General features: G+C 38.7%; 5 protein-coding genes across 7 annotated transcripts in view; 3 read left to right on the top strand and 2 right to left on the bottom strand.

Moving 5' to 3' along the window:
- pctp (phosphatidylcholine transfer protein) overlaps nucleotides 1-2780 on the bottom strand; it is a 14531-nt gene extending 11751 nt beyond the window's left edge. The window contains exons 1-2 of the mRNA XM_079873863.1: nucleotides 2594-2780; nucleotides 1512-1629 (exon numbers count right to left, since the gene is read on the bottom strand). Of these exons, the coding sequence (XP_079729989.1) occupies nucleotides 1512-1629; nucleotides 2594-2761 (286 nt within the window). The 5' untranslated portion in view covers nucleotides 2762-2780. The remainder of the gene's footprint in view (nucleotides 1-1511; nucleotides 1630-2593) is intronic.
- Nucleotides 2781-6100: 3320 nt separating this feature from the next.
- On the top strand, nucleotides 6101-10589 carry tmem100a (transmembrane protein 100a). Its single transcript, XM_079856380.1, has 2 exons — nucleotides 6101-6265; nucleotides 8268-10589. Exon 2 carries the CDS (start codon nucleotides 8320-8322, stop codon nucleotides 8758-8760), a length of 441 nt encoding a protein of 146 aa, XP_079712506.1. The 5' UTR covers nucleotides 6101-6265; nucleotides 8268-8319; the 3' UTR covers nucleotides 8761-10589.
- Nucleotides 10590-31984: 21395 nt separating this feature from the next.
- LOC307157461 (small integral membrane protein 36-like) lies at nucleotides 31985-32989 on the top strand. Its single transcript, XM_079869371.1, has one exon. It carries the CDS (start codon nucleotides 32054-32056, stop codon nucleotides 32345-32347), a length of 294 nt encoding a protein of 97 aa, XP_079725497.1. The 5' UTR covers nucleotides 31985-32053; the 3' UTR covers nucleotides 32348-32989.
- An 8980-nt stretch (nucleotides 32990-41969) lies between these two features.
- On the top strand, nucleotides 41970-60105 carry mmd (monocyte to macrophage differentiation-associated). Of its 2 annotated transcripts, none has more exons than XM_079869363.1 (7): nucleotides 41970-42315; nucleotides 44148-44229; nucleotides 47308-47468; nucleotides 47739-47813; nucleotides 51099-51200; nucleotides 51693-51762; nucleotides 59412-60105. In XM_079869363.1, the coding sequence occupies exons 1-7, from the start codon at nucleotides 42290-42292 to the stop codon at nucleotides 59613-59615; spliced, it is 720 nt and encodes a 239-aa protein (XP_079725489.1). In that variant the 5' UTR covers nucleotides 41970-42289; the 3' UTR covers nucleotides 59616-60105. The 2 variants fall into 2 exon arrangements, with proteins under 2 accessions (XP_079725489.1, XP_079725490.1); XM_079869364.1 differs by lacking the exon at nucleotides 41970-42315 and adding an exon at nucleotides 42950-43115.
- A 3689-nt stretch (nucleotides 60106-63794) lies between these two features.
- Nucleotides 63795-71079, bottom strand: part of hlfa (HLF transcription factor, PAR bZIP family member a) — an 18038-nt gene continuing 10753 nt past the window's right edge. Inside the window, exons 3-4 of one of the 2 annotated variants that reach the window (XM_079869358.1) lie at nucleotides 70117-70331; nucleotides 63795-69215 (exon numbers count right to left, since the gene is read on the bottom strand). In XM_079869358.1, coding sequence (XP_079725484.1) covers nucleotides 69000-69215; nucleotides 70117-70331 — 431 coding nt within the window. In that variant the 3' untranslated portion in view covers nucleotides 63795-68999. Of the gene's footprint in view, nucleotides 69219-70116; nucleotides 70332-71079 lie in introns of both variants that reach the window. The other variant, XM_079869357.1, reaches the window with a different exon arrangement.

Below are 71079 nucleotides of genomic sequence, written 5' to 3' on the forward strand. Positions count from 1 at the left end.
TCACTATAATCATTTTGTCTGCTTTTGCATCCATTGCAAATCGAGCTGTTTTACAAATAGTTTTACTATCGTGTAAATGCAAATATCGGATACGGGTCACTTTTAAAAGATGATGTAAGTCGGTCGTTAAAAAAAAAACGGATATAGTCAGCAAATCGGAATTGGCCATCAAGACCTGCAGTGTAAATGCAGCCTAAGTCTCAAGCATGGACGTCTGATGCATATGGCACACTTAACTAAAAACACTTGAGGATTTTCAAAGTCGCCATCTGATTGGTTGAACCCTACAGGACTTCCGGGAGACGGGTGTGTCGCGTTCTTTAACGGCCCGCCTGAAAACAAAGCAGTCGTGAAGCCAAACCCCCTCATGGAAAAAGAAAACTGTCGTGTTTACAACTGTGACAATGAGCGCTTATTAGGATCAAATAAATGCAGGATTTTCAAAAGCATGTGAAGTATGTAAAGCTCTTTAAAATACGTCCAAGAGTTTTACACATCGGTAATTGTAGGGACATCGACGTTACATTTTCACGTCCCTAAACATGACACGGAACAAAACCAGCTGTGATTAGTTGCTTTACATGTCAGTCAGACAGCCTCTGGATGGTCCTTGGCCAATGAACGCTGCGATCGAGTCCAGATCTTCTGCCTACATGAGACTAGTACTGTATAAACCACATCACTATCAGACAACACAGCACGTTCTACACACACAACAATGACAGAATAAACACTGGGTCAATCTACTGGGACACTACATGTACATGACGTACCAGTCCAGTTCCCTGCGTATGTGAACGGATCTGACCACCATCAAGAGGAGAAGCTTCAGAGTGTGGAAAAACATTAGAAAAAAAATGTAAAAAACAACCCATATGATGCATTTCAAGTGGTCGCCAGTTTATTTGAGCTACACAAGAGTAAGTTAACATAACTTTAAGACACTTTATAATCTGTAACATTATCAATTTGGCTGACACTGTCAGATGAGAGCAAACCGTGAGCTGAATAATGAACCTAATGTCTTCTGTAGAGCTGCTTTAGCCGAATTAGTTTCATAATTGATGCATTTTGCAACATGGACACAGCTATTGAACTGAACTGAATAAACATTGAACTGACTTGAGCTAAACGACACTGTCTTTTTAGAGCTGCTTTACGGAAGAATTTGAATTTGTGTCACATTTGATGAAGTTGCATCAATGATTCTGTAATTTTCCTGTTTATTACTGTAGAAAACTATGAATAAAGCTGACGTGACTTGACTAACGTAAATGTTGTTTTTTTTACCCACAAAAGCTTGTTTGAGTTGTTCTGCTACAGAAATGGGTGTATCACCTATAATCTCTTCAATGATGATTCATGAGCGTAGGAATGTGTCTAAACCTGCCTTACGAGTAATACTGAGAGTCAAACTCTCATGACACTGAGACTGAAGGGTGAATGCTTATGAAATAATGGTTTTCATGAAGATGTTTGATCGTGACTTCTGCAGTCCTGCTCATGATTACCTTTGGCATAGGAGTCCCAGTGTCTCCTGTAGTTGAGATCCATGTAAACATCTGCGAGGAGATCTGGAGAGCAGCTGGGCAGAGAACCGAACACTTTGTACTCGTACAAACCTGTTTCCTGTTCAACACGACATTAAAGACAAAAGCATCACAAACACATGCCACATCGCAGCCAGAGCCTGTACTACTGAACAAGCGTCGTGATGTGTGAATGACTGATGTGATGTTTTACATGTCATGCACTAGATGGGAAACTGATCCTATAGTGCATGAAAACAGGATCTCTTGAATGAATCCGTCATGGTTACTTTTGCTTGTAGGTTTTGCTTATAAATTACTTAAAACATCTGGATCTTTTATGGGTGATTTTGGTCGTTTCATCCACACTGAGCCAAATAATGTTATAGAACTTTTAAATACTATGTATGTTACCAACCCAATGCAATATTGTGTTAATTATTATATAACAGAAAGGTTCAGTTGTAAATCACTGCACTGCCACTAGATTCACCCATTCAATTAGGTTTTATATTATAGCATATACTCATTTTAAATAGTCACACTTTCAACTCCAGAAAACATTTATCAGGGTTGTCTTATTTTTAAGAGCCCATTTATGTGGGGCAAGTTGTCACAATGAGAAGCTGCCATTAAAAAGCCTATAAAACAGAAAGACAATATTAAGTAATTCATGCAACATTAATCATAATTCATGGGGGGGGGGGGGTTTAAAAACATTGTTTTATTCAACTGAAATGCCTAATTAATAACAAAAATATGATGATACTGAAATGATAGTTAATTATAAAAAATATGTAAGTGGATTAAATCAACATGCACAACAACTGCTTTAGAAAACATGTTATCGTTTTATCACCAAGTACAGTATGTCCAATATTATACAGCACATTTACGTTGGACATTGTATTACGTTGTTGTGCCTAAAATAATAATCAAACGCATGTTATATATTATATACTATTCCATGTTATGCATGACGTTATAGATCAGATTGCATTGCACTGGATTGTTTTGATTGTGCACAGGGCGCGTGCGCATTGAGTCATTCATCAAATATTCACCTTGTTATAAAGTCTGTATATTTTGACGTTCATGGTCTCGGTGAAGAACTCCCAGCCTCCGTCGAGCATCGGCTGGTCCAGCTCGGTCCAGGCCTGCTGAAACTCCTCATCACTGAACAGCAGAGCCATGATGTTTCCGTGTTCAACACCAGAGTCAGGAGGAGTCATGTGTGTGAACGCGGGCGCTGACGTCAGAGCGCAGCTGATCGCGCGCCACGTGCTCGCGCTCACGCATTTCGGTACACGCTTAAATGGTTAGTAGATACAAGAAAATTAAGAGTATATAAATGTATATATTAATATGATTATTGTATATTAAGGATGGTACTTAAATATATATATATATGTGTTTTTTTTAGAAGAAAAATGCACATCAAGGCTGCATTTATTTTATTAAAAATACAACAACAACAAAAAAAAACCAGTAATATTGTGAAATATTTCAAATGTAAAATAACTGTTTTCTATTTGTTTTCTAACATTGATAATAATCAGAAATGTTTCTTGATCATCAAATCATCATATCAGAATGTTTTCTGAAGGATCATGTGACACTGAAGACTGGAGTAATGATGCTGAAAATTCAGCTTTGATCACAGGAATAAATTACATTAAAAAAATATATTCAAACAGAAAACAGTTATTTTACACTTTAATAGTATTTCCCAATATTACTGTTTTTTTTAAATATTTTTAATCAAATAAATGTTTTTTTTTTTTTTTTTTTGTGCCAGTCAGCCGTTCATTATCTCAAAATAAACTCCGGTCGGGTGGTCAGGAGCCTGACATGAGACATTCGTCTGAGAGACTCTGTTAGTAACCTAATGCTGTAACCTTTGTTACCAGATGATACTCAATACCTACAGCCTGTTACAAGACAGACCAGCTCAAATATTTATACTCCACCATTCATAACAGGCCCATCGATTCATCAGAAATGGGCGGTGTGTCATAATACCTGTGAAAGTGTAATAAAATAAAGGGTTATATTCAAGCTGGAAAGAACCTGTAATGAAACATCGAAAAACATACATCAACTAAAAGAACCATTGAAGAACCTTTCAGGAGTGTTTGTATAAAAACTGTTCATTAAAGAACGGTTTGGTGAGAATTGCATTGAATGAACTCAAATGAACTCAAGCAAGATACAAAACTGGAGCCGAATGACCAAACCCTCAGTTTCTCTGCTGTCAGTCAGAGACCCGAGCGATGTCCGTCAGCGCGTGCTGCATTTGAGGAAAGATTTCCTCCGGGAAGGAAGACTGTAGACAACACCCTGTATCACATTACAAGAAAAAAGCAGAAAAACACATTTGATGCTTGAGTCACACATAAGAGCAGAAGGCAAGAGCCAATCAAACCACAAACGCACTCAAATTCACATTGACACATATGCAAATGTATGTCAAAATACACACTCACAGAGGTTGTGCAGTGATTTACAGGCAACCTCAGCAAGACCGTTGTAGCTGTCATGTCAGATTCAAAGATTGAAATAAATATTGTATATATGCGCTGTGTGCATTTCCATATTATTGACACTTTTAAATGCTAACCTTTTTTCTTTTTCTTTTTAGAAAATGTCAATTTATACCTTAAATGCACTGAAAGTTGCATGGCTAACAGTGTCTTCCAAATGAAAATACATATAAATGTAAATTGTATCAGTATTCATATCTAAACAATGAAAATGTATGAGTGTGTATAAGTGTAAAACAAATGTTTTCTAAGATGTTGCAATAAATACAACCAGAACTAAATACACACATATTATTAGGCAACTTCCACAAGGGATGCTTTTAAAACACTACTTGTGTGCTAGACATGCAAATACACACAATTTACTGTTCTGAAACTAATTTGAAGCATTTAAGTATTTAAATCAAAAGTTTTTTTGAGAAACATTAATTCAGAATATTTAAATATGAATATTAAATGAATTTTTTAGACCTATTATGCTTTTTGGTTTTTTTTACATTTTCTGCATTCTTCAGAGTGTGATGTTGCTGTTTGAGCATGAAAAAGGTCTGCAAAGTCCACTTTTTTATGCCCTTCCCTCGCTAACTTCACTCCATCTCTTCACTCGGATTTACGTCATTGCTTACGTTGCATGAGCGCCCACTACTGGCGGAAACATTGCGATGTGTTTAAATGGAGCGCACCAAGCCCTGGCTTGATCACTTGTGGGTAAATTCACAATCGCCGCAATCGTGTTGCATTGTGGTCTATGGATCTGCCTGAAGTTTACATATTGATTAGATTTGCTCCCTCTGTCAAATTCAAGGGGTCGAGGGTCTGTCCAAACAAACTTGCCTCATCCACTTGATGAAGTTGAACGCACTTCAAAATGGCGGAGAGTATTCTCCCGAGGGGAAGTGGTAGGGAAGTTTGCAAGTGTATGTTTAAAAGTGAGTTTAAACGCAGCCCATGTCCCTCCAGCGGGAGTTATTCTCTATATCAGAGTCACTGTTTCTGAACTCCCTGAAACGCCTCCATTGAGTCTTGAGTTTTCCTCTGGAAAAGAACACATCACAATTTTCCTCATTTAAAGTCCCTCAGTGGTGAAAATCAAGCTTTTAATGTTGTTTATATGTCTATGTGGTGTTTTTAATATGCTTTAAGACAAACCATGTGCAAATTCATAAGTCGACACCATTGCTGAGTATTTTCTGCTTAAAACTGCAGTGAATCAAAAACACGGGTTGAAATCGCTGGTGTTTCTAACGTCACAAACTACCTTGTAACCAATCAGATGAACGTGTGATCGTCAACAAGTGGATCTCTGAGCTGCTGTGAGTGAGTGGAGGCGGGGCTCATTTGCATACTCATAGAACCGCGTATATTAAATGAGGCAAGGGTGTCGAGTTACATTCAAGCTATTTTAAGGTATGAAGAATTTTTCAAGGATAAAAAGTTTAAATATGTGATTTTGATGCTCAAAGATGAGTTTTAAGCGGAAAAATGATTGACTACAGGGGGACTTTAAATAATTCCTGCAAAATAAAGAGGTGTGGTGGCCTGGTTGAGTTAGTAGTGTGCTGAAACTCGGAGCATGACATTTCCTAAACACACACTTGAAGCACTTGACCAATCACAACACACTGATCCAGCCGACCAATCAGAGCACAGTGTGCTTTTCAGAAGGAGGGGCTTCATTGAGAAAGGAACTAAACAGAGCGTTACTGACAGACTGGGAAGAGAGGTGCTGCAACAATGTCAAACATGAGAAAACAACATTTTTGGAACATTCATGCGTGAAAAACGATTCCAAAAGAGCCAAAAAACAAAATCAAAACTTTGTAAAAGGGCATAACATGCCATGTCATTAATTATACCCAAACACACTGGCAAAGTTATATAGTTCCTCTCAATGAACTTTATTACATGACCATCACTGCAAACCATCAGCACATATCATGCAGCAGATGACATGGTTCACAAAGCTTACGCCCCTCCCCGTGTGTTCAGACTGAAGCAGCGTTAGTTCACATGGAGGAGGAGGAACTCAGACACACTTCAAGTGAATGAGACCTGCACACACAGTCAGTCTCCAACACGCTTTAAGAGGAAGAGATCTCTAGAAGCAGCCTGTGTTTGGACTATAACGGGACTGTAACGCCTTCGGTTTGCTGAACAGGATCTTCAGAGGGCAGGATGGAAAACACGTGTGAGGTGAATGACTTGACCCTGTCTCAGATTACCTTCATGCATGCTCCAAACTCATTATTTCACATTCATAAAATATTAGTGGATTACATTGGTGAATGTTTCTGCTGCCTTCATGCATGCAGTTTCTGATATATAGCTAGTGGAATACAAGACCTTTAATGTCGGTTTCTCAAAGTTTTAATGTAATTGCAATGATAATATAAAGATAATATGTTATTTTAATCACCAAAACAAAAGTTTTAATACATAAATAATAGCCTTTTAATTCACTATAAATATAAAGCAATAAATATACTGTATTTGCCATATTAAGTGCACAAATGCACTTATTTGAAAGATTTTAATACCCTTTACATGCAAGAGCATTGACGTATCATTTGATATTTTATGACTATATCTACTTTTATGACAACTGATTATAAACAAGATTTTAGCAGTTCTGAATGAAAATAATATTAACTTGGTTTAGTTTGGGCAAATGCAATCTGCTACTCTATTCGGATTTGTTTTATTGTATTGTGTTTTTGCTATAAAGAAACAATGTTACTACCCTCCATGACAGACAATTTTTTATAAACTGTTTTCAAAAAAGTGTATGCTCAGTTTAGGGTAAAAACTAAAAATGCAACAATATCCATCAGTTTATATTGATTGTAAAGATCTCGTGTAAATGTAAAAGTACTGAGGTGAATCTGAAGCACATGAGGGTTAAAATCCAGGCTAAGTTGTGCAGCTGTAATGCGTAACGGGCAGAGAGAAGTGTCACGGGCGTTTGGCAGCTCTGTTGACCCTCTTAAGAAAAAGAAAAAGCCCCTTGAGAAATGACTGTTAATTTATACGGCGCTCGTGTTTCATGGGCCGGTTTGTAATGTCATATCGTGAGCTCTCCAGGGAATGTGGCAGCTCTCTTTGCGTCATTCAGACGACGGTCAGCCTGCGTCTGTGGTCAGAAAGGGGATCTGGGGGCTCTTCCCGCTTGAAAACCAAAACAACTCTACAGACCTGCCCTGCGCTCGCATGTGTTTACTCCCTCAACCATCACTATTACTATTGCTCATACATCGAGTTAGGGCTTTGTTTAGATCATTAAGTATTGCACTTCAGTGTGTAACTCGTTCTGCATCCTATAAACAAACAAACACCATTAGCAACCAACCTAGCAACACACAAAAACATTCAAAACACCCTAGCAACTACCTAGAACACCATAGCAATCGCAGAGCAATGCAATGACAACTAGGGGTGCGTTTCCCGAAAGCATCGATAGCCAACTATGGTCACAAGTTCTGTCGTTATCAGCATAGATCAACGAGTCTGTGTTTCCCGAAAACATCGTTCTGACGAACGTACGCAAACAGCATTGCAAAGTTGTGTGGTTGGAACGACAGCTCTCGACCTGTGCTTAGAAGCAGAGTTTCTTGTTTGCATGGCATGTGGACTTAATAAATCCTTATCTAGAGCAAAATAAGCAAGCTGACATTCAGTAGAACCTGTGTCTTTTATTTAGAATACATACAAATGTCATTTACGTCTTTTAGTTTGTCAAAGCGCTGTTTTTGAAGACTGCGCATGTGTGAACGTGCTCTACCACGTAAGAACGAGGAAATCTGGATCTGGAACGAGGAAATCTGGAAATCGAGCAAAATAACTGAGAAAAATTAGAAATAGTCCTCAGATGCCATGTCTGTAATTTATAGCAAAACATCTAGCGTTAATTCGATCTCAAACAGATTCATTAAAAGTAGTTATTACTCCACCACGTGTGTGACATCATTAACCACCATGGTTGAACGACCAATTTGCGACAATATGGTTTTGGGAAACACATTGGGTGCATTTTCAATTCGAATCTGAAGGGTAATGGAAACACGGCTAGAGATGCAAACTTATTGTTCGGCCTCCAAAAATACAGCAGTGCTCTATTGCTTATTCTTAAAAACGTTTTAAAACCCATTTTCTCTTTGTATAAAACCCTGTAACTAAACTCGCCTTGCTTTTCCTACAGGTGTGGAAACGGTGAGAACAACAGAGAGTAGAGACGGCTCAGACTGCGGCTGATGCCTCAAAACGCACTGACCCTTGACCCTGCGATGCCCGCCGAGCTTGTGAAAGACACCATGACGATCCCCGGAGCTCCCGAACGAATCCTGGCCGAGAAAACCAACAACAACGAGCCACCGGCGGCCGTCACCATTCCTCTGGTCAACGAGGTGCAGTTGACGGCGGCCACCGGGGGAGCCGAGCTGTCCTGCTACCGGTGCACCGTCCCGTTCGGCGTGGTGGTCCTGATCGCCGGGATCGTGGTGACCGCCGTGGCCTACAGCTTCAACTCTCACGGCTCCACCATATCCTACTTCGGACTGGTGCTGCTCTCGGCCGGGCTGGTGCTGCTCGCCTTGAGCGCCGTCTGCTGGAAGGTGCGGATGGAGAGAAAGAAGGAAAGGAGAAGAGAGAGTCAGACAGCCCTGATGGCCCATCAGAGGAGCATCTTCGCCTGATTTCGACACAAGCACGGACTCCAAAAACCTTCACGATGACTGAGTCAAACCATCGTTACACTCACATTTTGGGACAATGTCCAGATGTTTTGCCCCCAGTTCAGACCAACCGAGTGACGGGATTTCACGAATGGGTCTCAGAATGAGCGATCGGAGCATTTAATCGAGACAGACTTGCAGCTGCATGCGTCCAGATGTCGAGACACAGCTGCACTGCAACAAAAAAAAGCTTTTCTTACTCAGTATTTTTGTCTTGTTTTCCATTACAAATACCTTAGATCAAGGTACATTTACTTGAGAAGCAAAATTACTCAAGATATTAAGTCAAAATGATCAAAATGAAGTGAGTTTATGCTTAAAACAAGAAATGGGGTCAGAAAAATTATCTAGTTTTCCATTTACTTTTCTCATCAAATAGACCTTATTGCATATGCATTTGTAGGAGTTTTCCTTTCAGATGCAATATTTATGGGAGGAGAGTATATAAGGTTTTTGCGCTCGTCAATTTACTGGTATTTGCGCCATTATTTACCACCCAAATTATTTACCACCCAAAAAAGCATGTCATAAACCAGACGCTAATTTGCACTGCTCTTGATGGATTGTCTTGAGTTTTCGTCCGGTAATGAACACGTCACAATATTCCTTATTTAAATAAAATTCCCGCCAAAGGGATAAGGTAAATAAGGAGGTGATGTCTAGTTGAGTACTCGCGGTTATAAGGGCGTGACATTTAAGAAACTCACTCGAAGTGGTTGGCCAATCACAACACACTAGTCCAGTCGACCAATCAGAGCACATTGAGTTTTTCAGAAGGAGGGGCTTCATAGAGACAGGAACTAAACAGAGCGTTACTGACAGACTGGGAAAAGAGGTGCTGCAACAATGGAGAATATGTCAAAAATATAAGTCATTTTTCCTTTGAAGTAAATGTATCTTGATTTAGGAATGTTTGGATATTTGACTTGGAAAACAAGACAAATACTATGTACAGTAAGAAAATAATTTTTTGCAGAGTGGGACAACGGTTACGCTCGTTTTCACGACCTCACAGCTTCTGACGGGCCGCAGCGCTAGCCAACCTTTCAAGTGGTTTGTAAGCGCTTTCTTTCTTTTTGTTTTCTCCTCAGTCTCTTTTGCCTGTCAGGCAGGACCGTTCTGTTATCTGGGACGCGGGCCAAGGCAAAATTAAGACCAGTAACCGCTGTGCAAACCCAGAGACGGGAAGTGCCGTATTAATCCACGGCTGCTTCCTGTCCGGTCGGATTAATGGAAAGACGCACTTTGAGACATAAAGGAAAGGGAGGACAATGAGGAAATGAAGAACAATGATTTTTTTCTTCATTGAGAGCGTTTTTCTGACACCCAGCTACTTTATATGTCACTTTCGTGGACGTACGGTACTTATATCACTAGTGTTATGATGTATAAACAACAATGGGCTGGAAAACCAGATGCTATTATTTTCTTTTATTGAGTTTATTTTGTTTATATTCTTGTACTTCGGACTATGATGACAGACATATGACATGCTCTGACTTGAGCGGTATGTGAAGTAACTTAAGAAGACTGATAACCGCATTTAAGATGACAGTATATTGTGTATTTGAGCACTTTTGATCATTTTAGCAAAACGAAAATCGTGAATCATTGATTTCAGGTGCTTATGTTTGATGGGAGAATGAATAGAATGTGTCTTAATAACAATTCAGTTTCAAATTATTGTATGATTGTAATCGTCATAAGTGTCGTTGGAAATGTTATATCTGTAAGCTGTTGACAGAACTATTTTTAATAAACTCCTGTGCAAACAGAATATGTTATCTTGTGGTATCATGTGGAGTGAGTGATTTCAAAATCATCTGAATATACACATATTCTGCCATCTAATATAGTTCAATAAATGTAAACCTCATAGCAACTGTTGCATTAAATTTGAATGTGTCAATATATTTGTGCATTTTACAGACTGCTGAAGCATCCATTTTAAAAGCCGAATGATAAAACAAACTGTTATGACTTTGAACTCTGACAGAATGAGCCGCACTGAAGTCTGCGTCTCTTTTAGAGGCGACTGGCTTTAATTATTTCTCCAGTCACTCTTGCTGTTTCTTTGAAGTCTCAGTTAAAGAGCGCTTTGGGTCGGGTCGATTGTAACGAGCTTTCTCGTGTGAGTAAAACTTTCAATAATGAATGGAAGGAAATGTTTCTTTCTTTTACAGTCCACATTGTGTTCCTGGATGATCCAGACTTCACTACAAATATAGTTTATTGCTTTATTGTTTATTGATTTGAGTAGTGAATTTGAAAGGCAGATTTTTTGAGTAAGACTGTGTGGTTGTTTACAAGGTCAAGCATCACTATTGTGGTCTATGGTCAAATCCAATTAACATTTTAAGTTTGTTGTTTTGCAAACTGTTTGTTTTAAAATTCACCTTAGAAACACTAAAGCAACACCCTGACAACAACTCTGAACACCCTAGCAACCGCATATTAACGATCTCACAACCACGCGAATCACTTTAGAAACCGTAAAGCAACGCCCTGGCATCTACCCTGAACACCCCAGCAACCGCATAGCAACGCTCTCTCAACCCACTCAAATCACTTTAGAAACAGTAATGCAATTATGCAACGCCCTGGCAACTACCCGGAACACCCTAGCAACCGCATATCAATGATCTCACAACCACGCAATTCACTTTAGAAACAGTAAAGCAATGCCCTGGCAACTACCCTGAACACCCCAGCAACTGCATAGCAACGCTCTCTCAACCCACTCAAATCACTTAAGAAACAGTAATGCAATTATGCAACATCCTGGCAACTACCCGGAACACCCTAGCAACCGCATATCAATGATCTCACAACCACGCAATTCACTTTAGAAACAGTAAAGCAACGCCCTGGCATCTACCCTGAACACCCCAGCAACAGCATAGCAACTCTCTCTCAACCCACTCAAATCACTTTAGAAACAGTAATGCAATTATGAAACGCGCTGGCAACTACCAAGAACAACCTAGCAACCCCATTGCAATGTTCTCTCAACCCACTCAAATAACTTTAGAAACATTAAAAGAAACGCCCTGACAACTACCCTGAACAACCAAGCAACCGCATAGCAACATTCTAACCACTGAGAACACCATAGCAACACCTTGGAAACAACCTACAATGCTTTGGCAGATTTTGGCAAGCAAAATGTAAAAGAAAGACAAATACTTGCACATGTAGCTCACTAAACATAAAACACACAGATTTTGTATTTCCGTCATGAACTGACAAACAGAAATGTTCTATTTGTGTAAAAGCACAAAACAACAGTCCATTAGAGCAGTACAGCTGTAGTCCCCAGACTCGACCAGCTCTATAGGTGATGGGTTGTGGCCTTGAACTGCTCGCTTCGACATGGTGGTTTAAAATAGCCAGACTTAAGAGACGTATTTATAGGCAGCATTTGCGTTGCTATGCGTTTCCCTGACACCAGACACTACAACTCAATGGTTTGCTTGCGTCAGAGCAGCATCCACGACACACTTCGTCAGATTCGATAGCCAGCGTCCCTTACGACCTGGTGAACACACAGAGATGGGCTGACACCCGACACATACAGTAGATCAGATGTTTGACGCCCAGGACCAGGCCTTCTTCTCTCCACGGGAAGGTCTGGAAAGACCTTTGGAGAAATAAAAATAAACACAAATGAGTCCAGTGTTATTTCATACTACTGTATTATCTATTCAAATTTTGAAGTAGCTTTTATTTTTATGTTTTCAGTTTTTATTCTAACTTAAGTTTTGGTAATTTTGTTGTACTTTTGTCATTTGTATTGGTTTTTAGAATTTCGGTTTAGATTTAATTATATTTTTTGCTATATTTTTTAGTTTTTGTGAATTTGGGATTTCAAGTGCTAAAGTACTCAAGTACCACTTTTAGTCAATTAAGTTTTTAATGTAACACTCAAAAATGAATTCACTACCCTTACTTAATTCAACTGAAGAACATTTATTTAATTTAGTTAATTCAATTATTTTTCAGTTTATTTGGGTCAACACAATTTAGTTGGTTTAGGTCAAATTAATTTACTCTAGTATGTTAAACTTAACATTACTACATTTGAAAACACCCAACCCTACTAGCAAACTACTTAACACCCCAAACATCCTAGCAACCACTTAACCACTTAGGGCGGGCGTACACCGTGCGAGTTCGGACACTCGGGAGGTCGTGAGATATTGCACACGTTGCGAGTCAGTTTAACTGATAATCGCGTCAAAGCAGCTGGTACACGGTACGACTGTCCTGCACGAATTTTATCCCGAGCCGGCAGCAATCACGTGAGCTTTCCCGCTAAACACAGAAACCGTCAATGTTGCATGCAGGCAAAGCTTCAGATAGAAAAATGACAGAAATGTGTGTGCAAACAAATGATTTGTTGAAAAGCAGAAAACAGTAGCCATTCCTTTCAACATAAAAACGAGAGAGAGAGAGAGAGAGAGAGAGAGAGAGAGAGAGAGAGAGAGAGAGAGAGAGAGAGAGAGAGAAAAGTGTGTGTGTGTGACAGTGTATGTGCACGCTGTATGGTTGCTGCCACTGAGGTATTATAGGGGACAGCTGGTGAAAATCGGGCCGACTCCCCGAATTTTTTAAACATGTTTAAAAATTATCGGGAGGTCGGGAGGTGCTCGTAACGTGCTCGGCTCGGCTCATAATTCCTCTCACACGCTGCGAGCCACGACCATGCGAGCATCACCGATTCCACTCGATTTCTCCCGAGTGAAAAAAATCATCTGCGAGCTCGTAAAAACAGCAAAAATCGCACCGTGTACGCCCGCCTTTAACCTCCACAACACTGTAGCAACCACTGAACCACCCAGAACACCCTAGCAACCACTTAAACACCCAGAACACACTAGCAACCACTTAACTACCAAGAACACCCTAGCAACAACTTAACCACCACCAGAACACTCTAGCAACCACTTAAACACCCAGAACACATAGCAACCACTGAACCACCCTGAACACCCTAACAACCATGAAACCACCACCCAGAACACCCTAACAACTGCTTAATAAACGCCCAGAACACGTTAGCAACCACTTAACCACCCAGAACCCTCTAGCAACCACTTAACAACCCAGCCAGAACCCCCTAGCAACCACTTAACCACCCAGCCAGAACATTCTAGCAACCAATTAAACACCCTAAATACCCTAGCAACCGTTTAACAACCAGGAGGAACACTCTAGCACCCACTTAACCACCATGAACACTCTAGCAACTGCTTAATAAACACCCTGAATACTCTAGTAACCACTTTAACACCCTAGCAACCACCTAACCACCCTGAACACCCTAGCAACGGGTTAACAACAACCCAGAACGCCCTAGCAACTGCTTAACAACCACCAAGAACACTCTAGCAACCACTTAACCACCCAGAACACCCTAGCAACTGCTTAACCACTCAGAACCCCCTAGCAACCACTTAACCACCCAGAAAGAACTAAACAACAAGAACTGGCAAACTTTTCTGACTGAACTATTCAAGTGGAATATTTGTGAATTAAAGAATATTACATCTGTGATATTTCATTCCTCATGCTGTGTAGCCAAACCCTCAAGACATTTAATAAGCAGAAGGCTGAGGGAAACATGTGGTTTAACTCTAGCATCTCTCTGTCTTTGAGTTTCATTTGATTAAATGGACTCATGCAACTTATAGAAGCACCAGGGGGTTCCTGAACACAACCCAAGATCTCTGTCTGTTGAAAGATCACTGCTGTGGCCCCGGGGACAGAGACACAGCTGAGGTCTCACAGTGAGGGGTGGCTCAGCGTTTGGGCCTCAGCACGACATCACTTCCTCCAGCCGTTTCTTCACCTGACTTTGAGAAACCAGAAGGTCGAACGAGCTCATCCTGTCCTGCCAGCAAACAATAAACCAAAGCAATGTACTTTGGAACAAAATAACCCAGGGCTACATTAACCCAGGGTTAAATGCTCAGTACTATGTCAACGACCACAACCGTGCAAAGAATCCACTGTTTTCCTCCTCTGAGCTCCATCAGCTTTTATTCGTCTCAGCTTTGGGCTCTTGTCTGACCTTTGACATCCTCTAAATAAGAGCAGAGTGAACTAGAGTAAATGGTTTCTGTGTTAATGCAGTGAGAAAGACCCTTAAGAGTGTTTCTATTCATGAATGAAATACACTGTGCTTCACCTCCTACAGCGGCTCCGCTCTTTAAACACGAGAATGAGAAGCTGTTCCTTGCAGGAATTATTTTGCTTTGCCCATAAAAGTTGGCGAAACACTAAAAAGTTATGTCATCCTGCAGTATTGTGTTTCTAACAGAGCGAAGCATCACTCCTGCTGTTCTGAGCTTCAATTCAACACATTGCAAGCAAAAAAAACCAGCCTGAACTGAGGAGTTTAGAAAGCTAGATCTGCTTAAGTGTCTCATAGAGAGACAGGACGGCCAATTAATGCTCTGAAAACTCTGTCATGGTTTCAGGGATGGAAGATCTCAGCGTGGGATCACTGCACTTCCCGTGCCAGACAGTTCCTGGCAGTGACATGACTTTGAACCGGCATGCATTCAGGAGGAAGACTGAATAAAGCACATCTGATCTCACCGATCTGAGCGATTCATCTTAGTAAAAAACAAAAGTAACTGTCATCCATTTCACTTTATTCACATTGACAGGGTGACTCCCTAGTTCTCTTCCTTTATTTGATTGTGAATAAAAGCCAAAGAACAGGAAGGAAGGAATAAGAGAATGCGAGGTTTTCATTATAGCCTTGAAAATAAACTCAAGGCCTTTGACTTTGCAGCGTTTTGAACTCTGAAATGCACTTACGGTGTTGCAACAGAGATCTTCATTTCAAAAGAAAGAGCTGGCAGACCTTTTTGTCTCTGGTTGAAAGTTGAGAAATCGAGTGCAACTCAAGGGAAATAAATAGGACCAAAATATCTATTTAATGTCTCAATTGTATTGCCATGAGACTAAATGCATCCTGCTTCTCAGATGCTTCTCCTGGGTAAAAAGTCCCCAATCTCACATGTATCCTGTCAGAACAGATCTCAAAACAGTCTCAAACTACTCAGATTTGCCAAGAAACCAAAGACAACAATCTCAATATTAAGTCAAACATTTCAAATAATCTGAACTGCTCTTCGACATAACTTGTATGCAGTATCTATTTAAACTCTTTATGTTTTAGGAGGAACATCGGCAACAGCATTGATACTTAATATGTAACTGGGAAGAACATAAGGAGGCATGTTTGTGCTAAACAGAACAATTACTAATTTAAATGACAAAAAGATACCAAAGAGACCATTTTTTTTGCATTTAAATACAAAAAAATGGCACAACTGTTCAGTGAAATTCACAATGTCATAATCCACAGTGATTTCTCAACTTTCATCAGGAAAATTTCTTTGGAAGCAAAGTCCACAAAGGAAGATCGTTTTGCTCAAATGTTGCTCTATGTAAACTAGGCTCATTATAGATGTTCATTTAAAAAAAACAGCTCTATTTCCCTGGTCCAAATTACACTAGCATTCCTTTCCGTGTCCGGGCCGGGTGAGGTTTCCCATGTTGAGGCAAATTAAGCCACAGGTTCCACTCCTGGTGGTGCCTTTCCATCAAAACCTTTAAGATTCAGCTTTGCAACCCCCTGGATCCCAAAGACTTGTGGTTTCCTGCACACTGCCTGGCGGGTCAGGGCAATAACGGCCCCCCTCTGACCCACTCGGGCATCCCAGGGAGGATGCGCAGTCCCGGGCAGGATTCAATTTTGAAGGTCCTTGCACAGTGAGTCCGAAATTCTCGTCCAAAATTTTCACACGTAAAAAAATAAAGACGATCTCACGTTGTGTCAATCACATTAACCGATTAAGCCCCCGAAACCTTCATCCGTCATAAAAAAATTCAGATCAGGTTTGATTTTCTGTGTTTTTGCATCCGTAGCAAGCATTTTGAGAGGTGTTTTGACAACTCAGAGCCATTGAATGACGAATACGGAAAAAAAACTTAAATTTCGGACTCACTGTACATGGACCTTGAGTCTGGTTCTCAGGCGGTTGTGTGATGGACTGTACTCAGGTTTTGAACCATTTCAAACACAGACCTCCAGAGAAGCAAACCAGTGCATAGTTTGCTGCTGGCAGCCCAAAGAAGTGCACCTTAGCAGGCTTGAATGTAGGAATTGATGGCCGGCTGAAGAACAAAGTGCGGGCTCGGGGGAGACTTCAACACCCTCTGACCCGCTCAGGCATCCCAGGGAGGGTGCACCGTCCTGGGCACGATTCAGTGTCAGGAATTCCTTCACAGAAAATGTGTCAAGCGCAGACTTGGCCAAAATATCCAGCCTCTCTGACCTACCCTGGCCAGTTGGAGCAGAGGCTGTCTGAGGGAACGGTTTATTCTGGGTGGATGATGGAATCGATGGGTGTATTCTGTTTACTCTTTTTGTCACTTTTAATCAATTTAATGGATCCTTGCTGAATAAAAGTATTTATTTTCTTCTTTTTTAACTTACTGACTCCAAATTTCAGAACTAGTGAGCATTTAGAACTACATTTTTCAATATATAGGTAAATTACTTCACTCAACATACCTCAAACATGAATTTTGACTTTGTAGTTTGAAATGTAAGTTGCTAAACAAGAAATTTCCGCCCGTTAAATAATAAAAATAAATACGACCTCATGTTGTGTCAATCACGTTTACACACTGCCTCGGAAATCTTCGTCCGTCATAAAAAATCCGGATCGGGTTTGATTTTCTGCTTTTTCGCATTTTGAGAGGTGTTTTGACAATTCAGAGCCATCGAAAAAACTAATACAAAAATTTTGCATATGAAAAGGTGGTTGTGTGATGGACTGTACTCAGGTTTTGAACCATTTCAGACACAGATCTCCAGAGAAGTAAACCAGGGGGGGTGAGGGTGGGGGGTGCATAGTTTGCTGCTGGCAGCCCAGAGAAGTGCACTTAGCCGGCTTGACTGTGGAAATTGATGGTCGGATGAAAAACAAAGTGTGGCCTCGGGGCAAACTTCAACCCCCTCTGACCCCCTCAGGCATCCCAGGGAGGGTGCACCGTCCTGGGCACGATTCAGTGTCAGACACCCTGGAGGAATTCCTTCCCAGGAAATATGTCAAGTGCAGACTTGGCCTAAACATCCAGCCTCTCTGACCTACTGGCCAGCTCAGGGGCGGTGACTCGGTTCTGGGCGCAGTCAAATTCGCCCACCACTCTGGAAAGCGGCGGTTGGAGCAGAGGCTGTCCGTTCGCCTCCTCGGGCTTGATTGCTGGAATCGATGGATGTCACTTTTGGGTGCCACTTTAATTTAATGCATCCTTGCTGAAAAAAAGTATTAATTTTTTATTATTTTTTTTAAACTTACTGACTCCAAACTTCAGAATTAGTGAGCATTTAGAACAACAGTTTTCAATGTATATGTAAATTACTCAACATACCTCAAATTTCCGTCTGCAACACAGATTGCACACATTCATTCCTCAAACATGAATTTTGACTTGTAGTTTGAAATGTAATTTGCTAAACAAGAACCACAAATATGGTATTTAGACAAATCGGACAACCCGTAGTCTAATAGCAACTTTCAGTATGATACATTTACCTGTTCTGCATAATTCCTTTAATGAATTTAAAGGTACAGTCTATAAGATTGACAGCTAGTGGTTGAAATAGGTACTGCAGTCCAAATAAAAATATTGGAAAGAGTTGTTTCCCCCGCCCCTCCTCAGACTCGACGCTCACACGGAATGCCAGTTTGAGGACACGCAACAGGAACGAGCGCAAATGACAATGAAAGCAGAGGAGACTTATTTGATTTTTGAGTTGATTTATTGATTCATGATGAGTTAACATCATGTTTTATTATGCTCCCATTCATAGAGAGTTTAGATGGGTGTGGAGACATTTTTAGGTTGGGTAGAATCTGCAATCTCTGCAATCTCTGTTCACTGGTTCCCATTGCTGCAATACGCTGTGTTTTTCGCCAACTGGCAACCTGTGGTGTCGAAATAGACATTCTGACACGAAACATATTTCAAAGTAAAATAAGTGTTTTTCAGAGAAACGAGTATGTGAACTCAGCATGTTTCCTAAATATCTGCAAACTTAACATATTATGGTATTTTTTATGCTTTAATACAGTCAACAACGTACATACAGCACCTTTAAGTGCCTAAACATCAAATATAAAGCATGCACAATTCATTCTTAGTCAATTTCCCTGTGTGTGTTTTATGGAGACGGATAAGCATTATAGAGTCATTGTGTGCTGGGCTGGAAGGTGGTAAAGCTTTTATGAAACAATGGCTTTTTGTTTTTGAATGATTTCCATCAATTCTGCCTCTGCGTTGACCAGGACTATTCCCGCGAGGCAAAACAATCGTCTGAATGGAGCAGTGCGTGAGTGATGATAACCACAGACTGTTGTCCTCTGTGACGCAAAACTCTGGCTCGCACTGATCGATCGGCGTGTACTCTTTTCCCCACTGTTGCTGCAATAGTCCCACCCTGCTCCTTACACACACACACACTTCCTAATTAAACCCAGGAGTGCGGTGCTCAGGCCGGTCAGCCTTTGTTCAACTTTCCCTCATCAAGAGCTCTTGCAGATATCAAGCAGAGCTGCGTCCATCGGCCTCAGACAGACGTATCCCACAATGCCCCAAAGAAGGAAAGACGTCAAGCCTCCCACACGGGAAACCGCAGAGCAATGTTTGATAGAAATCTGTATGAGAAAACATTATCCTCTGTGAGTAATTCATTCGCTCATGATTGTTCGAGTGAAAGTGAACATAATAAAGCTACACTACCGTTCAAAGGTTTTCACCAAGGATGCATTAAACTTATCAAAAATTTACAGTATCTTTATGTATCAAATAAATGCTTTTCTTTTGAACTTTCTATTCATCTAAGGATCCTGGGGGGAAAATGCATCACATTGCATTTGTTTTCAACATTGATAATAATTAGAAATGTTTCTTGAGCATCAAATTAGCATATTAGAATGATTTCTGAAGGATCATGTCATTTTTAATGAATATTTACCACACTTACTTTTAAATAGTCTGTTTTTGCACTGTTAATCATTCTCTGTGTGTAAATAAACTCTGTGATTAGAGTTTTGTTATTCATTTGTAAACATTGTCTGTTTTATTACTGTGTACTAATGCGCTGTATACTGTGTATTTCATGCAGTAGAAGAAAGTTTTGTGACAACAGTTAGATGAAATCTCAAAGGAAGCGGCCCAATGTCGCTGTCAATCGGGTTGTGTTGTTTCTTGACGTGTGAGATCGGTTGACCTTTGAACAACCTCTTTAGACAATGATCTCAGAGCTGGGATTCAGGAAAACACTATGACATCAGCACTAGTATCAATGAGTCTCAGGACACACACAAACACAAACACACACACACACACACACACACACACACACACACACACACACACACACACACACACACACACACACACACACACACACACACATCTAATCTGCTCATATAAATTTTAATGGGGAAAAAAAGAACAATCCAAGCTTGTCATAGTTACTCACACTGCTGCAATGTGAATGTGTGTAGTTCACATTAGCACTTTCTACCAAAAGGGCCAATTTCTGAAGAAAAGGTAGATCTAGGCAAGAAATATTATGGCCCATGAGGGAAAAATCCAGTCAACAGCAATTGTTGCAAAATGTTGATTACCACAACCACACACACACACACAAAATCTCAACTCATGTTTTAACTAAGAAAAATCAAGAATGGAAGTATTGTGTCGGCATCCACATGGTTTGAAATGTATCCTATTTTCTAAATGCATGTTATTGATCTCATTGTGAACGATTTATTCATAAAGTGGCGGCTCGTCCGAATTTTCACCAAAATTTTGAAGGTCAACTTAATGTCAATAAAATTACATGATGTTAGTTTAAACTGCTACCGCTGATAATGCACCAAATACCGTAATTATGGAGAGCAGAGATACTGGATATTTGATTAGCCAACAAATTTACCAAGCCACCGTTCCAACAGCAGCTACGAGTTAAAGATGAAGGAAGACCTGATGTTGGATATAGCAATCAGCTTCACTAAACGGATGAATGTGCTCTTTTAACACAGACATTTAAAGGGACAGAAGGATGGATTTTTGCTTCAAGCGATTTAGGTTTGTGAAATTATTTTATAGATGAGTTTTTAACAACTTCTTGAAACTGTGGGAGCATCTCTAACAATAAGAGGAAGTGCATTGCATAACCTGGGTGAAGGAACAGAGAAAGCTCTCTCCCCCATAGATGTTAATCTACAGAGAGGCTGCTGAAGAGAATCAGTAGACCGTAGGGAACGGGAAGGCGCGTACAGGCTGAGTCACAGATATAAGAAGGGGCTATTCCATTCATAGCTTTGTATGTTAATGTGAGAGTTTTAAAAGCAATACGCGACTGAACAGGAAGCCATATGCATCCCTAATATATGCACACCAAACGTTTATGTTCTTCCCAGTGGATGCCACACTGTAACTGCAAAATATCCAGCAAACAACAACTTTAAATTTCGCTGTACACCTCACAAAAAGCTATCACTAATAATACAGCGCATAGTCGTATTGACTACTTGAGTTATAAGCAGTATTTCTGAATAAATCATCTATTATATCCACTCACAATGCATCAGTGTTGGGACGCACTATTAAAACCAAATCAAAGGTCATTTTATTAGGCTTTTGTGTGTCTACGAAATAACATGGGGTTTTTGTGCATGGGCTGGCACCGAGGCGTTTTTCCCAGGGTAACTGAAGTGAATTGTTGAGACGCTGAGTGCAGGAAGCATGAGGGTGTGTGTCGCACAGCAGCTGTGGAGGTCGGGAAGCGTTTAACGCTGATGTCATGAGAGGTATGGTCTTCACACCGCAAACTTTCCTTTTATCTCACCTCGGCCCTGCTGTGAGAAAAGCTCACAGTTCATCCGTCATCCTCCAGAGACGCATTAAAGCGCCGTGACACGATGGCTGCGGGTTTAGTCACAGGAACGCACATCTAACAGATCGTTTTCTTGTTGATTAGTTAATCTATTGAACATTTTCAACTGAATGTGAATGTGACATGAACATCTATTGATTAAAAACATAATAATTTAAAATAATTTGAACGACCACATCACAATTTTGTCCCCAGGCCTGTGTCGCCCATTTTCATGATAAATACAACACTTAATATACATGATGTTTATCCAACTTTTTTACATTCTTGGGTATATCAGTAATGATTTTCTCTAATGTTTATATATTTTTTCAATTATCCCTCAATTGATTGTCCACCCTGTTATTTTGACTACTTTCCCTTTAAATGAAAGTTGGAAACGTTAATTGTCATCATATTATAAAGAGTTAATCTCTTTTAAACTCCATGACTTCTCTGTTTGGGGTTTCAGAGACTTTTTTTTGGCAAGTGTTTTATTCTAATAGTAATGTGAAATTTAAAGATGTGAGCAGGTTACTGTTGGCCACTGCAGGAGTGTGTGTTTATGAGATCGCAGGGCGTTATTATTATCTGTGAAGTGTGAACATTCCTGCCTCCTCCTCCGCCGAGGGACGAGCATGAAAAGGGTTTTTCGTGTAGCTTTTTAAGAGAGGCCGAATCCGGGGCAAAGTGTGTGACCCACCGAGGGGAAACTAAAATACACAGATGACGCCTTTAGAAAACTGCAGATTTGTTTTACGCCAGATAATCCACTCACATAAATCTCAAATGTTTTTAGATTAAATGGAAATAGCTCTTTTTGCTGAAGTCTCCATTTGTTCCCTAGTAAAAACCCAGTAATCTTACATGTGTCTCCTCTAGAGATTCATTAGAGATCTAAACATCTATATAGATATATGGCTCTTGACTCTTAATGGATGTCAACTAGTAAATCATTTCTATTCATATTCTATTTTTTTATTGATTAGAGCATCTGAACAGCACAGATGGGTAATTTATGATATTCTGTGCATTTTGATCATCATAAAATGTATAGGAAATCAAACTCAGTTTTTAATAAATTTTAAAAAATGTTTGTGTAGTCGTGATAGGGTGATGTAAAACACTTAAAAAAAAAGCAGGGTGGACAAACTGATAACAGGGTGGACAAATTAATAACAAGTGATAGACAAGTGGTATAAAGAATGGATGGATGGATGATTACCTATCGCTCACAAACAACCAGTTACAATTTTACTTTATTTTGAACTGGATTTAGATGGGAAAAAATATCTAAAACATCGCAAACAGACTTTAAATGCCCTGCTTCTTCAACTTTAAACATAAATTACTTTTACAATCACTATGTTCACTCTCGGTGTCCACTCTGTTAGCTCTTCAGATATAACAGGGTGGACATTCTGACCACAAGTAACTAATTTAAAGGGAAAGTATTCAAGATAACAGGGTGGACAATAAATTGAGGGACAAGCTAAAAAATAATTGAGCGAAATTGTTCAAATAAATTGAATAATTGAAAACAAATATATATAATATACGTTAGAGAGAATCATTAATGATATGCCCAAATATGTAAAAAATTTGGGAAAAATCATGTATAAGTGTTATCATGAATGGGCTACACAGACCTGGGGACAAAATTTTGATGTGGTTGTTCCAAAATACTGTAAATTATTATTCAATTTCAATGTGCTTAGAGTTCAAATGGTGTTATTTATGACAAATAAATTTGTCATAAATAAATTTTAAATTTGATATTGATCAACATTTTCCCACGAATGACCCAGATCAGAAAACTATAACTTACAGCTTACCTGCAAACAAAGTCTTCTGTCTAAATTAAATGTTATTTGTGAACATATGGTTAGCCTACGTATTTCTTCTGTATGATGTGTAAAATGTGTATGTTGTTCCTACACATGCGCGTTGAATGTAACGGCTCGATCAGATCGGCCTGGGCTTCGGCCGCTCAGTCCTTGACTAGAGGAAATGTGGAGTCCAGGGAGGAGTCGGTTCCCACACCCAGAAAAAGGGCTTTCGGCTGGTCTAACACAAACACTGCAGCCCTCAGGAAGGAAAGGGTTCCCAGACACCCCACAGACTGACCCAACGCCAGCCGAGGCGCGATCGATGATCTGAGTCGAGTGACTCGCGCACGAACGCAGGTTTGCGTTGGCCTAACGTTACACGCACAAACCGAGAAGAAATACGCTCGTTTACAGTTCCGTGGAGTTTTGTCAAGTCAAATATAGCTTATAATTAAAAAAACAGGTTAAGCTTACCTGTCTCCCATTGTGTTTTATCTGAGGAACTGCGTGTGTTTTGGTTCGCGAGTCGTTCAGACCGATTTGGCTTATTCACTGAAATGAATAACTAGATTGACTGAACGATTCTTTTGCGATTCACGAAACGTTTCGTTCAGACCGCTTTGCGAACCGAACCGACCGATTCATGAATTTACTAAAGGATCCCATAGCCTACTTTTCGCGAAACGACTAGTTCGGGCCACTGCGTGAACCAAACCGATTCATTAACATGAATTTACTAGAATGATCCCGTTCGCGAAAGGATCGTTTGAGCCACTTTGCAAAGCGATCTGACCTAATCATTCAAATTAATCGACTAAAATAACCGGTTCTTTTGCGGGCGATGAACGATAGTTTGGCATTGCAAAAGAATCGTTAATTCTAGTCGATTTTTTTTCAGCGGGGAAATCCCAAGAGCAAAGAGCTCTGCATTCTTTCGCAAATCACAAAATAATTGATGAGGCCGCTTTACTATCCAATTTAACCTCATTGAAAAAATCGACTATGAAAGATTATTTTCCGATATGCGAAACTATCTTTCAGACTGCTTAGCAAACCCATTTTACACATTTAATAAAACCAAATGATTAATCTATGAATCAGAAATCACTATTAGTTTAATGCACCTGTGTAATATTTTTTGGTTTTCAGTCATATACAAGTAATGAAATTGTCTATCTGAATAAAGTTGTTTTCTCTGCAAAGTGTAGGTCTACAAAGTAAAAATAAAATTCAACAAAAACATTTATTCTTGTAGAAATATAATTTTTGGTGAATTGTCCCTGTAAGTACAGTATGAAGCAATTTCTGATTAAGACAAAACTGAGAGATTTGGATATGAGCTTATAGGCTTGAAATTGGTCTCATAAAACAAAAAGCAAACAAAAAACTATTGCATTGGTGTTGCAAAACACTCAGTCAAATATACCCTGTTCATTCATAAACACACACTCATGTACTGGCAGGGGCGTGAAGTTCATTCTCCATATGTGTGTGAGTGTCTCTCTTTGTCATAATCAAATTAGTTTTGCTGTCCATGTCTAATGGACCTCAGCAGTTCAGGATAAATAGGCTCAGTCTCAGAGCAGTTCACACACACACACACACACACACACACACACACGCAACATCTTCTGTCTTACAGCCATGCCTCACAGTGCAGGAAACACACACAGGTCATTTCAACATGAGATTCACTATGAGAGTTCACGCAGAACAAAGTTCATTTGGAAATCTCTGCCAGTTCACGTGTGTCTTTAACAGAACTTTACAAGTAAATTAGTATACGCTTGTGTTAATTCTTCCAACAAGGCTTCCAAATGTTAGTTTTTATTAGTGTGAAATTGGATTAAACTATATAATTTCTGTCTGGCAAACCCTTGATATGATTATTCTTGGTTTATCGTTCCAATTACAGAATCCTCCAGCGCAAACCTCAGCACTGCTTCCAAAGACATCGAGAAAGTCCGTCTCTGAACTCCGCTGGTTGTTCAGGGAAATAAAATGCTGTCTATGGTTCTCAAGACTCTTTGTCGATGTTCCCCACCCATTAAACTCTGGGAAGAAAAAAGCGTCAAGCTAGAGCTTTAACCGGCGCCACATGCATTGCATGTCAAATGTTGCAATGATTAGCACAATTTCAATTTTGCCCCCAATTGCAGCGAGCCAATGATTATTGTTTTTTGCATGGGAAATGTCATCATATTATACATATTTAAAGGGTTAGTTCACCCAAAAATGAAAATTCTGTCAGTAATTACTCACCCTCATGTTGTTCCAACCATGTAAGTCTTTCGTTCATCTTCGGAACACAAATTAAGATATTTTTGATGAAATCTGACAGCTGTCTCACTCCTCCATAGGCTTTCAGAGGGACCGAAACTCGCCGGCCCAGAATAGTTATTAAAAACATCGTTAAAATAGTCCAAGTGACTCCAGTGGCTCTACATTACATTTATCATGCGACAACAATACTTTTTGTGCGGAAAAACAACAAAAATAACGACTTTATCCAACTATTAGTGTACTTCAATGTGGGCCTCTGACGAGAGTTCACGGGAGCGCCACGACGCATGCGCGAGAACTGAGATTACGGCGTTCTTCTTCTTCGTTCTACAGCATGCGTCTTCCTCTGCTTATAAACAGACCGTTTTGCGCTTCCGGCAATGTCGGGATGTCAACTTGTACATAGATATCATATTATTATATGATATCTATGATCTTGTACAGTAAATGGCGGTAATACTCCTAAGGACTGAGCAGCCAGTAACAATAGAAGAAGAACGCCGTAATCTCAGTTCTCGCGCATGCGTCGTGGCGCTCCCGTGAACTCTCGTCAGAGGCCCACATTGAAGAACACTAATAGTTGGATAAAGTCGTTATTTTTGTTGTTTTTCCGCACAAAAAGTATTGTCGTCACATGATAAACGTAATGTAGAGCCACTGTAGTCACTTGGACTATTTTAACAATGTTTTTAATAACTTTTCTGGGCCGACAAGTTTCGGTCCCTCTGAAAGCCTATGGAGGAGTGAGACAGCTGTCAGATTTCATCAAAAATATCTTAATTTGTGTTCCGAAGATGAACGAAAGACTTACATGGTTGGAACAACATGAGGGTGAGTAATTACTGACAGAATTTTCATTTTTGGGTGATAACCCTTTAATGCAAATTAATAATTGTAAACTAGAATGAAAATTATTTTGGAGAATCACATATTTGGGGAATAATATTCCGATCTGATTAATTGAAAAGAAAATAGACTAAAAATTAATGATTCTTTTGAGATTCACAAAGCAATCATTCAAACCGCTTTGCAAACTGATTTAAATGATTCATTAAAAAGAATTGACTAAAATGAGTGATTCTTTTTGGATTCACAAAGCAATCATTCAAAACGTTTTGCGATCTGATTTAACTGATTCATTGAAAAGAATTGACTAAAATGAATGATTCTTTTGGGATTCACAAAGCAATATTTTCAAACAGCTTTGAGATCCGATTGAACTGATTCATTGAACAAAATTGACTAAAATGAATGATTCTTTTTGGTTTCACAAAGCAATCATTCAAAACGTTTTGCGATCGGATTTAACTGATTCATTGAAAAGAATTGACAAAAATGAATGATTCTTTTGGGATTCACAAAGCAATATTTTCAAACAGCTTTGAGATCCGATTTAACTGATTCATTGAAAAAAATTGACTAAAATGAATGATTCTTTTTGGATTCACAAAGCAATCATTCAAAACTCTTTGCGATCTGATTTAACTGATTCATTGAAAATAATTGACTAAAATGAATAATTCTTTTGGGATTCACAAAGCAACAATTCAAACTGCTTTGCAAACCGATTTAACCAATTTATTGCAAAGAATTGACTTGGATGAACTTGGCCTATTTAGTTGCGATTCACAAAACAATCATTCAGACCATTTGCGAACCAATTTGATGGATTCATTGAAAAGAACTGACTAGAATGAACTATTCTTTTGCGGTTCACAAATTGCTTTGCAAAACTATTCTACAATTAAAATTTTTGAAATTGCCACACTGCAAATAACTTGGTAAGAACATCTTTAATGAGTACAATTCTGGGAATGGCAAGAGAGAAAAAAATGTTTTTGCATCTAGTGTAAACGCAACAGTGACACATGGATGCAGGAACAGGAATAAACTTTGTTTATGCACGTCAGTCAAACATTCTGACGTTATCAAACATGATCCTGGAACCGGGAGGTAAAATGTTTGGCGTCTTTCTCTCTCTGGCACCACTTCTGTATTCACACACCCAGACAGGACACACTCCACCCGCACCTCTCAATACACACACTGATAATGCAGAAAACATTTCGTTCCTGCTTATTCATTATATAAAAGTCTGACTGGCAGAAAAACAGCTTGCGCTTTTAAAAGTCCTGCACAGATGTTGTGGTGCCGCTTTATCTCCGAGTTTTTCACTTATCAGTTTCATAATGTCAGCAGAATGAATGATGCCAACAATCTGTTCCTCAAGCTGAGAGAGATCAGGGCTTCTCTAATTATTGGCATTTTTTTTTTTTTAATCACTCGCTATTAAATGTATTTTTCTTTTTTTTAAAAAACTGATTAAACCTTTATCACTAAGTATTAAAGTTCAGCATGTGTGTCATCCAGCTGTGTTTGAATAATTCCTCTAATCATCTTAATAACTCTCTCTGTGCGGTTACTTTACTAAGCAGTTAAAATGTCATGTGGATTTTGCATCCAAAAATCTGAATGTGTTCATTTCATAAATGCAGTTTTCATTGCAGCAACATGAATAATATGAAAGCATTATTCTATTCAGATTCAGATGAGTCAAAGTTCACGTGTTCTTCAAGAATGAGGCCTGTTTTCAGTCCTGAGCACTTCTGCCCTCTGCTGTTTAGAAGAGACACTGCACTGAATATTACTGAACAGATCTGCTGTCACGGTGAGAGATCCGCTTTAGGAATGACTCGAGGGAATTATTCATGCCTTGCATACATATTTTATGGGTACATTCTGATACAAAGTTGATCTGTAGATTCATGTTTCTCTCTTGCTTTCAGATTTGATTTCAGATTCGGTCTGCTAAAAGGTCTTGATTTGCTAATATGCACCATTTATGCTCCACTTGTTTTCCCCTGAGGTAATTACCAATGACTGACGGAATAATGAACTTTGAAATAATTCTCAAATAGGCCGATACGTGTTAACTTTATATATAGGTAAGCTATCATTGTTACTTTTTTGTTATAAATGAACAAAATTAAAATTATGAGTCGATATATTGTCAATCCTTCTTCCAAAACGTATTTTTGTCTTACATCGATTAAAAGTGTTTTATTTTAGACCTGACAGGATGGTTTTCGCGGGAAATTGCATACAGACATGTCGTGAATAGAGAAGTTGTTTTGCCACGTGTCTGGTGTGGAAGTGGCAGAGGTAAGTTGTGTGTGTGTGTGTGTGTGAGTGTGTGTGTGTGTGTGTGTGTGGGTGGGTGGATGGGTGGGAGTGCGATTCTGCTTTTGAGAATCAGCCGTTTTAAAGGGGTGGTTGATTATGATTTCACTTTTCTAACTTTAGTTAGTGTGTAATGTTGCTGTTTGAGCATAAACAACATCTGCAAAGTTACAACGCTCAAAGTTCAGAGCAAAGGAAGATATTTGCTTTTAAAGAAAAGGACTACAACAAACGACTGGTTGGGACTACACGACATTCCTCTCGGGTTAGTGACATCACTAACCCTAGAATTTACATAAACCCCGCCCCCTGGAACACGCAGTCCATGTTGAGAAGAGGAATAGTTGTTGTACATTTTTGAGTCAGCTCAAACTTTAGCATCCATCTTTTCACATGCAATAGAAAGTCACTCTGTGTGCATATCACAACAGTTCCTATGTGAACGATTTATAGATTTATCATGACAGAATATCTTAATTGAAGATAGTTAACTCCACATCAGCAACATAAATTCATCAACTAACCATTCAGAAACGTCCTGTTGCATTCTACATGTTGTCACTTCTTCTTGAGTCTCTCCATCTTTGTCTGACTCCGTTTTAACATTAAAGGCAGAACAGTTTCTGTCATTTTAGTGTGTCTGCGTGAGGTAATAGCAGCTGCTAACACACACGAGCTTTTGAAACCCCGCCCTCTGCAGCAGCTCATTTGCATTTAAAGGGCCAGACACAAAACGGTGCGTTTTTGCAAACCCTCAAAAAGTGACAACTTTAACTTGCTATATAAAAATATCCGTGGGGTATTTTGAGCTAAAACTTCACACACACACTCTGGGGACATCATAGATATATTTTACATCTTGTGAAAAGGGCATTATACCACCCCTTTAAACAAACGCCGAACAGAGGAGAGTCCGCTGGAAAAGGAGACAGAGCTCATAATAAGACAAGAATCAACATCGGCTTGGCTTTTCAGAGATGGCGAGAACTGAGGGATTTTAAATGTTGTAAAAGCAAATGGTGTTTTTTTAGTGTTTTCTAGTTTCTCATTTCAATAAGTTTGTATTATAGATTCAGTGTTTTTAGTGTTCATTTATTTATTTTGTGTGCATTTTGGAGCCTTTAGTTGCATTTTAGTTTAGGCTCAGTTTTTCCATTTCTATCTTATTGAATTTTTTATATTTTTCATTTAGGATAACATTGACTTGTCTCAGTGTTGTGTGTCTCTGTCTCTCATAATGTGATAGATTATAGTGAACGCTGCTAAAACAGATGGTTCAATCCCTCCTCACAATCAAGATTAGGATTACACAGGAGCCCTGCGCCGTAGCCTACACACACACACACACACACACACACACACACACACACACATAAATAATCAGTGTGTCTTAAAGAAATGAAACACAAAGAACAATAGAGACAAATACAATAACTTCATTCTAGATTTCAAACTGCAGTAATGTATGGAGTCACCACCAGTCAGTGATAGAAAAACAATGATTTCATTCATGTATCAATGCATGCTCTCTTAAAAATAAAGGATCCAATAGGGGTTTTCGTAGGGATGTCATAGAGGAACCATTTTTGGCTTTTTATGCATTTTAGTTTTTAAAAACGATACCGTTATATCATCTCTGTGTAAACTACAAAAACACGAATTTGTGAACACGGTGACATGTGCATGAGTATTACGTATACTATAGCCTATTACAAAAAGGCATTGCCATCTACTGGCCTGGCAAGAAATAATACAGCGTTTTTCGCTTTCGCGGATCCGTGTGAACGGGGATCGTTTTGACAACGTTATCATCTGTACGCGAAAAACGCAAAGGAATTTCTTTTTGTTTTGTCTTGTGTAAATGAGCCCTTAGTGCACATATGAAGTCAGTCCTCTTCAAGCTCACACACAGGAACCAAAGGTGTTCAACATTAACTAATTAACATGAACACGTTTGACAAACATTTTTGACTTGATTTTTTTGCACTCTATCTATTGTTTTAGCATTTTCTGACAAACTTATCAGATTTTTTCCTGAACATTTTGCTTAAATATTTTATCTAATCAATGCAATAACATTCAGACATTTTAAGTGTGATTTATACAACCATTCAAAACTTTGAGGTCAGTAAGTTTTTTGAAAGAAATGAACACTTTTATTCAGCAAGGATGCATTAAATGGGTGAAAAGTGACAGTAAATGCATTTATAGATTCCCACAAAAATATGAATCAGCACAACTCTTTTCAACATTGATAATAATCAGAAATGTTTCTTGAGCATCAAATCATCATATTAGAATGATTTCTGAAGGATCATGTGTGACACTGAAGACTGGAGTAAGGATGCTGAAAATCCAATAGTTATAGTCAAATAGTAATAATATTTCACAATATTACTGTTTTTACTGTATTTCTGTTCAAATAAATGCAGATTTGGTTAGCAGAAGAGACTTCTTTGAAAAACTAAAACATCTTACTGACTTGTACACAATGTTTTATTTTGTCCTTGGAAACTCATCTGCAAATGCTTTGGCAGGACAAATGTGTTTGTGATGCCAACAAAATGCATTAAAACTGAGTGATTGACAGACAGAGGCTATAAGCCGTAAATGCTCCGGCGATACAGATGTACAATTATTAGTCATGCCAATAAAGCACATTAGACAGAAACTGAGAGACAGACAGTGTGTGTGTGTGTGTGAGAGAGAGAGAGAGAGAGAGAGAGTGTGTGTGTATGTGTTTAGGGATAGAGGATAGATACAGTTTTTACAGTATAAAATCATTGTCTATGGAAAGTCCCCATAAAACATGAAAACACAACATGTGTGTGAGTGTGTGTGTGTGTGTGTGAGAGAGTGCGAGAGAGATAGACAGGCAGAATGAGAGAGGGATTTGTGTGTACTAATCCCTCTCAGGTCTCTATGTCCTGAGACGGCGCTCAGGGTCCGACTCAGTCCTTCAGGTTCTCAGTCCTCCACCACCGTCACCATGAGCTTCATCGCAGACGATGTGGAGATCGACCCGGTCACCCTCAACCTCATCATACTGATCGCCAGCTATGTCATCCTCCTCCTCGTCTTCCTCATCTCCTGCATCCTCTACGACTGTCAGGGCAAAGACCCCACCAAGGAGTACGCGCCCGACCCCTTGCCCAACGCCAACGCCGCTCCCATCCGGCTGATGGTCATGCAGAGCTCGCCCGCCAACGCCCGGTGGGACCAGAACAAGATGGTGACCACCTACGAACCGCCGGCCACCGAGAAAAAGAGTACTTTGGTCTGAGACGGACTGATAACAGCTCAATTTATAACAGCACATTATCTTTTTTTTTATCTACTGTACATAACTATGCAAGGACTGTATCTCTCGTTTGATGTTTTGTGTAAAGCGTCTTTTTTTAAACAATTCAGAACTTCTGTGCCGAGATTGAATCATGTCCGGATTGGATTATCTGAAGAAACGGTGAGTAAAAAAAACAAAAAAACAAAAAACACAAATGGCACTTTAATGGCTTAGTTGTTTCTTAGAATTAAACTGGAGAACAAATGGTGATTTGTTGTGGTTCTCTGGAAAAAAGGTCTAAAAATAATGTATCCCAAAGGGGTTTTCCACTGAAGAAACATTTTTGGTTCCCCAAAGAACCTTTCAGCGATCAGTTCTTAAAATAACTTTTTTTCTTAGTATGAAGAACATTTTAATTATTTAAAGAACCTTTTTCCATTATAAAGAACCTTTTGTGGAATGGAAAGATTCTATGGATGTTAAAGGTTCTTCATGGAACCATCGATTCCAATAAAGAACCTTTATTTTTCAGAACAGATCTCAGTCATGCCTCAAACTGCTCAGTTTGCAATTAAGTCTCAGTGGAAACTCAAGCGATTCTTCCAAGATTGAATGATTTGATGAATGAACATTCAATTTATACACAGTAAAAAAAAAAAAAAAATGTGTGAATTCTACGTTAAAAAAAAAAAAAAAAACAGTAGCTGTGGTTGCCAGAACTTTATTGCAAAAAAATATGGTAGCAACATTTTAGGTTTTACGGGGCTGAACTTAAATTTACAACAACAAAAAAACCCGTAGGCTTTATTTTATTAACTGATATAATGTTAATAATAGATCTTATTACTCTATTTTGTTTTGTTTAAATTATTGATATATAGGTAGCCTACTGTAATTATGCAGGCAGTAAAACTCATGATCTAATAAATAGCTTTTCCACAAGCTGCAAAATTAAAATACAGATTGCACACAGTGTCGTGCACACAAATACCAAACACCATCATGGTAACACATATGACACTGGAATAATACAGTAAACATTAATTAAACAATACAGTATGTGACACAAAACCCAAATGTACGTACTTTATAACAAAACTATCAAGAAACATTATTGTTTAAACATAATCATACATAAAGTCTCACACAGGCAATTGTAGGAATAGAGTTTTTTACTGTAAATCTTTCAAAGTCTGAACATTTAACAGTATATTACTGTAAAATTGTTTAAACTGTCCTGGTAGAGCTATTGCAGTTTTTTTTAAACTTAACATTAACCACTCAACAAGATTTTTACCGTAATTTTTACAGTAAAAATGCTACAGTAAAAATCGGTTAATTATTTAACAGTAAGTTCTCTTATTATATACAGGGGAAAAATAGATCTACTCTCATATGTCATGTAATTTTACAGTAAAATACTATTAAATGTACAATTTTTGGAAGTAAAAATTAACAAATCATCTTATAATTTACTGTTAAAAGCCTCTGTCATTACCAGAGCTCCCTGTGTGACACTTCACATATGTTATTAATGAAGTTTCTTATTATAATTTTTTTGTTATCAATTAGGGTGTTACAACTTAAATTAATGTTTAGCATTATTTTAGTGTCATGTGTGTTACCATGATGTTTTTTTTTATTTTAATTTTTTTATTTGTTTTCATGACAAATGGCCCTTTAATGGCTCAGTTGTTTCTCCTGGACAGAATTAAAATGGAGAATGAATGGTGATTTGTTGTGGTTCTCTGGAAAAAAGGTCTAAAAAATAATGTGTCCAAAAGGGGTTTTCCATTGAAGAAACATTTTTGGTTCCCCAAATAACCTTTCAGGGATCAGTTCTTAAAAGAACTTTTTTTCTTAGTATGAAGAACATTTGAATAATTTAAAGAACTTTTTCCACTATAAAGAACCTTTTGTGGAACTGAAAGATTATGGATGTTAAAAACCATCGATGCCAATAATCGTGAGTGCTGTTCATTCACTCCCCCACCGGTATTGAGAATCAAACCTTCAACCTTTGGGTTACTAATCTGACTCTCTAACCATTAGGCCACAAATATATTACAGTTTTAAATTGTAAAATTTAAAATTTTACTGTATATTTACAAGGTTATACTAGCAACCACAGCTTTTTTTCTTTTTTTCTTTTTTTTTTACAGAGTATTGACTTTTCTTGTAGAAACATCTGAGATGTGTAGAGCTGATACTTAAATGTGACATAACTGGCAACGGCATTAATTCTCCAGAGCTGTAGAAGAGTAACTCCTGAGCAACACAGCTTTTCCTTGGAGTCTTTTTCTGGACCCTGTTTGATCCATGAATCAGGCAAATGGAGCTCAGGAGCTTCCGGGAAGTTTCCGCGGTGCCGGTGATTGGTTTAAAAACAATTGTCTATGACAACATACTGCATCTATTCTGAGTTGACGGGTTTCACGCATTAATCTCATTGGCTTGTGAATTATATTACCCATAAGCTGAAGTTGTTTATAGGATAAACTGTGACTTTACATAAAATGCATCAATGTTTTCGTTTGTGTTTGTGAGGGTTTGAATCACTTGCATAGAGCTGTTTTGAGCCCATTAGCCGCTAAGCTCTACGTCATGCTACTTCTTACTTAGGCTATTTTTACACTTCAGTTTCTCAGAGCGAGAACAGTATATTTTTGTGCAAACTATGGCTACCATTAAGACTATAGACAGACAGAAACGTGTGAACTGCAGTGGCCAGAAAGCCATTTAAAGTTCCTGCACTGAATTTGTTCAGTTTGCACATTTGTATTGTACCCTCATTTCTTTCTTCCAACAAATAATGCATAATTTATACAAATAAAGCATTATAAAAAGGATTAACAGCTGACTGCGGTGGTGATTAGATTTGATCATTTGACACAATAATATCTGTGGAAGAAGTTTATCGTTGTCAGACCATCGTTTCAAAGGTTGAGTGACTCGTAGCACAGAGTGAATATTTAACGTAAAGATAACAGAAGATAGTGCTGTGTAAAATGCGTATGAAGAGCACTTGTACCTATTCAAAAGTAGACACATATACTTTTGGTTTCAGTTCCATCATTAAACTTTATTTTATGGGGTCTTTAATTGAGATGCCAATTGGGAAATAGAACAAACTCTGACTTTTTTAGCATTAGCATTAGATTTTTGCTTGGTGTTGTTGTTTAAAGTCCCCCTGCATGTAGTCAATAATTTTATCCCTTAAAACTCATCGTTAATAACCAAAATTACAAAAAAAAAAAAAATAGCTTGAATGTAACTCTACACCCTTGCCTCATTTAGTATACGCGGTTCTATGAATATGCAAATGAGCCCCGCCTCCACTCACTCACTCCAGCTCAGAGATCCACTCGTTGACGATCACATGTTGATCTGATTGGTTACAAGGTAGTTTGTGGCGTCAGAAACACCAGCGATTTCACACCGTGTTTTTGAGACTGTCTTTGATTCACTGCAGTTTTAGGGAGAAAATACTATTAAAGCATATTAAAAACACCACATAGACATATAAACAACATTAAAAGCTGGATTTTAACCACAGGGGGACTTAAATGCAAAAGAAAAACATAACTGGCATCTTGACAAGGATAAATGCATCTGGGATAGACAGAGAGGATTGTGGGAGCTCAGCGATGTGTTCGGTCTGGCAGCGCGTTTGTACTGGGATATTATTTCAGCTTTCTCCTCTCAGGTGGCCCAGTTTGTTATGTCACTGTGGTTCCTACTCTTACAGTGAAAGAGTAATGAGAGGTCTTTTCCTAAAGGCAACACGCTCTGCACAAGAACTATCTGGGTGTAATTTCATAGAGTCCCTCCGGACCTTTAGGAGACAAGGTGAAGAATGTTTTTCGTTTAGTGACCTGGATCTATTTATCTAGACTAGATATTTCTTTTAGAAGATCTGACTGCATATGCATATATATATATATATTTCACAGTTCACCTCAGCTTTACTTACGTTTTTTTTTTCTTTGAATTGTAAATACTATGGTAGGCTACAGGCTACAGTAAATATGGTGATCATACAATTGTCACGTAACGGTGGCTGTAATGAGCGGACAACGATAAAGAATCAAACAAATACTCTTTTTTTGTAGATCCACAAGGAAAATCAGGAGATAAATGAAGAAAACACAACTACTAAAAAGACGAGATCGGACAAAGAACTTGAAAACACAGGCTATACAATTGGGAATCGTTTTGACAATGGTGTCGTCTGTACGCGGAAAAGGAAAAACTTCTCCATTTTTAAGCATATCGTTGTCGTGTAAACGTACTCTAAATTAGGGATCCAATGAGTTAATTAATTAAAAAACAGGCCAACAAATTATGTTAATCCAGGAACACGTCCTACTTGGCTAATCCACATTGTGTGTGCAACCGTGGTATTGACATTTCTCTTTATCTAAGGATCTAGACGACCTTAAATCCATCTGGACCAACGTCAGACCAAGCCAAGCTACCAAAAGATCCATTAGGCATTACAGGTCACTTGTGATTGTGAAAGGAGAAACAAAACCACTAATCAACTAATCGGTGCCAAACACTAATCAAATTAACGGTCTGTAGATAAACTGAAAAGGTGAGGTGTGATAAATCTAGCTGACCTTACTGTAATTTCGATTGGCAGGAATATGCGGTTTCTGGCAGATGAAAACATCCAAAACTTGTCATCAACCTCAAATGGATGTCTAATATCCACTATAAGATATATGATAAAAGTCAATGACATAATTCAGAAACGTGTTTTCGAATGTGTTCCAATCATTATTCCGATGTAGAGTTCCGAGTTCCATAGTGAACATTTGAAACTGATGTTCTATTGCTGATGCATTTATTTTAAATGTGGTCTAGAGTGTTTTTTTTTTAAAACATTCCATTTGCAGATCCAAATAGAGTTGTCTGTTGAGCACCACATCACGATGTACGGCATACATTAATGTTAACAGACAGGATCAGAAGATTTGATTGTAGAGAAATACGTCATGAAAGATTATAAGGAGGAAGGGAAGGATCAGCCTTCCTGTTAGTGTCTTAGTGTAAATCCCCCGGTTAATTTAGCCGTTTCTACTTCCTCTACCAGCTGAACTGGACTGTTTCTATAGCATTAAGAGCTGGTGCAAAGGCTTCAAATGATTGAAATTTCCATGTGGTTATAAAGGCCTCTGCCGCTGTTTCTTTGTATGTGTTACAGAAGAAGTTCATCTGAAGAAGTAGGGATTTATCTTCAGAGATTAAAAGGTTAGTTCACCCAAAAATGAAAATTCTGTCAGTAATTACTCGCCCTCATGTTGTTCCAGCCCCGTAAGACTTTCGTTCATCTTCGGGACACAAATTAAGAAAGCTGTCTCACTCCTATAGGCTGCTAGGTAATCGATATCTGCCGGCCCAGAAAAGTTAATAAAGACATCGTTACAATAGTCCAAGTGATTACAGTGGCTGAACCTTAAGTTTATCAAGCGACGAGAATACTTTTTGTCCGCAAAACCCCCCAAAAATAACGACTTTATTCAACTATTCATTTTCGTCTGTGTGGGCCTCTGAGTGAGTTCACGTAGTGTAACAGTGCAGCGCTTCTGGGTTGTACGCCAGAACGCAGGTTCACTATTGGCCAGCATCACACACATGACCAGCGTCAGCCAATAGTGAACCTGCGTTCTGACGTACAACCCAGAACGGGTTTACACTACGTCCACAGCTTAGGAGAATGACATGGAAGAAAAGAGATGGTTGAATAAAGTCATTTTTTTTGCACACAAAAGGTATTCTCGTCGCTTGATAAACTTAAGGTTGAGCCACTGTAGTCACTTGGACTATTTTAACGATGTCTTTACTAACTTTTCTGGGCCGGCAGATATCAATTACCTAGCAGGCTATGAAGGAATGAGACAGCTCTCAGATTTCATCAAAAATATCTTAATTTGTGTTCCGAAGATGAACGAAAGACGTAGGGGTTGGAACAACACGAGGGAGAGTGATTACTGACAGAATTTTCATTTTTGGGTGAACTGACCCTTTAAAGCACACATTGTCCAAACGCATTCTCTCACATTTACTATTGGTTAAGTTGGTGCAGTTTAAAGGAGAACTCCGGTCAATTTTAACATTGAGCTCATTTTTTTGTAAATTTGGAGTGCTGTCAATACAGAGAACAACGACAAAAATCGGTGTTGCCTACACCGTGTTATCCTCTTTTTGAAATTTGCACCCTGTTGACTTAAATGGGGCAAGTACTAAACCTGCTTTTAGCCTCTTAACATCCTTGATGTGTCATTACAAGTGCACAGTCATGTGAGTGATTCCTTCTGAGTGAACACGAGTGAATTTGACTGCAGTAGATGTGAAAGATATTAATAAAAATGATGTTATTTCAGCCAGCGCACATACCTGTATTTACATCCTGTTTTCGGTCGAAGTCCACAGTAGTCGATTGTCGAGTTCACGCGCATGATCGTACGTACTAAACCTATGCGCATGAACTCGACAATCGACTACTGTGGACTTCAACCAAAAACAGGATGTAAATACAGGTATGTGCGCTGGCTGAATAAACATAATTTTTATTCATATCTTGCACATCTACTGCAGTCAGATTCACCGTGTTCACTCTGAAGGAATCACTCACATGACCTGTGCACTTGTAATGACACATCAAGGATGTTAAGAGGCTAAAAGCAGGTTTAAAACTTGCCCCATTAAAGTCAACAGGGTGCAAATTTTAAAAAGAGGATAACACGGTGTAGGTTTTTGTCGTTGTTCTCTGTACTGACAGCACTCCAAATTTACAAAAAAATGAGCTCGATGTTAAAATTGACCGGAGTTCTCCTTTAAACTTCTTACACTGCAAAAAACAAATCACAGGTCTTTCGGGGTGCTGTTCAATACATCAAATTAATATCAAAATGTCGTCTAATACCATGACTGTTCCACTTTTTTTGTAACATGCTGAAATACATGCAGCTTTTAGTCTCGCTATCATCCCATTATGAGCTCTGTGCATAATCTGATGACCTGGCAAACATTTAGAGTCTGAGACGATGAGACCTGCAGTCAGACGGATAAATCCTGTCTGTGTCCAGTATCAAAAATACAGTCAAAACAGTAATATGTGCCACAATTTAAAATAACTGTTTTCTATCTGAATATATTTCAAACTGTAATTCATTCCTGAGATCAAAGCTGAATATTCAGCATCATTACTCCAGTCTTCAGTGTCACATGATCAAGAGTTTTTGATTAAATAAATGCAGCCTTGGTGAGCATGAAGTATGTTTAGATGTTTTTCCTGGAAAACACGAATAGCATGACTCTGACTTCTTCTTAATTCAGTTAACAGCCTTACATAAATGTTCAGTGACATCTAATGCCGTTGCTGCTGGTTTATGTAATGTTGCTTCTGGTCACAGAACCTCTTAGCCACGGCTGCTCTTCACCCAAACACACTGTTTCACATTGATATTGTGCAAGTTCGCCTTCAGCATAGTTGCAACATGCGGGTAGGGATGCATTTTATGTGTGTGTGTTCATGAACAAAATGAATTGGTTCACCCCCAAGGGGAAATTTAGCTACAAAACAGGAGCACAAGTGCATAAGTGCACAGTTGCACAACTTCACTCTTAAAAATAAAGGTTGGGGTTTTCACAGAAATAGAATAGAAGAACCATTTTTGGTTCCCCAAATAATCATTCAGTGAACAGTCCTAAAAAATAGCCTTTTAACCTTTTTTTTCCACTAGAAAGAACCTTTTGTGGATTGAAAAGTTTTCATAATGTCAAAAGTTCTTCAAGGAAACAGAGACGCCGATAAATAACCTTTATTTTAATACAAACACACAATGCAATCAAACTGAGAGAAAAACACAGAATGGCATTTTGATCATGTGTATTTAATGAAATATCATTAATAAAATATCAGGCATACACTTTAAGGAAGTTGCTACTGTGGTTTTCAAGTATGTGGTAACACCACATACTTTAGAAGAACTGAACTGAAGTTGGCCTTTTGTCTACTAAGATGGTAATTTGATTACACATAGTGATTACATGCATACCATGGTATTTAGTCTACTTATTGTCTTAGTCTACAGTCCCCCTGTGATGAAAATCAAGCTTTTAAAGGGGGGGTACAATGGTGTTTCATGTATTCAGAGTTGTTTACAGTGTTAAAGATATGGATTCTCATGCTTAACATGGGCAAAGTTTTTAAAAAATATTTTGGACGAATAACGGAGAATTTCTGTGCCGAAAATCTTACTTCCGGGTTGGTACAAGTTTCGGCTGTTTTTTTTTCGACCGTGGATCTAATGACGTAGACCAGAGTGGAACTCCTTATATGAGCATTTCTCCCGTAAAAGCGCGGCCGCGCACACGTCGACTAGAGGAGAGCGAGACCGCGCACATCAACGCGCTTCAACAGGAAATCATCGGCAGCGCTGCATAGTGTCTCCAAAGTGTGTTTTTGGATGTGAGGGAAAGCTTCCCAAAGAACCCAGCGTTAGGAACAGTGGATGCAGATTGTTGTGTAGTTGTGTAGACTGTTTGTTCCCTGCATTTCGACGATGAATGTTTTATAAACAAAGCCCAGATCGACGGCTCTGGCTTCGCCCACACGGCCCGCCTCCAGACGCTCTGGTTTTTCCGGAAAGACTCGGTACAGCCTATCTTTCTTTTATAAATATAATAAAACTAAAGACTTTTTGGAGATATGAAGGATGCTATACTACTCTATAGGTACTCAAGATTAACAGGAGATTGAGTGAAAATGAGCATTTCACCCCCCCTTTAATGTTGTAAATGTCTATGTGGTGTTGAGTCGACACCATTGCTGAGTATTTTCTCCTTAAAACTGCAGTGAACCAAAGACAGTCTCAAAAACACGGTGTTTCTGACGTCACAAACTACCTTCTAACCAATCAGGTCAACATGTGATCATCAACGAGTGGATCTCTGAGCTGCTGTGAGTGAGTGGAGGCGGGGCTCATTTGCATATTCATAGAACCGCGCATACTAAATGAGGCAAGTGTGTAGAGTTACATTCAAGCTATTTTAAGGCAGGATTTTTTTCAAGGAATAAACGTTTAAATAGGCTATGTCATTTTGGTGATCAAAAATGAGTTTTAAAGGATAAAATTATTGACTAGCCTATGGAGGACTTTAAAGAAGGGGCTTGCATGTCCAAACACATGGTAGAGCACGTTTTATTGCATAATTGTAATTCAGTACAAAAAGTTATAATATACAGAACAAGGAATAAGAACATGTGGCCATGCAGAGAAAAAGAAGGGAAAAATGGTAGAGGACATTTGTCACAGAAATAAGGAAAACATTTTTTTGCTGCTCACCACATTATGTTTAAATTACAGTTGCACTTAATAATTATCGTTTTAAATTACAACTGAATGACAAAAGAGAATCGTCATGTTTCTATTCAATGTCACTTTTGAACACAGGTCATCATGATTCAAACAGGTATGGCAACTCTATACGCCCCGCCCTCCTTTGTTGCGTCAAACAAAGCGCTATCATTCCCGCCGATGATTGGTCGAACTCATCAACCGCCTCACTCCAACCGCGCTCCCATTGGTTGAAGTCCCCGTCAATCATGTCTGCCGAAACAAAAAAAAAATGGTTAAAATGTACAACTCCGTGTCCGGCTATTGATAGTCACAGAAAGAGGGAGAAAGGCAGAGAAAGAGAGAGAGAGAGAGAGGGACCCGACACAAGATGGAATGATGTGACAAACGGTCTCTTATGGATGATTTAGGGTGTGTTTGAGCCGTTATGGTGGCACGGACGCGTTTTGTTTCGGTCTGGGATTGATTGTTTTGTGAATGGGGATTTTGCCGCAGGCCTCGGACATCTGATTCATTTTCATAACCCGATTCATTGACTGATCTCAGCTCTGTTTTTGATTTGTGTATTCGCGAGATGAAGAGGGTGAATAGTCTCCAGAGGTGAGTATGGAGGCTAGCCAGACAGCTAACGGGTCCTATTACTATTACAACGCATTGTCTGATCTGTCTGTTATGGTTGTCTGTTTGTTTATTGCTAATTAATTGTGTCTGTTTGTTCAAAAATCTGAATATGTCGTGCATCTTCATGCATTTGTGCTGTATTGAGATCAGACATACAGGCTCATCCTGACATGATGCTTTTATTGATTGATTCAGATCATGCATAGATAGCAGAACATGTGCTTTTATTGATTCTATACCACCTATTCCCTATTCAGAGATCAGACTTTTTTTTTTTAATGCAGAGATCAGATCATGCACATTTCCAGCTCATCTTGCGGTCTGATCATACTTTATTTAAGTGCATTGGCTTTCTGTTTCGAGATCAGATCATGCATGCATTTCAGTTTTTGTTGACTATATAGTCTCTAATCAGAGATCAGACCTTTATTCTTGATGCAAAGATCAGACCGAGTCAAGTCACTTGTATTTCTATAGTGCTTTATACACTACAGATTATTTTCAAGCAGCTTCACAGAGATGAACTGCAATCTGATCATGCTTTTGTTTCATTGCATGTTCTGATCTCTTTATAAAATAGATTTGTTATTCTCTTGTAGATGCCTCATGTTTATGGATCAGAACATGCATTGATCTAAAAGCCTGTCCTGTGACTGATCCTGCCAGGAAAGATGTTTATTGACTTCGCTCCCTCCGTTCAGAGATCAGATTTTGCACAGATATCAGTGCATCATGTCTATTTATTGACTCAATACTGACTCCTTGACTCACTTGTGCTGGTGGGTTTATCTCAGTTCATGGTGTGATATCACCTCTCCAAACATCAGCAGTGTCAGGATTCATCCGCATGGGTGTAGTGATGGAGGGGAATGCAGTATGGATACGGATGTGTGTGTGTGTGTGTGTGTAATGAGCACGCACCACTGCATCAGACGCCACCATGTTTGACATCATTGCTGCATCCGTTGAGGAGTTTAGCATTTAAACAAACAGGCCTGACAAAAACAACACATCTGTATAATCACTCTTCAGGTTATGAGTTTGCTTTACACATCATTGATGGAGAACGATCGAGTCACAGGCTGGTGTCTGTGCTGTGCATTATTTCTATATTTCTTAGACAGATACAGAAGTATAAAAGAGTTTTTTTCCCCTCTTTACAAGCATTTAATTATTTAAGTTTAATTTGTTATCTTAAACTTTTTATTTAAAGAAATCTTTTTTTTTTCTTTTTCTTTTTTGGACAAATAGTTTAACATCCTTGGTCACTCACTACAAAAAAACTCCCATTCTTTCATTTGTGTCCTATCCAGTGCTACTTTAGTATCATTAATATAGTGTTTATTGATTTTTTTTTACCCCCCGAATTATTATTATTATTATTATTATTATTATTATATTTAAGTAAAATTTAGTTAGTAATTTTGTTGTGTATTTTGTTAGTTTATTATATTTGTTTTGTTTTTTAAATATGTCTATTTTATTTTTTTTATTTTCAGTTTTAGTAATTTTAGTACTTCGACTTTGTTTTAGTTTAAGATAATAACACTGGTCCAAACGTATAGATGGAAGCAGTCTGTTATACATCTTTATTGCCATCATATTCAAATCACTTTTTTTTTGTTAAAGTATAACAAAGTGTTTTATATATATTTTATTTGGTTAATATTCATTTTATTTAAGTGAACATAAATGTTTTTATAAGAGTTATAGTTCCCGATAATAACACCGGTCCAAACTTACATCAGAAGTAAGCAGTTTTTCGCTCCATTCATTGTGAAAAATAAAGGCAACGGTTTGTTGTGTTTCAGGTTTATGAACACCCGGGCGGCTGCAAACTGCCGTTACCAGCCCACATGTTACGAGCACGCGGCCAACTGCTACACCCATGCGGTAACCGACATTCATTCTTTAACTAACACAAGTAAATAAATCCACCCATGCGTTCATTTTGAATAATGAAGATGTCATTCAGGGCTCCAGACTAACACTTAAGAGCAGGAGTGCCGGTGCCACTAATGGTGTGTTCACACTCGACAGGTTTGGTTGGATTAAAACGAACTCTGATTTGATTGCTCTGTTAGTGCGGTTCATTTGAATTAGTGTGAACGCTGACCTCTGAACACTAGTGCCACCAAACAAGTGGACCGAGACGCTGAAAAGATGGGTCTCAGTCCATTTCCAAACCAACTCTGGTGAAATATGAACGCAACACGTACCAAAGTCATGTAAACGAACCGAGAACAGTCACAAGATGTGACCCTAAACAGGACAGAAAGCTCAAGCATACCTGTTTTTTCTCATAGTCGTGATGTTGCCCATCACAGTTCAGTACATTACATTTCTGCCACAGTTATCAGCTCAAAAGCTCACCAAAACCCACCCACTCCAAGAAAAACCCAAATGATTCAAGGAATTAACTGATGAGTTTAACCCTCGGAAAAACACATGCATCATTCTCAATGTCAACAGTAAGAATAAACCAATTTAAGAACAAAAAGTGATGTAATTAGCAGGCATTTCACACACATTAATGCACACACCATGATATCCAAAAACATGTCATTCATTGATGCACAGACCTACTGTACGGTAATCCGACAACAAAAAAATTAACAGCAATAACGCTCTTTCCTTTGTGTTGCACTTTGACTTCGGACAAAACTACAGTACATCTTTCCTGAAGTACATGAAACATAATGTACTGTAATTGCACAGTAAAAACTGATCAAGTCCAGCAGCAGCTGTCAAGGACGAGTGTATTAGTCTGGATGCTTTAAAATATATCCTGATGCTGGACAGGAGTAGTATAGTCCCGTATTCAGTTTCATTCAATTGTGCCCTGATTTCTGATTTCGTGTCCTCTCTCACGACAGGTGTAATTCACATTTTGAGAGTTTCCCACTCTTTATCGTGCAACTTATATTTATATATATAATATTTGGGCCACTCTGGCATTGCGATCGCTTGAATATAAAGCTACAGGTTCAAAATCTGGTCCTTTATCACACTAAAACCCCCTCGCTCATGAGTCGTCACGTCTCACCAACATCAAAGACGGCAAAATGATTGACAGGTCTTAAACTGAACCAATAAGGAAAAGGAAATAAGGAAAAAAAAAAATTATTGATGTTGGCCTTCACTACTCATTATACTCGTGTTCGAACATTAAAGGTATAGCGGAGGATTTTTTACTTCCGGGTGGATCACCTATACTATTGGTCCTCCTAATTGTCAATCATTCTGGTGAATCAATCAAATTTTTCAAAAAGTGGAGAGGGCGGGTCTTATCTAAAATTCGGAAAGATCCTCCACTATACCTTTAAAATAACACGACTAAACCGGCAGTTTAAAAAAACAAAACAAAAAACAGCCAAAATTTTGCCCAACCACCCAATGGCTTTTTCTCCGGTCCAACCCGATCAAAAGAAACCCAACTGGGCGGGACACTCCCAAATGTTGCCATATTAACCCTTTCCCCGCCATTGACAGAATTTTCCGGCTTTCTGTATTTTCACTGTTATACCGTACACTGTAGAAAAAAAGATAATAATAATTATTTCTGCCATATATTTTTAAGTACAATCACCTTGGATATTTAAGTCAATTCAACTTAAATTACATTAAACTGACTTTTTAAAAAATTAGTTGAATCTTGTGTAACTTTGTAAATTGATATTTCAAACTTATTTCGATGAGTTAAAGCAATGTATAAATGTATGTTGTCATAACTTATTGATCATATAATTTTTAGAGTGTACACTGTAAAAAAATTTTGTTGGCTTAACTTAAAGTAAGCTACCTGGTTGCCTTAAATTTTAAGTTCATTTGAAAATAAAAAAAATTCGAGTTAATACAACGAAGAAGATTGGTTTAATAAATAGAAAGTCAAAATATTATGTTATTTGAACCACATTATATTACGAATAGAAGCCGCTAATGAGGCATATATATATATACAGTGCTATGCATAAGTGAATACACCCATGCTAAAGTTGACTAAAAAGAGGAATAAAAAATCATATTTTGGAAATTGAACTTAATGCCTTAATTTAAAAAATTAGGAAAAATCCAACCTTTAAGCACACCAATTTTCTTTGTGAATGAATAATGTCTCGTAAATAAATAAATGTTCTTCCTTAAAATACATGGTGCATAAGTGAGTACACCCCTATGTTAAATTCCCATAGAGGCAGGCAGATTTTTATTTTTAAGTATTTTTTTTTTAAAATTTTTAGGATACTATGCATCCTGATAAAGTTCCCTTGGCCTTTGGAATTAAAATAGCCCCACATCATCACATAGCCTTCACCATACCTAGAGATTGGCATGGTTTTATTTCAGTTAGCCTAAAAGCTAGTTTGATTTGCATTGAGAGATGATCTTATGGAAAGTACCCCATGCCAATCTCTAGGTATGGTGAAGGCTATTTTTCCTAATTTTTTAAATTAAGGCATTAAGTTCAATTTCCAAAATATGATTTTTTATTCCTCTTTTTAGTCAACTTTAGCATGGGTGTATTCACTTATGCATTGCACTGTATATATATATATATATATATATATATATATATATATATATATATATATATATATATATATATATATATATATATATATATGTGTGTGTGTGTGTGTGTATATATGACCATCCAGATGTAGTTTTTGACAAAAACCTGATTTTTCTCAGCTTTTTGTTCAAAATGTTGCTTTTTTTATTTTTTATTAAACCTACCCACATTCAAGTGTTGATAAAATAATGCATAAATCCAGAATAAAATGTGTTAGTTTAAAAGCAGAGTGTCTGTTCTTTCTTTTGAATATTGCATGTTCAGATTTTCTCACAACAAAATATTCTGTGGCTCTTGAAAGTTGTCAAAATGCTCAGAAATGCTGGCGTTGGCAACTTCTTTTTAAAGAACGCTGGCAGGGAAAGAGTTAAATGCTGTTGTTGGTCTTCAACCCCCTGCAGTTCCTGATCGTGCCAGCGTTCGTGGGAATGGCCCTGTTACACCGGCTGTCAGACGACCGCTGGGAGCGGATCACGGCCTGGGTCTACGGCATGGGTCTGATCGCACTCTTCCTTGTCTCCACCGTCTTTCACATCATCTCCTGGAAAAAGAGCCACATGAGGTTTGTCTGCCGGTTAACATCACGCTGACGCTCACCACAGAATCACTGCTGAGTTTCGGGAGTCATTTAAATGCAGGAGCGAATGCCTTAAATCTGTAAATGGAGTACAAGAGTAACATCTCAACCTGTAGTTGTGCAACTCACATCCCATGACGTTGCAAACCATTTGACTTTTAAAGTTTGCATTCTTCTAAGTTTGGTGTGGGACACAAACTCTATGACTGTACTTTAAATGGTGTGTTTTAGTTTCCTGTGCGTTTTCTCTTTCAGGAGCATGGAGCACTGCTTCCACATGTGTGATCGAGTCGTCATTTACTTCTTCATCGCTGCCTCTTACACACCATGGTACGCTTTTGTTTATGCATATTAATGATATCATATTTTAGATCACTGAGCTACATTTAAAAAAGATCAGGGGCTGTATTCACAAAGCATTTTATCTTACCACTAGGAGCACTCCTAAATCGCACTAAAAGATTTTAGCTAGGAGTTTTCTCTTAAAAGTTATTCACAACACCTTTCAGACCTACTCTTAGTAAAGAAAAATGACAACTCCTAAACTAAGAGTGAGTCTTCGTTGCTATGGATGACGTCATTACTCATGCACGAGCTTGACTGAAGTGACCACATTGATTGGCTGATGATTGTAACGCGGGGATGATTCCAAACACCTCCCCTACGATGATGAGTGACAGGTGACAGGTCTGAGAATGCGTGCGCTACACAAGTAGTGCGAAGGACGGAAGATGATGAATAACTGAATAAATAGCCTAAATGAATAAAGAGTAAGGCTAAACAAATAGCCTAGTAGCCTAATGAAACATATGGATTGATGCAATATCTTTGCAACATTATTGAATTAATCTGTCACTATATGCCTCTGCCTACGTTTGCAAAGAGAAGAACATTTTAATTTGATTCACAATGAAACGTTACAATTAGTTTACATGCAATGAGTAGCCTAGTTTTGGTTTTTGTTGGTGGCGTTATTGCATCCCTAGTTATGCCTACAATGCAAAATTGTTCCCTCGCGATTGGAAGCTCCTGTAGCCGCCGCATACGCATTTCAAAACATCACAACATGAAATGCCACAAAAAGCGGTTTGTGAAGGTCTTAGTGAGTTAGGAGTCCTCTCGACTTCTTTTAAGCTGTCCCAGGCTTAGGTGCTACTTTTAGGGCTAAAATGCTTCGTGAATTACTCTTAGTCAAAAAAATGAGGAGTCCTAAAGTTACGAGTGACACGCCCATTATTTTTAGGAGTTGCTCCTAAATTCACCAGTTAGGAGCTACTTTTAGCCTTAAAATTCTTTGTGAATACGGCCCCAGGTTTATATTTTATTTGAGTTCTGTGTGTCTGAAAGAAGTCTCTTATTCTCACCAAGGCTGCATTTATTTGATCAAAAATACAGTAATGATTAATCTAAGTGTTTTCTATGTTAAAATGTAATTTATTCCTCTGTTCAAAGCTGAATTTTCAGCATCATTACTCCAGTCTTCAGTGTCACATGATCCTTCAGAAATCATTATAATATGAGGATTTGATGATCAAGAAACATTTATGATTATTAGCAATGGTGAAAATTTCCCCATATGTTTGTGGGGAAAAAAGCCCACAATATATATATTTTTTTTCAGGATTCTTTGATGAATAGAAAGTTTATTTAAAATATAAATCTTTTGAAACATTATTAATGTCTTTGCTGTGACTTTTGATCCACAATCGATGCATTTCCTCGTTTCTTTACAGTATCTCCCATCTAACATCTTGTACTTGCAGAAGTGAAGTCATTGTCATTTACATGCATCATTTTTGTCTCATTTCGACGATGTTCTGTAATGTCAGTGATCTGGTAGCACAACATTTCTGATCCAGCAGTCATGACAGCGTTTGGTCACTTTCCTCTGCATAAATCATGCTAACATCTTCATGTGTAGTTTAACAGCATTATCAGTGATTTAAAATTATATAAAATAAACTCTAAAATATAATTTAATGAGCCATGTTCAAAATACACACATCAGTAACCGAGCATCAAAATGTGAATGCTTGTTTACACTGTTTTACAACGTCCTTGTTACACATCTTACATGGACTTACTGTAGTAATAACAGTAAATTATGCATGATTACATGCAGCTAAAACAAACCCTTACCCTAATTAATATTATTCAGTGCTTGCATGTATAATTACACTGAAACGATGACACCGACAGTGTAACCGAATGCTTATGTATTAAAGCACCTGCAATATTAAATGCAGTTAGGTTCATTAATATCTATATTACCTGCAAGAAGAGTTAGAAATGCTTTACAATAAGGTCTCATTAGTTAACGTTAGTAAATGCATCAAATAATATTAACTAACAATGAGCAATACATTTGTTGATTTATTTATTATTCTTTGTTAATGTTACTGTTCATCATTAGATCATGCTAGCTATAATAATAACAAATACAGCTAATAATGTATAAGTATTATACATTATTATTAAGATTAATAAACACTAGGGCTGGGCGATAAAACGATAACGATAATTATCGCGATATAATTTTTCTCGATAAAACGATATCAAGAGTTCGATAAATGTTCGATAATGTTTATGCGCCAAAAGCGGAATGAAACTCGTTTGAACCGCGCGCCTCACGGACCATTTATCCGCTCGGCTCAAAGTCCAAACGGCAGCGCGAGCGCGAGCTCACTAGAGCCGATGCGTTTACTCTGATCGCTCTCGTCACGAGATCCAGTGAGAAGCGCTTGAATTCAGCGAAGAACACAATGTCTCAGTGATTTAAACCAGTTTAAAGGCAGATGAAACAGCGCTGACAAACAGGAGAAACACTGTGCGCAGAAGGCTTTTCCGTCCACAAATTCCCATCATTTACCATGGATTTACTGTAACGTTAGCATAGTAATATAAACTGCACCATGAAATGTGGGATATACATATTGAATTGTATTATATTATTAATGTAGACGATGTATTAAAGGACTGATGGAATATAATTACAGTATTTAATAATGTATTTAGGCTACTGTTTTTCATACAAATACCGTAGAAACCATAAAGTTACATTTTGCCATGATAGTGAGGTTATCATGATCTAAATGCATGCTACTAAATGGATGACCAATGGTTAAGTTTAATAAAACTCAAACAGTCAGAATATTTCATTTTAACAAATAAAAATTAGTACATGCAGAAACTAAGAAATTAAATGTCCAATAAAGATATTTATTTTGTTAAGGAAAAATGACAAATGTTTGAATGTTCTACCTCAGATTTGTGAAATGTTCACCAGTATGGCAAGTGTTTGTCATGATATGTTCTGACAATAAAGAGTAGTTTAAAACCACAATTAACGCTCTGGTTTATACAACTTTCACTTAGGAGCAAAAATCTGCCTTTAAACTTGAAAGAAATAAAGATTTGACTTATCGTGATAATTATCGATATCGACTGATATAAAAAAAATTATCGTGATTTTTTTTTTGCCCATATCGCCCAGCCCTAATAAACACTGTAGAAGTATTGTTAGTTCAGTTAGTTAAGTTCAGTTAGTTCAGGGGGTTACACACATTCCTGTGTGATGAACGCAGCACTAATGTATGTGTGTGTGTGTTCCTGCAGGCTGAATCTGCGTGAGCTCGGGCCGCTCGCTGCTCACATGCGCTGGTTTGTCTGGTTGATGGCGGCCGCTGGAACCATCTACGTGTTTAACTACCACGAAAAGTACGTTCGACTTCAACTTACTGTCTCAGACTGTATCTGACATCTTATCTTCATTATGGCCTAGGGTAATAATTGACATTCGCAACGTGTTAAATTATATTTTGTTGAATGCAGAACTCAGTTGTGATTATTTGAGATCACAATCATATACAGCATTTTAAATAAAATATTTTAATATTCTTAAATGTGCCATTTTGGTTTATAGATCCTTCAAGGAAATTTTACACCGTATTCATTTATATTTCCACACTCATTTAACTGTGTAATTCAAATGAGTTTAAATTATGTATACTTAGTTAAATATAGGCCTAAATATTTTTTTAAATAAATAAATAAGGTGTATTAAGCGTGACAAGATTGATAATTTAACATGCACAAACTAGACAATTAAAGAAATTAACAATATAGAGATGTTTGATGTTCTCATGTGTTTTTATTTTTTGTTCATGTTCTTGAATGCGTGTCTGATGATAGTCTGTGTGTTTTGCGCAGGTATAAGTTAGTGGAGTTGGCGTTTTACTTGACCATGGGCTTCTTTCCTGCGCTGGTGGTGACATCAATGGTGAGTGTGTGACATCATTTCCTGTTGAGCTCATTAGGATAATGGCTGCGTCCGAAATCGCTTAGGAAATTACTTCACGACCACATTCTGTATAGTATGAATGTAATCTGGACGTACTACAATCGTCATGTTGTCATGATCATGTGACCTTCCAGCGAATCCTCTCCCTTGGCATCATGGGATAGTAAAGTGTCCATCGTATGCGGACTTCAGAAGTAGTGGGTCATCCAGTGAATTTTTGCAGACTCTTATGAGAACTGAGAATTCAGACACACTGCTTTTGTCACACACTGTTTTTCGCCTACTATATAGTAGAGAAGTGTGTGATTTCAGACGCAGCCGATCTGAGTTCTACATGTGCTTGTAAAGGCTAAGCACTAATTATCAGACCTTTAATTAACCTGACGACTTATAGAGCGTGTAGGAGGAATCACTGCAGCGGAAGCAGAACAGATTGTTGGCCTAAATGTTTTAATATTAATTATGTAGTACAAGTAAGGCTAGGTGATTTGAATATTCACATTTATTTTGATAGCAAGTTGTGTGCCATTTAAGTGAAATTACTGAACTTAAATATACGAGCGTGATAAAAATGATCATTCTAGAAGAAAATTTCAGATGGCACTTAGAGGCTTTTGCATCTGAACTCTTCATATATGAGAGAGAGAGAGAGAGAGAGATCATGAAATGTTTAATTGTCATGTAAACAGTACAACAAAAAAGTCATAATAAACACTTCATTTTCTTAATAACTGATAAAATCAATGTGTGTGTCTCTTTCGCATAAAGTATAAACACAGCACCTGTGTACAGTGTACATTATACATGTGTACAGCTGTTCTGTATAGTAAATATTACATGTTTACATTTATCCAGAGCAACTTAGAAAAGAGGAACAAAAGATCCAACAAACAATATTTGTAATATACAATGCCAGGTTATTAGGCAACTAGATTAGGAAGCACACATGGTTTTTCAGCTAGTGTGAGTGTATGTGTGTGTGTCAGGGACCAAGCAGTTAAGCAAGAGGAGTCACAAGGAAAGTTCAAAAAGTAAGAATTTTAATTTCCCAATAATCATAACAACAAAATAAAGATAAAGTTTTGGGCCAAAAACAAAACAAATAAACAGACAATAACTAGAGCTCTGAACATAAAAGACTCAAAATACAACTGCCCTCTTACACAAGAAACAACAGGGACTTATATATTGGCTGATCAAACCAATTTTTACACAGGGGAAGACTAACAACAACACTACTACATAAACTACAAATAACAGCAAAATCTACCTAAAACTTATTCCAAAGAAATATACTTTTACTTAACCTAAACTCAACAAAAATACTCAATAGAATGTAAATCTAAACACCAACATATCTAAGGAGAGAATGAGCTACACCCCCGGACATAGCAAACAATGGTAGTGTCCAATTAGGCCACCTCCCCTATAAAGCTGCTCCTGCTCCAAACGCCACCCCTTTAAGCCAGCCGACTTCCTGGATCTCTCCCGGGTGTGGAATCCAACACGCTCTTGAACTGGTTGTGAGGCCGTGGCTGTGGCCATCACACATCCCCCCCCTTCAGAGCTGCTGCTGGGCCAGCGAGAGAGGTAGTCTGCAGTGGTGTTGAACTTGCCAGGGATGTACTGGACTGTAAACCGGAATGGCTGCATGGCCAGATACCACCTGGTAATCCGCCCATTGGTATATTTCATCCTCTCCAGCCACTGCAGTGCCTTGTGGTCAGACTCTAAGATAAACTCTCTGCCCATCAGGTAATACTTGAAAGAGTCAAGGGCCCATTTGACTGCCAAGGCCTCCTTTTCCACTGTTGAATAGCGGACCTCTCTGGGTAGAAGTTTCCGACTGATATATGCCACCGGATGTCTTTCCTCCTTAGGCCCCTGTAGAAGCACCGCCCCCACACCCCTCTCAGAGGCATCAGTCTGTAATATAAACGGTTTCTCAAAGTTTGGACTATGTAAAACAGGGCTTATACTCAGAGATTTTTGAATGTCCTTGAAAGCTGCCACTGCCTCCCCCGTCCACTTGACCTGGTTGGGACATCTTGAGCCCGTCTTATCCGTAAGTAGAGCAGCCCTGTTCGAGAAGTTGGGGATGAACCGATGGTAGAAGCCAGCCATCCCCAGGAAAGATCTTAGCTGCTTCCTGGTCTGTGGGAGAGGACATGACTCAATTGCATGGATTTTTCGAACCTGAGGTTTAATTAACCCACCTCCAATGGTGAAACCCAGGTACTCAGTTTCCTTCTTGGCCAGAACACATTTAGCCGGATTGATTGTCAAGCCGGCAGAACGTAGGCGTTTAAAGACCACTTTGAGATGCTCCACATGTTCCTCCCACGTCGTGCTGTAGATGACAATATCATCAAGGTATGCACAAGAAAACTCAGACAATCCATAGAGAACCTGGTCCATTAATCTTTGAAACACTGCTGGAGCCCCATGCAGCCCAAATGGTAACACCGTAAACTGAAAAAGCCCCCAGGGAGTTCGGAAGGCTGTCAGTTCCTGAGACTGCTGGGTTAGGGGCACTTGCCAGTAACCCTTACAGAGGTCAATGGTGGTTAGATACTTTGCTTTTCCAAGGCGGTCAATGAGATCATCAATTCGTGGGGTGGGGTAAGAGTCAAACTTTGAAATTGAGTTTAGATACCTGAAGTCGATACAAAACCTTATTGTCCCATCCTTCTTCGGAACCAGCACCACGGGATTGCACCACTCACTCTTAGATTGCTGAATTATCCCCAGAGACAGCATGAGATCAACTTCCTTCCTCAGGGACACCAGGAGGCGCTCTGGTATCCTGTAACTCATCCGTCTCACTGTTGCATCAGGTTTTAATACAATGTCATGTTCAACCAGGTTCGTGCGCCCTGGATATTCTTGAAATATGTCTGAGTAGAGTAGAGTTTGTACCTGAGACTGCTGATCCCTTGACAGATGGCTTACATCAAGCTCTGTGGACACTGGCAAGGGCAGATACTGGTCATCTGCCTCCTCCTCTTCCTTCACGGCCTGAATCAGGAACACCTCAGCTCTTGGGACCCACTCCTTAAGGAGGTTCACATGAAGTACCCGGCTAGAACGCTGATGCCCTGGAGTGGAAACCTGATAGGTGGTGGGCCCCAACTTTTTCTGCACCTCAAAGGGCCCCTGCCATTTTGCAAGGAGCTTACTGTCACTGGTGGGCAACATAACCAGGACTTTCTGGCCCGGTTGAAAGCCTCGCTGTCGAGCTGACTTGTCATACCAAGTCTTTTGGTGCTTTTGGGCCTCCAGCATATGTATCTGGGCTAGTTCCCCCATTCGCTGCAGTTTCTCTCTCATCTGGACAACATAAGAGATTACATTAATGGTCCCTTCCTTCCCCTGATCTCCTCCCCAAGTGTCCCTCAATAAGGCCAGAGGACCCCTCACCTCATGACCATAGAGTAATTCAAAAGGGGAAAAACCTGTGGAAGCCTGAGGTACCTCCCTGTATGCAAAGAGGAGGTAGGGGAGCCAGTGATCCCAGTCAGATCCAGTCTCATTCACAAACTTACGGAGCATTTGCTTGAGGGTCTGATTGAACCGCTCTGTCAGCCCATCTGTCTGCGGGTGGTAGGGGGTAGTGCGCACCCTCTTTATGCCGAGGAGTTGATAAACCTGCTTCAAAAGTACTGACATGAAATTAGTGCCTTGGTCCGTTAAAATCTCACAAGGGAAACCCACTCTTGAGAAAAATTGCACCAAGGAAAAAGCCACAGTTTTTGCTTTAACTGATTTCAATGGGAAGACTTCTGGATATTTGGTTGCATAGTCGGTTACTACCAACATGAAGCGGTTTCCTGTTTTGCTTTTCTCCACCGGACCAACAATGTCCATCCCAAGACGCTCAAAGGGAATACTTGTAACTGGGAGAGGTTGAAGTGGAGCTTTGGAGGGACTTTTCATTGATGTCTTTTGGCACTGAGAGCAGCTTCTACAGAACTGGGCAACATCAGTTTGCAAACCTGGCCAGTAGAAATGGCGCTTAATACGAGCTGTGGTCTTATGTTTCCCTAAGTGGCCCGCCCAGGGAATGGAGTGACCCAAGTTAAGTACTATTTCTCGGGCCACCTGTGGGACCACTAGCTGCTTCACCTGGCCATTCTGATGGTAAAGAACACCATTCTGTAGAACATACTCATCTTGCTCACCATTAGTATTAGTCTCCTGCTTCCTTCCTCGTGCTCTCTGCAAAAGGGTAGACAAAGTTGGATCATTTTCCTGCATTTGCATTATATCTGTAGGTATTTGAAACCCCAGGGACATGTCTGGAGTAGCCTCAGCTGATGGTTGTATAGCCGTGCCCTGAAATTTGTCTTGCCTCCTCTGACTACGAGTCTTGTGAGCTTTCCCGGGACCGATCTCAAACTCTTCATTATAGAAGGGCAAGGCACTAAGGGCTATGGAGTCTGCGTCCACCTGCTTAGCTTGTGCTCTAGTGACCACATTACAACTTTGTACCGGCTTTATCAAGTCATAGAGTACTGGCAGATCTTCACCCAAAACTACAGGGAAAGGTAAGTGATCCGCAACTCCCACATTTAACAGATACATCTGTCCCTCTATCTCCAGATAAATATCAGCAGTGGGGTAATGCTTCTCGTCACCATGTACACAGCAAATAGGGACAGTCTCAAGGGTACAGATAGCATTAGCTGGTACATATTTTCTCAGTACAAGGGTCTGAGTACTGCCAGTGTCAATCAGGGCTCTGAGGTTTTCCCCATTGATTTTAACCCAAGTCATTTTCATGGTGTGATTACCTTTGGGTTCAGGGTTAGCACTCTGGCGTGGAATAAAACACATTTGGGTCAGCTTGGCTGGATTCTTTGGGCACATTGGTTTCACATGACCTTCCTGTCCACACAAGTAGCAAATGGGCGTTCTGTTATGAGCTCTAGGTGGTGTATATTGGTTTTCCCTCATGGGGGGCTTACCCACTCCTTGCGCCGACCTCTGTTGGTACTGAGGGGGTATGGGCCTGTGGCCGTCCTTACCAGCCTTCCCACCCATACTACTCCATGGCTGGCCCTTTTTCCGGGCAGCAACAAACACATCAGCAAGTGTGGCAGCTTCAGCAGCAGATTTTGGCCCATGCTCCTTTACCCAAACCTGAAGCTCAGGAGACAGCATTCTCAAGAATTGTTCCATGATCAGGATTTCACTAATTTCATGAAGTGTTTTACCTTGCGGTTGGATCCATTTTACATACAGCTCTTTAAGCCTCACATACAGCTCCTTGGGGCTTTCCTCAGGTTCCACGTAGAGAGATCTGAACCTCTGCCTGTAGGTCTCAGGGTTAATATCATATTTTTTCAGAATTGCTGTTTTCACTTTATCATATTCGTGAGCATCATCTACATCCATATGCACATAGGCTCCTCTGGCCTTACCCGTCAGCAATGGGAGGAGACGAAAAACCCAGTCCACTTTTGGCCACCGACATGCCACTGCAATTCTCTCAAAGGTAATTAAAAAATGTTCAACATCATCATTTTCTGTAAATTTTTCCAGTCTAGGCTCATGAAAAGATCGAGACTGACCTGCTGAAGACATGGTGGGGTGGATCAACTCTATAGAGGGTGAGGCTTGGGCCTTTGGATGATCCACATTCAAATCATAGTCCTCAGAAGGATCTGGCACTGTGGAAGCAGGCTCTGGTACTGGAGATGTACGAACTTCTACCTCCTCCTGCAGAAGGCGAAACTGATGCTGTAGTGCTTTGAACTGGTACTCCTGGCGGTTAGCTTCCTCTCTCAATTTTGTTTCTCTGGTCTCCTGTTGACCCATAAATGACCGCATGATCCCAGCCAGGTCACTCAGCGTTGGCTCTCTGCCATCTTCATCCTCACCACCTGATGCTCCCTTTAGTGCTTCACCTTCCATTGCGTCCTCACCTTCCACCCGGTGTCCTCTCTCTATATGGGTTGACTCAGTCTTCTTATTCCCTGTCTGGCCGCCTCTTGTCACTCTCCCTCCTCGCATGTTTCACCAAAAAAAAAAAAAAAAAAAAAAAAAAAAAAAACCTTGCGCTCCTCAACTGGCTAGTCCCACCGCTGCCACCATATGTCAGGGACCAAGCAGTTAAGCAAGAGGAGTCACAAGGAAAGTTCAAAAAGTAAGAATTTTAATTTCCCAATAATCATAACAACAAAATAAAGATAAAGTTTTGGGCCAAAAACAAAACAAATAAACAGACAATAACTAGAGCTCTGAACATAAAAGACTCAAAATACAACTGCCCTCTTACACAAGAAACAACAGGGACTTATATATTGGCTGATCAAACCAATTTTTACACAGGGGAAGACTAACAACAACACTACTACATAAACTACAAATAACAGCAAAATCTACCTAAAACTTATTCCAAAGAAATATACTTTTACTTAACCTAAACTCAACAAAAATACTCAATAGAATGTAAATCTAAACACCAACATATCTAAGGAGAGAATGAGCTACACCCCCGGACATAGCAAACAATGGTAGTGTCCAATTAGGCCACCTCCCCTATAAAGCTGCTCCTGCTCCAAACGCCACCCCTTTAAGCCAGCCGACTTCCTGGATCTCTCCCGGGTGTGGAATCCAACACGCTCTTGAACTGGTTGTGAGGCCGTGGCTGTGGCCATCACAGTGTGATATGAGTAATTCAAACCCTGGTGAACTATAACATAACCTTTGCTTTAGGCCCATGTGTTATTTGAGTCATAGACAGCAGCAGAACTGTGTTCATGTAAATATAAATATAAAGATGTGACCGCTAATCGGCACGGACTCTGACGCCACCTTGTGGTCGAGGGGCTTTGCATGCAGGGAGATTTATTTGGTGCCTAAGAATTTGGAAATTAACAACATAAACTTTTATTAAGAGCTAAATGTATTATGTCACTGTTCACCACACCTTATCTCAGGCATTTAACCAAAAACTCATTCAGAAAACCCACTGAAGTGCTTAACCACAGAACCGTTTAATTACAGTCAAAGGGATACTTCACCGATTAGCATTAAGCCTCCCTCATGTCCCCCTGAGACGACAGATTTCTGTATTGTGTGTCTGGAAAAAAACCTCAGATGATGCAAAAATCGTAATTTTGCGTCATCGGAGGCTACTTTGTCCAGAGGCGAGAGACTCCAGCCAGTAGGAGGAGCTCGTTCCGCATGTTTTCAGCCCGCCCATAGGGGGTGCGATCTCACGATAAAACAACGTCTTTTCAGTTTCGAGTCGACTAGTAGCCTAGTTGTATCATTTCCTCCCATACTGCCCTCTGTAACCGGTAGGCGTGGCTTGGGAGTGGCCTCGTAGGGCAGCGAAGCAAGTGCATTCTGGGAGTTGGTGTCTTTCATCCACATGAGCCAAAAATACATTTTCTGGCTTTTCTCAGTCTATAAGGCACCAACTTCTAAAATAACAACATTTCTACTACATAAATGACCCAATTTAAATACACATTCATCTTTCCAGTGGTGAAATATCCCTTTTGACCATCTGTGGTGACGTATAGCGGGCTACGGCTAGGATATTTGGACACTTAAATGTGTAAAAACCAAGCTTGATTTCCATGTCCATAACTTTGTGTCGTCCTTGTTTTGATCAGAGTAACACCGACGGGCTGTACGAGCTGGCGTTCGGGGGCTTCGTCTACTGCCTGGGCGTCATCTTCTTCAAATCCGACGGCGTGATTCCCTTCGCTCACGCCATCTGGCACGTGTTCGTGGCGCTGGCAGCCGCCATCCACTACTACGCCATCTGGAAGTACCTGTACCGAAGCCCCACGCTGGAGGACATCAGGGACGTGTGAGCTTTGTCACCAAAACACCACGATCGTCTCGTCCCGATGCTCCAAACACCATCGTTTACCAGTACGACCATGCAATGTTTACTGTTTTCTAACCGATTGCGATCAGCGAAGCGTGTGTGTGTGTGTCGCAGTATCGAGTGCTCACAGCTGCACAACATGTTTGTCAGTATTATGTAAACGTATTCCACTGAAAGCAGAAGAATTGTGATGATTTTTCCATGCATTCATTTCTGACACACACACACTCAGTGGTTGATTCATATCATCTGTAGTGAATTAGTTTGCTTTATTCTTGCGACTTTCTGTATCAGATCTATTTTTGCATCTCAACTTACTTCAGACGTACAGCTAGTTTGTTTTCTACGAAGTGCTGGTGGTTTTCTACGCTCTCGCCGTGTTTCTGCTCTTTCAGCAGGATTTGAAAGTGCAGCACCGAGCTTTTTTTTTCTATGCGGCACTTTTTCTAACTGGAAGAACCACTTCTGTTTGATATTCCGTCATCACACCTGAAATGTTTCACCGCCTGAACCTCCTGAAAGATGTTTCTCAGACTCAGCACAGTTTTAAACGGAGATTTGATGGAGAGACGGTAACCGAGGACGAGTCGAATTGAGCCCTGCTGGTTGTGACTTTGACGATAGAACGATATCCACTGTCTGTTATGATGAATCTGACAAAAACGGGTCATATTTCACCCCAAAATCAGGAGAAAAAATGCATAAAGAAACTGAAGCCTATACTATTTTTAGGACCAATATGTTTTTTTGCATTGTGATATTTTACATCTCATTACTATAATCTCATTACTACTGTCTTTTTTCTTCTTTTTTAAAATATATATATTTTTATATATATAATTCCTGATCATTGTCATTTGTCGTCTTTATTTTATATATATTATATTATATAATATATACATATAATTAAATAATATATACATGTATTGCATTATAGTCAATTGAATTTGGGGGAAAACGTGCTTAATTGTCATGAAACTGCCACTTTTTTTTTCAATTCCTGGTTGTCATCATTCGTCCTTTTTGTCTTTATTTTTAATTATTTTTATTTAAATTACTGTAACAGTTTCTCTCTCTCTCTCTCTCTCTCTCTCTCTCATATATATATATATATATATATACATACAATTTGATAGATTTAAATGAAATAATATAATGTATAAATCTATTGCATTATAGGCGATTGAATTTGGGGGATAATGTGCTTAATTGTCATGAAACTTTTACAATTTTCTTTATGTTGAATCTTTGTAGTGAAATATGACTGTTTTTGGCAAGTTTGGTGAGGTTCACTTATTAACCACACGAGAGATCGAGATATCGACAGATGATCTTCGTCCCATCATGCACATCACTACCTATATTCAGAGACTGGAGTGAGTTTCCGAGGATCATGGGAAGTCGTGTTCTTCATCCCAAGGAGCCTCGTTGGTTTCTGACACTGTGAATGCGTCCAGCTGCGCTCTTTAGCAGTCACTGTTCAGTTGAAGCACTGATCTGTTGGGATTCAGGAATCGCTGCGATCCGCTGGGTGGAAACTCAGATGTTTTTTTAAGTGCTAAACCCGGACGTCTGGATCGCAGCTATCTCGCATATTTAAGTGTTTTGCTCAACGGCTAAAGCTTTTGTTTTGTAATATTTTCACCTGACCGCAACATAGTGTCGGCACAGATCCGGCCCACATCCGGTACACATGAATTCCACACGGCCCAGATGTGGGCCGGATCTGGGCCGACACTATGTTGCGGTCTGGGGTCGATTAACACGTGCTTACTCTTCTGGTGCGTTCACGTCATGTTAGAATATCCATAGTTGCTAGTTTCAGACTTGTACAAACCATTCATGTCTTTTGTTTTGTTTTTTAAATCTGGAAGTGTATGGAACTTCTCTTCACATTTTTCTTCATTTCTTTTTTTTTTTGTTTTTTTTTTGGCAGTAGCATATAGAGGTGAATTATTGTCCTCCTTGAAGTAGTTCTGACATGACGAGAACGCACCATGTCATGGTTATGATTTCGGGTGTTTGTGAGATGTGTTCGGACTGCAGAGAGAGTCGTTTTGACTGGCTCTTGTACTCTGGGACAGACTTTTGTAAAATCTTTCTACATCCTGTTTTGGCACATGATTCTGCACTGGCCTTTTCTCAAATCTTACTATGAAACCTCTTCTAAAGCTTCTGATGTTTTCATCATACATCATTCTGGTGTTTTGGTGCTGGTGTTACTATAAATACTAAATGTGTCCAATATTGAAGAAGTTTCTAAAGTGTTAATAAACGAAATCAGTAACAGTAACTCTTGTGTTTGTGTTTTGTTTCATCCAAGTCCTTATTCCAAGTTTCACACATGGCAAGATGAAGACTTTAAAGGGATAGTTCACATTGGAAATTAATTTTTGATATGTTTTAGCTTACCTCAAGGGCATCCAACATGTAGGTGTCTTTGTTTCCGCAGTAGTTTCAATTTTGATATTTTTAGGTCAAACCGTTCTTGTCTGTCAGTCATATAATGCAGGTCGATGGTCACTGTCTCAAAACACAAGCACAGAGTCCAAATTAAAACAATTCCCCATCGTCCAAATGAAACAATTCCCCATCATAAGTACACATTGATGGCCTAAGACACGAAACGAGTGGTTTGTGTGAGAAAACGAACAGTATTTATATCGTTGTTATCTCTTGAAAACAGCACACGTCCAAATGATCTGACGGAGCGGGCGGGTATAGATGTATACATAGATGTCGCCTTGGCTACGGTTTCGTTCCAATGAACTGCAGTAGCGAAGGCGACATCTAGTGTATACATCTATACCCGCATATACACTAGATGTCGCTTGGCTACGGTTTCGTTCCAATGAACTGCAGTAGCCAAGGCGACATCTATGTATACATCTATACCTGCCCGTGCGGTCAGATCATTTGGACGTGTGCTGTTTTCAAGAGATAACAACGATATAAATACTGTTCGTTTTCTCACACAAACCGCTCGTTTCGTGTCTTAGGCCATCAATGTGTACTTATGATGGGGAATTGTTTCATTTGGACGATGGGGAATTGTTTTAATTTGGACTCTGTGCTTGTGTTTTGAGACAGTGACCATCGACCTGCATTATATGACTGACAGACAAGAACGGTTTGACCTAAAAATATCAAAATTGAAACTACTGCGGAAACAAAGACACCTACATGTTGGATGCCCTTGAGGTAAGCTAAAACATATCAAAAATTAATTTCAAAGTGAACTATCCCTTTAAAATGTTCACTACTGTACTGTACTTTTATTTTAAATGTTTTATTTTGCTCAAGATTTGCTTTCAAATATATATTTTATGCAGGATATACTTTTTTTTTAAAGAAATTACACTCCGAAAATGCTAGAAAATTTCACAAATAATTACAAATAAACAAGTCACTCCCACACCCCTATATGTTTTTATATCTTATAGTAAAGGTACAAAATGTATAGAAGCTTGTTTCTACCACAGAATGAAAAAAAGGTAATTGCGACTTTTTATCTCACAATTCAGACTTTTTTCCCCTCGCAAATACGAGTTTACATCTCGCAATTTTTATCTCAGAATTGCGTGATATAAAGTTGCAATTGTGTGTGTTACAAAAAAGTTTTTCCTTAGAATTGGACTTAAGTGAAAAAAAAAAACAATAACGAGAAAAAGTGTCAGAATTGCGAGATATAAACTCTTTATATTTTATATCTTTTTTTTTTTAAGAAAAAAAGTTAAGAAAGTCCATAAAAAAAAAATATATATATATATATATATATATATATATATTTTTTTTTTATGGACTTTCTTAAAACTTTGAAAACTTTTAATAACTTTATATATATATATATATAACTTTTTATTTTATTTGGAAACAGGTAAAGCATTTTTGCCTTTAGATTTCTTTAATTAATGCCTTTGTAAAACTTTGTAAATGCATCAGTGCATGTTATTCAACAGAAATGTGATTTTTAAATCAAAATGTAATAACTTTACATTACAGATATAGAACAGGTTATAGAGTACTCAATGCTATGTTACCATTAATGTTTTCAATTATATAAGGCCTTTTGAATTTTATTAAAGCGTGGAACAAATAATAGCTTCACGGCCTCCCATTCAGACAAACTAAGAGTTATGAAAAAGACAGAAAAGCACACATGTTGAGAGAAAACTCAAGACTTTATTGGACACTAAATGCACAGAGAGAGATAAGGGGTCAGAAGGTGGCAGCAGAGAGCAAAAGGTTTGGGTTTCTGCTTCCATTGCAATGACACACAAGATTAAACATCTCCAGCTTTGACATCTCTCTCAGGTGTTGCCTTCAATACGGCGGTTCCCTTGAGAATGTGTAAAGTAAGGGGTGGCATTTTCAGCGTGGGGAGCCCTTTCTGTGCAGGTCCGATCCGGTCCAAGAAATTTAAGCTTTAAAATGAGTGTGGAATCGTCTCAAGGCACTGGACTAAACAAGTTCAATATGGTTCTAGGTTCCTTTCAGGATTGAGGTAGTGAATTTAGTGCCACTGCCAGCCTGTTTCCCACAATCTCACTGATGTGTCCTTCTCCTTCCCTGTCCTTGTGAGATTATGGACGCCAGAAAAGTATGAATACAAGATTATCTGCTTGTGCAGTCTATTGCTAAACAGTCTAGACTGAGTTGGCCAAGCGTTTGTATGTTTCTCTTTTCAAATGCTGCCTTCACATGCTATCGGAAATGTCCTGCACTATTAAAAATACAGGTTTTCTATGGGCATTGATGGTTTCATGAAGAACCTTAAACATCCATGAAACCTTTCCACTGCACAAAAGGTTCTTTAGTGGAAAAAGATTCTTTAGATTATTAAATTGTTCTTCACACCAAGAAAAAAACATGGTTAGGCTACTATTTTAAGAACTCTTCACGGAAAGGTTCTTCAATGGCATTGCTATGAAACACCCCTTTTGTAACCTTTTCATTTTTAAGAGTCCACTTCCCACATCTGAAGTGCCCTGCTCTGAAGTGCTTTGTTGTCGGAAAGAAAATGAATCATGGAGACCAGGATTGTGCCTATTTTTGGGGGAATTCATATTAAAGCCAAAATGTATTTAATGTATCAATATCCAATGGATTTTTTATAAAATAGCATTGATGACAAACATACATTTACAGTCCGCTTGCAGACGATTCTGAAGTTTGTAAAAGACATATAATATCAAATGATATGTCTTTTACAGAGCGAAAAAAGCATTATTTGACCGAAACCTGTATACGGTAAAAACCGTTGGGTTGTTTTCTTTTTTAACCCATATAAACATATTTTATACATATTAGGTCACTATGCATGGGTTATTTCCCCAAAAAAACATTGGGTCATTTTTGAACATCATTGGGTTATATTAGTAATTACCCAGCAGTTGGGTTAAATCCGCAGTGTATTTTGAATTTAATATGCCTACACAATTATTATTTAGCCTACTTTACATGCTATAGACTCCCCAGTATTTAGTTTGTAATTTAAAAATTACTTGTGTAAAACAGACAGTCAATCTGTATTTGAAAACCAATAGTATATTTTATCTTTTAAAATAATGTCATGAATAAAAATAAATAGTAAACTCAAATGTTATTGGGTTACTGTTAACCCAATTCATTGCATTAAAATAACCCACAGTTGTGAAGGTGCTATGCTATACCAATCCATAGTTGGATTGGGTTAGTTTTAACCCAACATTATTAAGTTTTAACATGACTGTAGTGTAACGGCAAGAGAAAGCAATGCAAATGTTGTGGGTAAAGATGCGGTCACGTTTACCGTTTCTCGGTGAAACCCCGCCATTGGAATCCGCTTGTTCTGGAGTTTCACGTCAGGGTAAAAGGGTTCCTCGCGCAGATTTCACTCGCGTTCACGTTGGTCACGACAACAAAAAGCGCTTGTTTTGTAAGTAACGTTAAGTGGCTTCTCTGTGAGCTAAATACATACGATATTGACAATAGACAGCAGACCTTTTATGTCCGCGAAATATCGCTAATAAGACTATAGTCATAATAACTCTCCTCCGCCATTTTGAAAATGTATGGTCCGCCTAGCTGCTACTAGCTAAATTTCCGCTGTCAAAATCATCTCCAAATTTCACTCGATTTAAGAGTTAATTCATGTCTAATTTCCGACTAGGACATCCATATTTATGGTAAGTCTGATAACACATCAAGGCAGGATTATTTGGATTTTCAAGGAGGTCTAGGACTAATGGTGCCTTCACGTGCTATGGTAATTATGGTAAATACCAAAAGCCGACATGGAAAATGCACACGAACACCCCCTCATGTGGTATTTTCCACTGGGCAACTCGTAGAATATTTTGATGCACGAGTTGCCGAGATGAGATAACCTTTGACCTTTTCAAAATGGCGGAGAGCAACGCAAGAGCAAGAGTCGTGAATACTGTTAGCGGATAGTTTTTGTAGCCTATACAATGTTGTGTCATTAACGATTGTAATATAATGCGTTAACACTCAATTTTCAACTTCGCCGCAATTTCCTTGGTTCATATTTAATCATTTTATGTCATGTTTTATTTTTTTTAATTATTAATTATGTTTTAATCATCAGAAAGCACCACATTTACGTTTTTTTTTTTTTTTTTTTTTTTTTTTGTAAAGATAAAAAAGATACTCTACTGACACAGACCTTGCGGGTACTACATTACGACAACAAAAGCACTTGAACACAACACACTGGTAAATACCAGTTCACAAGTGGAAAATATCATCTTTTCCATAGCACGTGAAGGCAGCATAAAACCATTTGACCTAAAACTTTTCCCATCTAACAAGGAGAGGAACACATTGGTGAAATGCTGAAAACTCGGCTGGGCCTTCCTCTTGCCCTCAGGCCAGGGAGGCGTTTTCACGGGGCAATATTCACAAGAAGTGGTTTGGCTTAATCCTGGATTTATTTAAGTTTTGTACATTTGGACACAGTCTACACAGGGCTTTATACATGTGTCTCACATCTGCATTTATACCACACACAAAAAAAAAAGAAACCAACAGACATGAAAAAATAAAGGGAAATTAAAAGAAACAAAGAAAGTGCCATTTCTGCCCTCAATCGATCCTCAACTATATGCACATCTGAATTTTGGCCTAAACTGGGGCAGACGGGGACTTTTACTGTCGACAATGAAGTCACCAGCAGGAACAGCAATCAAACCTGACCTGAGATCAGTCGTCTCGGGTTTAAACCCCGCGTCATCTGTTAGAACTGATCTCACACCAGAAAAAATTCTACAGGACACATGCCTTACAAAAACCTGGTACGCATTAACTTCTACTTTCACATACTGTGCACATACACACTATATACCGCAGAAATAGTAGTATAGTCCGAACGTACTCAGTTACTCCATTGACAAGACTTTAATAACATTCAACCCAAGCAAAAGCTGCCGCACTAAACATTCATTATCAACACTCTGCTTTGCAAAAGACTCAATTGTATAGACTAGAAAGCGTAGCCTTTAGACTTCCATTCAAAGAACCAATAGCAATGCTGCAGATGCTGTGTGTAATGAAACTCCATTACAGTTATACTGAGGAATTGCAGCTTCCTTCTTTAGGAAAAAAACTACTGATGTACTTTCTGTACAATATACATATATATATATATATAACCTTTATTGTTGCTGCGAGTTCTGGTGTGAGGTCCGGCTGCTAGCGTTCCCTGAGACAGAATACTAAAGGCTATCTGAAAAAACGAGGGTGCAGAAGGTTTTTAATGCCCAGAATTGAGGACATAATCGCGGGTTTCGCTTTTCCTCCCTGTTATATACTTCATAATATATCAAAACACTATTTTTATTAGCTCTGAATAATAGATAGATAGATATATACGCTATTATATATTTCTCTTGTACTACTCTGGATTGGTTGTGCCTTGAAAATATTCAAACAGTATTATATAGGAAAAATACTGTACAAAAAAAAAAAAGCAACTTATAGAATCGTTTTCATATATATGTATATTTATATATATATATAAACATTAAAACTCTGTTTTATCAATAAATCTGTGTGCTGTATCTTTTGGTCTGCAGTAAACAAACTGATTGGGTTTTAACCACAGTATTTGAGACAACACCGTCCTGCTTATCGAACGCCTCTTCAAACACATTAATTACAGTCATACAGCCGACAGACACGCAAAAGCTACAAAAGAAAGAAAGAAAAGTCACTACAAATATTTGTTTGTACTGATTTGAAAACAAACAAAAATTCTAAAACATGCTCTGGGTAAAAAAAAAAAAAAAAAGATAAAAAATAAGAGAATAAACGTCCATTCAAAAGAAAAAAAAGACCCATTTACAGTTTAGCTTGAAGCCGCAACTCTGAAACAATAGTCATGCTGAAATATCCAATAAAACAATAATGGAAAAGTACTATACAGTCATAACAATAAGAACAGCTATAACAATTGTAGTAATTAACAGCTGAAGAAAAAAAAAAAAAAAAAAAGTCCATAAATATATCAGGCAGATTATAGTGTAGGTAGAAACATTGCACCAGATCAGATTGTGAAACACGCATTAGTGCAGGGAGTTAGAGAGCGAGAGAGAGAGAGAGAGAGAGAGACAAATAATGGATTCAGCATTTTTGGAGGGAAAGTTTCTGCACTACAGCAAAGTTATGAGAAGTACATGATGGCGCTATGAAACAGGCTTTGCAGAAACTTTTACAGCTTACATTTCATGTGTTTTGCCCTCTGAAGAGATTCAGGCTTATTGCTCCATGCACAATGCAGGAAAGACGCAAAAAAAAAAACTACGCTGGTGTTGGTTTAAAAAGTAATGATGAAAATAAAACAGACAAAACACAAAGAACAAACATCATGGTCTGACACTAGCTAGTGTTATTACACACACTTTTTCAGAACGAAAGGTGTCGGTGCGTTACAGCTATTCAACTAAAATACAATAATATACACAGAAATAAGCTCGAGCAACAGGAAGTGGGCGGAGCCTCCGGGAAGAGGGGGATGGACCGAGCGGATGATTGACAGACAGGAGGGCGAGAAGCGAGGAAAACATTTATCAGTCCGTGTTTGAAACGTTCCAGAGAAACCACGTAGAATCATTTCCAAAATAAACGATCCGTTGTTGATGAAGGAATAAATGGACGAATTAAAGGAAAGAGAGAGAAGTGAGAGGAGGAAAGACAGACACCGAAACACAAATGATAAACACATAAACTCAAATACCGAGAGAGAAAAGAAAAGAGAAACGTGAAAAATTAGAGAAGAATTTGGCGCCTCTTAAAGGGGCACACAGAAGTTCCTGGAGGGGCGGGGCTTTGTGGATGTGGGCGGGGCTTGTGTGGGGGTGGGCGGGGCTCACAGAGGGCCGTGTCGCGCCTCGTATTTGGCCAGAACGTTCTTACAGCGGCCGAGTTCCTTCCTCAGGTCGGCCACCTCCTGCCGCAGCGCCGCGTTCTCCTTCTCCAGGAATCCCGCGCGGATCGCGATCTGGTTCTCCTTCAGCCGGCGAGCGTCCCGGGACCGTTTGGCCGCGAAATTGTTCTTTCTACGCCGTGCCCAGTATTTGTCATCCTGCTCGTGGACGGAGAGACAAACAAATCAGAAAAACATAATTATTCTACCTGGTGGGTGGGTTACACTTTAATATGTTGTGTATTATATTATTATATTGAACTGACTGCTCAATAAAAACAATTGTTTACAAAAAAGAAAAACATGATTATTTGCACAATTCCGTTTGGATTTTTTTTTGCTGGTGAATGATACATTCATCGGTTAAAAAAAATAAATGAATAAAATCGAAATACATTTCAAACATAAACTGTTTAGAAGTTTTTTAGGACTTTTTTTTTTTTTGTCAGTCTTTGAGATATTTATGTATAATAACATTTGACCACAGAGAATCACATGACTCATAACTGACTTTCTGATTGGCTACGGTCATGTTTCCATTCCTGACGGATAGATATGATTCGTCTTTCCTATCAGAACACACAGTTATAAAAAAAAAAATTAGTTAAAAAAAATTTTAATATTGACATTGGAGGTTTTCCCATCTATTAAAGAATCATAATTAATTATTATGATTATGTTTGAATTATTAGAATGATTGTGAACATTTATTACATTGCCACAGCATTTACAAAAAGTAAAGCAACTACTTTTATTAAAGAAATATAGAAAATAAATAATGTAAATATACTATGTGTTTTTTTTAAATGTACATTTAACAAATTAAAATTAGGAAAACAAAAGAATGGGACAAGGGTTAAACATCAAAATTAAGTGGGTTTTTCATATAATAATAACAAATACAAAATAACAGTAATTCATATTTTTAATATTTGTACAACAAGCAACAATAATAATAATTATTATTATATTTTATGTTATATTTTGTTCCACGACTATTTGGAGAAAGACATAATAATAGTAATGATCCTGATTTGTGGTTTAATGTTAGTGTTTTTACCTTCATATCATCAGGAATGAAGACCTTGCGCGCCTTCTTGATCATGGGCTGTGGCTTCAGCTCCTCTGCGCTGAACTTGCGCTTGCGAGGGTCGAAGATCTCCTGTCCCGGGACGCTGGAGAGGGCGAGGTCAGCGGGGTCCGGCTCGTATCCGGTCGGAACCTGGATGGAGTCGGGATCTATCGGACTGGGTGTGTCACGGGAAGAGGGGAGAACTGAAGGCCAGAGAGAGAGAGAAGAAGAAGAAGAAGAAGAAGAGAGAGAATTACTCTTTTCACTCCCTTTAAATGACCATTTCAAGCATAGCTTTAATTATTATATTATCCAACATTAATACATTATATTGTGCTTATCAGACCAAAGACACATTTGTTTAAAAAGGTAAGCAGGATCAAATTTCATTTCATGTTGATTTAGTGTGAATATGCACTACCAGTTTCTGGCCACTAGGGGCCACATCAACCCACCTTAGCCACACATATCAAAATATTAATAATTTAATAACCATACTAATCAATTAAAAAATATACTATAAAAATAAAATTGTTATATATATGGTTTTATATTATATTATATAATATAATATAAAGCAATATTTATCATATATGTATTTGCATTGATGCAGTAAAGGCAATTGTGATTGATTTACTAAAAGACGTCAAACCCGAGCAAGATAGAAGGGTGTGGGTGTGTGTGTGAGTGTTTCTGTTCATTAGTGAAGGATTAGATGATCAGATTAAACTCTTGACTGATTTAAGGGTCATTAAACAAGAGTTGGCGTACGGCCACACACGCAATCACTACACAACACAACACAACACAACATAACACTGCCTGAATCACACAACTGCAATACACCATCCAACTACTTCAACACACAACCCGCTTCCCCATTAATATGAGGAACTGTACTGTACAGAAACACACGGCAGGGGTCAAAGGTCAAGTTTGTTTGCTAAGGGA

Source organism: Squalius cephalus, assembly GCF_949319135.1.
Source record: "Squalius cephalus genome assembly, chromosome: 1".
Taxonomy (NCBI): Eukaryota; Metazoa; Chordata; class Actinopteri; order Cypriniformes; family Leuciscidae; genus Squalius; species Squalius cephalus.

What these genes read in the sequence shown, in the direction of transcription:
- LOC307157461 (XM_079869371.1), top strand. Translation starts at nt 32,054, where the DNA reads ATGAGCTTCATCGCAGACGATGTGGAGATCGACCCGGTCACCCTCAAC.
- tmem100a (XM_079856380.1), top strand. Translation starts at nt 8,320, where the DNA reads ATGCCTCAAAACGCACTGACCCTTGACCCTGCGATGCCCGCCGAGCTT.
- mmd (XM_079869363.1), top strand. Translation starts at nt 42,290, where the DNA reads ATGAAGAGGGTGAATAGTCTCCAGAG. An exon ending in AGGGTGAATAGTCTCCAGAG is followed by an intron (nt 42,316 to 44,147) that starts GTGAGTATGGAG and finishes GTTGTGTTTCAG; the next exon opens with GTTTATGAACACCCGGGCGG. An exon ending in CCAACTGCTACACCCATGCG is followed by an intron (nt 44,230 to 47,307) that starts GTAACCGACATT and finishes AACCCCCTGCAG; the next exon opens with TTCCTGATCGTGCCAGCGTT.